Consider the following 72,089-nt stretch of genomic DNA (forward strand, 5'->3'; position numbering starts at 1 on the left):
TTATTTTTTGAAACATAAATCTGATGTATTTAATGTGTTCAAAATTTGGAAAGCCATGGTTGAGACAGAGACAGGCTTGAAACTGAAATGTTTGAGGCCTGACAATGGTGGTGAGTATGTTGATGGTGGGTTCAAGGAGTATTGTGCAGCTCTGAGTATCAAAATGGAGAAGACCATTCCTGGGACACCACAGCAAAATGGAGTTGCTGAGCATATGAACAGAACCATTAATGAGCATGCTAGAAGCATGAGGTTGTACACTGGACTACCACCCACTTTCTGGGCAGATGTAGTCAACACTGCTGTTTACTTGATAAACAGAGGGCCATCAGTTTCACTGGATTGTGGATTGCCTGAGGAGGTTTGGAGCGGGAAAGAGGTCAAATTTTCTCACCTTAAAACTTTTGGCTGTCGTTTTTATGTGCTTATTGATTCTGATGCTCGTAGTAACCTTAAGGCTAAATCAAAGAAATGTTATTTCATTGGCTATGGAGATGAGGCATTTGGGTATCATTTTTGGGATGATTAGGGTCGGAAGATCGTAAGAAGTAGGAATGTGATTTTCAATGAGAAAATTGTATACAATGACAAGTCCAGTATAGCTTTTGCAGTAGCTCCTCAGGAGTCTGAGTTTGTAAGATTGGATGATCTTCCAGAGGTCATAGTGTAGTGTAGAGATGTGAGTGACGGGGAGAGTGGGTCCAGTGCACCCATTCCTATTATTCCGCATGCAGTTTCAGGGTTGTCCACTCCTACAGTTGCAGTTTGTAGGTTAGTTAGGACTATACATCCTCCACAACATTTATCGCCTACTTTGAATTACATTCTGTTGACAGATGGTGGAGAACCGCAAAGTTATAAAGAAACCTTGCGAGATGGAAATTCTAGCAAGTGGGAGCTGTCCATGAAAGATGAGATGGATTCCCTGTTAGGGAATCAGACCTGGGAGTTGACATAACTTCCATCAGGAAAGAAGGCATTACACAACAAGTGGGTGTACTGGGTGAAGACTGAGCATGATGGCAGTAAGAGGTACAAGGCCAGACTTGTTGTAAAAGGCTTTCAGTAGAAGCAGGGTATTGATTACTCTGAGATCTTTTCTCCTGTGGTAAAGATCACAACCATCAGGATGGTATTGGCTATCGTTGCTACTAAAGATTTATTTCTTGAGTAGCTAGATGTAAAGACAGTTTTTCTTCATGGAGACATTGAAGAAGACATCTACATGCACCAGCTTGAGGGGTTTGTAGTATAGGGAAATGAAGGTTCAGTTTGTAGACTGAAGAAGGGCTTGTATGGCCTGAAGCAAGCTCCTAGACAGTGGTAAAAGAAATTTGATAATTTCATGCACAGTGCAGGGTACATCAGATGTCAGGCAGATCATTGTTGCTATGTTAGACACTTTGAAAATTCTTACATTATTCTGTTATTGTATATGGATGACATGCTTATTGCAGGGGCTAGTATTGATGAGATCAATAATCTGAAGAAGCAGATGTCAGAGCACTTTGCAATGAAGGATTTGGGAGCTGCAAATCAAATCCTTGGCATGAGAATTGTCAGAGATAGAGTCAGAGGTATGTTAAGACTCTCACAGGCTGAGTATGTGAAAAAAGTACTCAGCAGGTTCAATATGGACAAGGCCAAACTAGTTGGCACACCCATGGACAGTCACTTCAGACTCAGCAACAATCAGTCATCTGAGTCAGGGGAGGAATAAGATTACATGAGTAAGGTTCCTTATGCCTCAGCTATTGGTTCACTTATGTATGCTATGGTTTGCACAAGACCGGATATTGTCCATGCAGTGGGAGTTGTGAGCAGATACATGAGTAACCCAAGAAAAAAATATTGGGAAGCAGTGAAATGGATTTTGAGGTACCTAAAGGGCTCCTCAGAAACCTGTTTGTGTTTCTCAGGAGAGAGCTTGGAGGTGCAGGGCTATGTTGATGCAGATTTAACTGGAGATATTGATAGTAGAAAAAGTACCACGAGCTTTATTTATACACTTGGTGGTACTGCAGTGTCATGGGGTTCTAATCTATAGAAAACAGTTTCTTTGTCTACTACAGAAGCTGAGTATATTGCAATGTCAGAGGCTGCAAAGGAAATGATATGGCTACAAGGCTTCTTGGAGGAATTGGGTAAAAAGAAGAAAAAAGGCACTCTCTACAGTGATAGTCAGAGTGCCATATTCCTTGCCAAGAATCCAGCATTTTATTCCAGGACCAAGCACATTCAGATCAGGTATCATTTCATACGATCATTGTTAGATGATGGACAATTGTTACTTGAGAAGATTTGTGGAAGCAAGAACCCTGCTGATATGTTGACAAAGGGTGTTATACTTGAGAAACTAAAGTTGTGCGCAACTTCATTTGGTCTTCTAGCATGAAGACAGGGGTAGTGAGTTGCAGAGGTGGAGGATATCATGTTTGAGGAAGACGGTGATACGGCGAGTGTACTAGTCTCCAAGTGGGAGAATTGTTGAGTACTGTGTAGTCTGGTCTACACCGCTCGAGCGGAGGCATTGGTTACTCGAGCGAACATGTATTTTACACGGATCTAGGATTTTTTTTTGCCGTTTGACTATATATATGATTATTATATCATATGGCCGTACTGTAGAAGCATTATGGACGTACAGTAATTGATCCATCATTGTAGTGTGTGATTCCTCAATAATAAAATCCTCTACAGCTCCTGTGGACTTAGACAATTTGCTGAACCACGTAAATCTTGTATTGTGTGTGATTGTTTTCTCGTTCCATATTTATTTTTTCACTTTATTGTCATCGTTTTTCACAACACTGTCCCGTTTTATGAAATCGTAGACTTTGATGTAGAGAAAGACATTGAGCCTGAGGTATCGGCTCACTGTGGTCGCTTGTTGATCATGGGATTTATTTCACCTTTTGACTATGTAGTTTGGCTCTTTATTTTATTTTGCTGGATAACTGTATAACCTCTTTGAGGATATTTTACTTTCGTGGTTCTATTTTTAAAATTCTGGCACTTAATTGACCATATTTTATTTTTTTTACTGCAATTATTACTCTACACTCAATTGCATGTTCACAAACTAGGTACTTGATGATTGGGGTGCGTGACCCGTATTGTCATCTTCTCGGTATTACAATTCTTGCCAAATCACATGTGGGAGTCGGGGGCACCATAGTCCGAATGCACATGGTTTTTCATCCTCTCCAGGCCTTCTAGGCAGCTGTTGCACCATGCATCATTGCAAACCTAGCGAACATGTGGCAAGTCCTGGCACAATTGGTGGAGGGACGCGTCGGCCCTGATCTTTTTGGACTCCGAGTCCTTCACCATCTTCTTGGTGGCCTTGAAAGACTTCCTCCTTTTTCGGAGAGACTTGGAGGTCTCCTTAAACCTCCATTCCAACCACTTGTATGACCAAGTGTCGGACTTGTTTTGCTTGACTAGCTTTGAGTTCTCGGGTTAAAGCCTTTCCAGCTCCTCTTGCTAGTAATTGAGTGACTCTTGGAGATTGTCTCTCACCTTTGATAAGAGCACAACTTCGAGGCGGTGTGAGCCAACCTCCTCCAGGGACCTCTCTAGGTTGGCCTTGAACTGGTTCTTGTGCCGACGAAGGTGAAAGATCCTCTCTTGCATCCTCCGCCTGCTGAGTTGCACCATAACGAGGGTGTCCTCCAACTCCTCCTTGTGCTCCCTCTCTTCTTTGGCACAACGCATGGTCAGATGCACCAAGGACCAAAGCACCTGTTTCTTTCTCTCTTGCTTCTTTTGGCCGTCCAAGTTGCCAAACACTCCATGCCTTGCCTAAGGGAACCATAATTAGATTGGTGAGACACATGCCAAAAGAGTTTAAAGGGGAAAAGTGGTGAGCAACAAACCCATAACGGGTAGTTGACCTCTAAAAAGAGTTCTAGTAGTCTTTAAGCCATAGCATGGACAAGGCCAGAACAAGCCCCACCAGTCTCTAGTCGTGAGGCAGCCTCCTTTGCACGAGGGCCCTCGATCACGACCACCTTGCCTGTCTTGGCCTTGGGACCCGCTTCCGACCCTGAGAGAATTTCTTTGACCCCAGTGCCCGTCGGCACCAAGGCAAGAGGTTGGGGAAGCATTGGCACACACTAAAGTGGCCGGCACTTCTCTATCCTCGCTAACACCTACACCTGGCACAACGGTTGGAACTTCACTGACCCCCTCCCCCACCATTGCAGGACTAGTGTCGACTGCATTGACCACAACTTTCTCGACCCATGACATTGCTTGTGCAATCTTTTTTCCAATCTCAATGTTGTCACCTAGAACCAGCTCGAGAGAATGGAGAATAGGTGAGTCTGGGATGGACACCCGGTTTAGAAGATCCTCACCCCCAGGAGGGTGTTCCCAGGGAACGGAAGCGGGCGCCCCCCTTTGGTGTAAGATCGGCAGAAATCGGGCTCTCCCTTGGTGGCATTAGCAGAAGGAGGCACCGCCAGTGACCCTTGGAGAAGGCAATCTTGGGAGGCACCAAAGAATTGCGCCACGAGGCATTGCTCGCCAGGTGAAAGCCCCGTGTTGTTGGCCGCGAGGCATTGACCACAACTTTCTCGACCCATGAAATTGCTTGTGCAATCTTCTTCTCAATCTCAGTGTTGTCACCCAGAACCAGCTAGGGAGAATAGGGAATAGGCAACTCGGGATGGACACCCGGTTCAGAAGATCCTCATCCCCATGAGGGTGTTACCCAGGAATTGAAGCGGGCGCCCCCCTTGGGTGTAAGGTTGGCAGAAGAGGCAGGACCTACAAAGAATGTTCCTTAGGCACGAAAGTGAGCTCTCCCTTGGCCTTGACATCAGAAGGAGGTGCGGCCAGCTACCCTTGGAGAGGGCAATCTCAGGAGGCACCAAGGAATTGCGTTGTGAGGCATTGCTCGCCAGGTGAAAGCCCTGTGGCACCACTGTCGCCCAACAGGGTTGAAGAAGAAGCATCCAAAGCCTCCCCTAACTAATTCAGCCTATCATGGAATCATTGCAGAAGGGTCGAGTTGCCCTGATCACAAAGGAAGATGGAGAGGTGGCGCGGCCCAGATTGGCAGCACAGAAGCCACCTCCTTCCTTGGTGGGTGCGGTGCAGGTCTCTAGATGAGCACCCGACTGAGGATTGCCTTGGAGGGTGAATGATATCGTCGTCAAAATCAGGCTCGACCTGCGAGCTCCTCTTGGATTTCTTCCCCTTCTCCTAGACTGGCGGGCTCGGAGAACACTTACGTCTTTGGGGACCAGCCTCCCCCATTGGAAGGGTGCGCTTCACATAGCACAGCTATGATTGGGGTGGTAGGTACCGTCGTAAGCTATCATCAGATAGCAAGGCATCTGTAAGGACTTCAGTCCAGTGGACATCCACTGAAGCTCGTATGATCTCGATGTGTTGAATCTCTTGTAGAGTTGTCGTCCCACACGACCCCCCAGATGGCCCAAACAGGGTAATCCTGCCAAACAATCTAACCGGTGGGGAATTCCCATTTGTCACCTGACACAAAGAAGAAGCACATAAACCACCTAGACAACTTGTTGTAATGCTGCTCCAAGCGAGTCAGTGCATTGATAAAACGGAAATTGCAAGTGTTCCTGCCCTTCTTTATAATATTGTGGGTGAGAAAAAACTCTAGGTTGGTAAGGTCAAGCCATTCGGCCCCCGCCTCCTCCAGGGCACGCCGCTAAATGACACAACAACTCACGAGAAATCTCCAAGTGTTGGGATTAATCTGAGCCAGAGCCACGCTTGCAAAGTCCAACACATCAAGAACTGGGTGGCAAAACGTTAGTCACAGGCCACTAGAGAACATGACAAGGTATAGCGTGACCTTGGACATGAACCCTTCGAAATCCACGACACCCTCGTCCGGAGGTAGCACCTCAAAGTCAATAATGCCTGGCACATTATACTCTGCCCTTAGTGATTCCAGCTCATGGGAGTCACTACCGACTGCCACGAGGATACGACATACCTCTGGGCCATTGTGGGGTCCTCTGTAAACTCAACATCCACAGAGCCTTGAGGGGGGAGGGGGATTCACAAGCTTGCTAGGCTTAGGTTTCTTGGAGCTTTTTGGGGTAGCACAAGTGGAGCTCTTGGGTATTATGAGTAGGTGAGGAAGAAGGGAGGACATGCATAGAAAGTTTCAAGGGAAAGGGGCAAAGGATACTCAGTGCACATAAGAAGAAGTTAAGGGATTGCCTGCAACCAAGAGATGGAGCTTATATAGGTTTAAGGTGATGGTTCATTTCCCAGAATTGTGGGAATCCATATGCTGTGAGAAGACTGTAAACTAGGCGCGAATCCCACAATGCGAGCCATGCAAGAAAATGTGGCAGGAGTTGCCTGATGCCATCAATGCAGAGAAGACGTAATGCACGTCATCAAGTACCTGAAATTAACTACCTAGAACGTGCCAATAAGGTGGAAATAGGGACCGTTGCACCGTACGAGGGGAGGCAAAGGGACCATACAAGAGCAACTCATGGCAAGGCATGTGGAGAGAGCTGAGAAGCAAGCACAACCACCTATTCCACAGAAGAGAGTTAACAACCAACCGCGAGGGAGGGCAAAGGGGCAAGGGAAGAAATTTCCACTGGACTAGTCCAGTAAGAATTGGTGGGGTAAGTTGTGAGGGAATTGTTCCCCCCAGGCCCGAGGCTCAGGAACGTAGGCCTAGATGCAAGGAGTCTAAGCTAACTATGAAACCCCTTTGGCACACAGAGGGCCCCAGACCCTAAAGGAAAGAGAATAGGGGGCACATCGCCCAAGTTCCTCCCTTGCGCCACCTAGCCCTGGAAGGTCAGAGCAGGCAGGCAGACAGTACATGTAGGAGACCCTTAATCCCCTGACAACAAGTAATGAGGGAAGAGAGATTCGATGTATTGTACCTACCACATATAGACAGGACAGAAGGCCATGCCGCATTTATGACATATGGCTGAAGGCATGGTGTAGATGACATATACCTCTAACACAGGGAATAGGCATCTGACTCCATAAATCAGGTATATAAGCAATCCCCAGGTAATAGGAACATTTCCTAGACTCTCTAATCTCTCAACTTACTCACTTTCTCCTCTAAGATGATATTGACTTTGGCATTGGAGATTCCCTAGCCACCATTGCGATCCCTGTCTCGTGATGTTTTCTGTGTATCCATAGGCCTAAGATCGAAGAACCGAGTTGTTGATCATAGTATTCCTCTATTTGAAGACTGTAAAACTGCTAAATAAATTATGGATGCAGTTGAGGTAAAGTATGGTTTAAGATCGGATACTTATATACAGTTATTATTAGATAAGTACAACCAAAATTCCATGAAAGAAAATGATGACATTAGCGATCGTGTACTTCAAATGGAGTTGATTACAAAAGAATTATATGATGTGGGTCATCCTCTTAGTGATAAAATGCAAGTCACAACCATACTAAATAGTCTTCCTTCATTTTGGAATCATATTGTTACTTTTTTAACACATAGTGTGAATGAAATAACCATAACATTGCTTCCAGTTATTTTGGTACTTGAAGGAGAAAGGATGAAGAGGAGGGAGGAATAGAGATGGTGAATCATCCAATTTATTGATGGCTCAGGATAAGCGTTTGACATAGAACAAGATCAAGCCAAAATTGCTTAAGAAAAAGAAATGGTTAAAAAAGAAATAAATTAAACTATTTACTGTAAAATTATTTTTTAAGTGTGGGAAGAATGGGCATTACAAATCACAATGTACTTATAAAGGAAAAGTATAAGAAAACAAAGAAATTGTGATGACAATATCATAAGTAATGTTCGTGAAACCAACGTCAGATTCACGGTAGGTTGACTCTACATTAACAAGATATATATGCAGGAACAAAGAAATGTTAGTCAAACTTGAAGATAAACAAACAAGAGAGCATTGAGTGTATATGGGCAACAACATATACTGCGATATCTTGGGGTAAGGTACATGTAAATTTAAAGTGAACGGTTCCATTATTTTACTAAGTGATGTAGTATATGTACCTAGTATTTGTAAGAATTTAAAGCCAGTGACTGTCTTAGATAAAAAAGGCTATATAGTTGAGTTAAAGTCTAAAACTGTTGTAATAAGTAAGGGTAATGTATTAGTAAAAGGCGTGAAAGATCACGATATGTATGTACTGAATATTGATACTAATAAAGTATCTATTTCTTATTATTTGAATGTGCTATTGATTGTATATATTTATGGCATTTAAGATTATGCCATATAAATAAGATGATTAGAATATATAAGAGTGGATTAATACCACAAATAAATTCAAATAATTTTGATATATGTGAACCATGTATCAACGAAAAAACGAGTAGTAAATCTTTTTCAAAAAGTTAGAAATCCACAAATTTACTTGAAATTATACACTTTGATATTTGTGAACCTTTTAGAACTAAAACCCATAGAGGAATTGAGTACTTTATAACTTTTATGGATGACTATTCAAGATATGAGTATATTTATTTTACTGAATATAAAATAGAAGTAGAAACCCAGTTGGGCAAGTCCATTAAATGTTTAAATAGTGATAGAGGAGGTGAATTAGAAGTTTTGGATGATTTTTGCAAACTGAAAGTTATAAGACGCATTTATACTATGCCATATAAACCTTAAAAAAATGGTATTATAGAAAGAAGAAACAGAACTCTATTGTATATGACGAGATTGATGATAACATATGTTGATCTACCAACACATTTTTGGGATGAAGCATTATCGACCGCTGCATATATATTAAATAGAGTTGAAACCAAAGTAAAACCTCTTACACCTTACCAGATATGGACGAGATATAAATTAGACTTAAGTAAATTCAAAGTGTGGGGTTGTAAGACACAAGTGCTTATCCCAAAGCTGCTAATGGATAAATTAAAAAGTAAAACCTAGGATTGGGTATGTAGAAAATGGAAGTGGTTACATATTTTATCATTCTAAAAGAGGATTGATAGAATGTAGGGATGCCATTTTCTTAGGAAATACAAATTTAATTACTCCAGTTGATCAGATAGATTTATTAAATAATTTAGAAAATCAACAGATCTCCACAAAGATTGACAATGAAAATTCTGATATTATTCAAATACAGAATAATAAGAATAAAAGAAAATAAGATGAAAATCAATATTCAAGAATTGATGTTGGAGAAGTGGGAGTAAAAGAACCAGACGGCCATCGATATTATTTCAAGATCATTATGCACTAAATACCAGTTTGGAAATTTAGAAAATGGTCCTGAAAGTTTTTCTAAAGAAATCAATAGTATCGATTCAAATAAATGGGTTGAGGCTATGAAAGATGAAATAGAATCGATAAAAAAAAAAATAATGTTTAAGAGTTAATAGATCTTCCAAAAGATAAAAAAGCTATTGGTTGTACATGGGTTCTAAGAAGAAAATTTAAAGTTGATAGTAGTTTGGAAATATATAAAATAAGGTTAATGGCCAAGGGATATACTCAACAACTAGGTGTAGACTTTGCAGATACATATTCGTTTGTGTCGAAGTTAACATCCGTAAGGATTATCATGTCTGTTGTTGCTAGGATAAATTTAGAATTGCATTTGTTAGATATAAAAACAATTTTCTTAATGATGAATTAAAAGAGGATATCTTTATGATTCAACCAAAAGGATTACATATTAAAGGATATGAAGAAAAAATGTACAGATTAAAGAAGTCATTATATGGACTTAAGTGATCTTCAAGAAAGTGGTACTTGAAATTTCATCAAACCATTTTAGAAATTGGATATGAAATAAGTCCACTAGATCACTGTGTATATATATGGTAAAACGATAATAAATTAACATTATTATCATTATATATTAATGATATATTATTGGCAAGTAATTGTCTAGATGGATGAATGAAACAAAAGAATCCTTGAAATCTAATTTTGAAATAAAAGACATGGGTGAAGCTGCCTATATTCTTGATATAAGAATTTCTAGTGATAGAAATTCAAATATGTTGTATTTAGATCAAGAAAAATCTTTATAAAAACTACTTAAAGATTTGGTATAAAAAATTGTAAATCCTTAAATAAACCTATTTTCAAATGTCATTATTTAAATAAAAATATGTGCCTAAAAGATGAGGAAGAAATAAGTGAAATGCTTAATATTCCCTATGCTCAAGCTGTGGAAAGTCTCATGTATGCAATTACAAGTACAATACCAGATATTTGTCAGACAATAAAATTGGTAAGCATATATCAATCCAATCCAGGTAAGGAACATTGGCAAGCAGTGAAGCGTATGTTAAGGTATTTACAAGGTACCAAAAATTTAAAATTATACTTTGAGATCAATGATCTAGAATTCATCGGCTACAATGATGCTGATTTTGGAAGTGATGTAGATGATAGAAAATCTACATCTAAACTTATATTTCTATTTGGTAGAACAATAGTTTCTTGGTTGGGCAAGAAACAGGGCTATGTTGCAAAGTCTATTATGGAAGTAGAATATATTGCTTGTAGTAACGTAGTGAGTAATGTGGTGTGAATGAAATGCTTTATTGAAAGCTTAAATTTGGATATTTACAGAAAACCAATCAATGTATTTTGTGATAATCAATCTGTCATTTCATTGATAAAAAGTGAAACATAAAGTTCCAAGGGAAAAAACATTGATGTACATTATCACTATATTTTAGATACAATGGAAAGATGTGAGGTCAATGTTAATTTTATTTCCTCAACCAAGATGTTAGCAAATCCAATGACCAAATGATTATCTCTGAAAAAATTCAGAGAACATGTGATTAGAATGGGGTTGAGAGAAACTTAGATGAAGCAACTTCATGGTTGATATGCATAACTCAGAAAATTCTAGGGACGCCTAGAAAATTGGAGTTACAGTTATACCTAAATGAAAATTTTGGTCATTTATAAAGTTACCAATAACGTAATTATGGAAAACCTTAGGAATAGCTTTAGGGGAAGTACTTAATAAAATTTTAATGTAGGTTGATTAATCAAATAATTGGTTAATCATTTGTAAAGTTGTTGATAAGGTGATTAGGGAAAGCCTAAAAAATAGCCTTACAAGGAAGTACTTAACAAAATTTAGTGTCGGTCAATACATGTGTTATGTATTCGGCTAAAGTCTTCAATTGTAACAAGGATATTGATTATTAATTTAGTCATAGAGAATTGATGCAATTCATTAAATTTTTTTAGTGAAATGAAGTCACCCTTTATATGTGGTCAATGGGAGCACATATAGTGAAGGGTGCGATCAGATAAGGTAATGACAAAAAACGTGTGCACGTAGAGGCTTTCATGCTCTGACATTGATCTGCAAGAGTATGCATATGAGACTTGAGCAGTGAACAGCTCATATTGGTACCAAGATAATTTTACTCAATTGAATCATTATCGTTTTATGTGATCAAGTGGGAGATGTAATTCTAAGGGATGTGATCACCAAACGGCGTATCCCTTGGAATGACACCCTCTCCATGATGATAGTTTCCATGGGGGGTAATGGTTAAAGAAGTGTTGAAAGACACAACCTTTTGATTTAGTCAAAAGGTTGTATCACTTGTTTAGGGTTGTGTCATTTACCAACTATTGTATTGCAAATGATTGTGACCCTTGCCAACTAGTGTCTTATGGGGATCATTGGTGCACATTCAAAGCACTCAATTCCCTTTATCCATCACCAACTTGTGGGATAAATACCCTCACAGAAGTATCACAATTTTATTGGTTTTATGTTCAATTTCCGTCAATTTTGTTTCTTCATTTTTCTACTCAATCTCCAAAAGGTCATACTGTACACACTACTATCCAAGTGAAAGCCGTAGAAACTTGATGCCCATGAAGAAAGGAAGAAATCGATAAAGTAATAGGGGAGGTAAGTTTTGCATGTATCATTGTTAGAACAACCAGAATACGGATGGGTTAAAGTCTTAAATAGATCAAGAAATGCAAAGGGAGAGTTAGAGCGCTTCGTGGTGGAACAACACCTTCGACTTGTAAGAAGAAAGGAATGGGCAAGGGAGGTGAACCAGGAAAGGTGACATAGCAAGGATTGGAGCCCAAAGAGGGTGGATAAGAGATTAGATAGAGTAGAACTGAGCCCCACTTAGAAGAAGCTCTCGACAAGCCTTGCATGCTCCTTATGGTAAGATAAATACAATCTCATGAGGGTTTGATCGGGTGGTCCCACAATAACAAGAAAAGCACATACTTAGAAAGCAAGACACCAAGAAGTTTGTAGTGGGGAGATCGTAAATTAAAAATGGTGAAGACATGTTTGCAAATGCTAAGCTTCAGTGAATAAGATTATGCATGAGTCCAATACCCCTTTGATGATGTGTTGGCAGTGACTATGCTAGTTGCAAATTACACAACTAGAAGGCTCCTAATGGATAATGGTAGTTCACCCAGCATTTTGTAATGGGAGTCCTTCCAAAAAATAAGCATGGGGTAGAATCAGTTGAGAATGGTCTAATCTCACTCAAAGGGTTCGTGGGGAAAATAGTGCAGCCAGTATGGGCAAAGCCTTTCATGGTGAAGGATAAATTCTTAAGAGTCAAAGGGTCCTTTGCCTATAACGCAATAATCAGGTGACTCACATTAAAGAAGATGAAAGCAATCATATTGACATGTCATTTGATGACGAAGTTTCCAACAAAAGAGGAAATAAGAAAAGTACGATGACAACAAGTCTTGGGGAGAAATGCTACATTAATTCTCTCATAAAAATGAAAGAAGAAATTATAGCATTAAAACAAGAAGAGGTGGTAGATACTTTGGAATTGGTAGAACTAAATGCTAGTCTACTAGAGAGAACTGTGAGGATCAAGACAAGGATGATGACTATAGTCACAGAAGGTGATCTTGAGTTTAGTCCCATCTTGGATATGAAGGCTCATCGCCCAAGCAAAGATTCCAAGAGATAAAAAATATCACCACCCAATAATATTTTTCCAAGGATGTAGAACAAGAATTTGCCACCTATTGGAATCCACCAAATGATAAAGAGCTATTAAGACGAAAGCCAAAGGCTGAGTTTTGATTCAAGAAGGAACACATAGAACTTTATATTTCATTCATATCTTAGGACTTAAGTTTTTGTGACTCTAATTTTTTGATTGTGTATCTATCTGCTGTGTGGTTGTTGGCGAATTTGTAGGGAGGGAAATGAAAGTTTTTTTTCCCTCTTTCCTCGAGTCTAGCGATTTTGCTTGTTTTCGATAAATCTAAATTGTCTTTTTGGGTTTTCATTTGTTATGTAAAGTGTTGATGCTATCTATAGATCTCATGTTTGGTTGACGAGAGTTTTAAAAAATAACAGAGAACTTATTGGCTGAATGATCTAAAAATGTATAAGCTTAATCTATCATGCAACTTGATTTTCTTGGTTGAGTTGGGAATTTTCATCTGTAGAAAATGGGTACAAGGTCCCTCTGTTGATGAAGAAGAAAGAGTGCAGTCTTTTCAATATTTTCATTTTGTTTTAATGACCAGGTCGGGTTATACGGGTTCGACCCGATTTTATTTTAATGGGCCGATTCGGACTGAGTTGGCGCCTCAAATGGCTATATTCAGGTCAGGCCAGGCACAAACCTGATATTGTTAGCTTGGGTTGCAGGCCTTCCAAGCGTAGGAAATGAAAAGGTTCATATATATCCAAAAGGCTAATTAGAGGAAGATTTACCCTCCAAATCATGATGAGAGCCCTCATGTCCAAAAGGTTCATATTGCTCAAGATGTTGCTAGAGTTGTTGTACTTGTCTAGTCAACTCTTTTCGTTTAATTACATGAAGGTCCCGTTCATGAGCCACAAGCTATCGGAAACTTAGTGTTTGGCTTTTGGTGACGATGATTCACCATAGCAATTGTGGACCCCTATACGTTGATGACTCCTGCACATGCAAATGACAAATCATATGTTAGTGTGTGGTACAAGAGATGATAAGTAGAATTTTTCTTGATTTTATAGACGCCTTCCTTATGAGCAAGTAATAGAACAAAGTCGAAAGAGCCGCACTTCTGTTTCGGTCGAGCGCACCTTATATATGTTGGGGACCTCAGTCAAGCCTCCAAATACTAAAGGTTCGATCCTCTCCTTGTTGCTCCTCTAGTGACCGATAGGACTCCTTTGCTTGGTGTAGATCACGTGTAGCCCAAAGGGAGCTTGGGTGAGATGAGGCTAGGGTTAAATGGTGGGAAGTATGGATGGTGTTTGGGTCAGGTGATCACGAGTTGGGTGATGGTGGTGCACGGCTAAGTGACCCTTGGTATGCTAGGTGCCACTTATGTGCTAGGGTTGGATGAAGGCCAATCTTGGCTAGGGTTTGGTGTAGGATTCGGCCAAGGCAAGAGTGGAAGGTGGCCAGGGCTTAGGTGGCAACTAGATATCGTACAAGTTAGGAATTGTGCAATTCCTAAAAAGTAGGAATTGAGATAAGAGATCTAGAATGACAAGGGCTGGACAAAAATGAGTGGGATGGATAAGGTTGATGTGTTTTGGTGGGAAAATGGAATTTGAGTGAGCCAATCAAGGGGAATTGACCAATCAAATTATAGAAGGAAAAAGGGAAGTGAGAAAACATAGGATCTAGTGTTTCGGCCAAGCCAAGGAGGCTATGACCGAATTCTTCAAGGTGAGATCTAGGGTTTAGGGACTTGTTTGGCTATGGGAATTTGAGGGTGGTGTGTAGGGCTTGATGTGGGGCTAGGGTTTTGTGGTTTATGGCAATTGAAGGTGGTGTGAAAGGAAAAGGATAGGGCTGGCCGAAATTTATGTTTGGAAGATGGGATTCTTCAAGAAAATTCAAGGAAATCTCATGAACATGTGAGAAAACACATGAACACAATGAAGGATTCGGCCTCTCCACTCCAAAGCAATCAACAAAAAGATAAAATAAAGAACAAAGGAACCAAACAATCTTTGATTCACAAATTGCACAAAGAATTGAAAGGAAACCTCAATATATTAAAGGATAAATTGAATCACACCTATTTACGAATTGCACCTCAAAAGAGCCCAAGTGCAAGATGCACCGAAAATGAAGAACTCCAAGCCCTATGGCCGGCCACTTAATATTCAAAATGCCAAAAGATCCTAATGAAATGTCTAAGGGTCCTATTTATAGAGTTTACAAAGTGGAAACTCCCAAAAGGTCTCTAGTCAAATTAAAATAAATAAATAAAACAAATGAAATAATAGTTAACAAGTCTTTAAATAACATATATAAAAATAATAAAATGGATAAATTAGTCATAGTGGCCGTGGCATGCAAGGCCCATGGTGGTGCATGGCTCAGGACTAGACTAGTCATGGTTCAATCCATGGCTCGCTGTATGGCATGGCATGGTACCATACGTTAGTCAGGTGATGAGCACAACATGGCGCTATGCGTGGCCTGCTGATGGTGGGCATGGCATGATACCAAGTCTAGGCTTGATGGTGGGAACATGGTGATGTTGTGCTGCTGCTGTGGTGCCTAGTCAAGTGGCTTGGGCGGTGGTTCTGCATGGCCCGGGCTGGTGGCCTGGGTGATGAGCATGCATGGCCTAAGCTAACGGTCTGGGCTATGAGGTCGCAAGGCATGGGCTGGAGCCTTGCTCTGGTTGGCATACCACTAGCCTTGCCTACAAGAAATGGGCTAGTGTTGTGCATTGGATGGCATGCCTGTGAGGGCACGCCACTAGCTTTGCTAAGTGGTGTTGGGCATGCATGCATGCGCGCAAGTGCACGCGCAAGCTTGCACACATGGTCTACACATGGCCAGTAGCCTCCATGGTTGCCCGCTGCGTGTCATGGTCTGAGCCAAGGTATGCAAGCAGGCTAGCCATGTGACTGTCCTGACCCTCCATAACTCGTGTCGAGGTGTGGTCCTGGGCAATTCTCCTGGAGGTTGTGACAATACACCCCTCGTTTGGCTCGCAAGCAGTAATTAGGCTTGCTAACACCATCCTCCTTCCTTAAGGAAGGATTTGGTGGCTCACTCTGAATGAGCTGCCGACTAATTACAACCTCTCTTTGTGTTGTTTATGGTTGACTCAACATTTGTCTTTGGAATCTTTCGGTTTCAAAAGAGTTGATCTGGGTCTTAGGTGACCACCAAGACGTGTTTGTTTGGAGCTACGAGGACATGATGGGGATAAACTTGAAAATAAATGGGAATCAGTTTTACATGACCCCAAATGCTAAACGGGTTTGGTAGAAAAGGCAAGTTTCGTTGCAACAAGTGTCAAGACATAGATGAGGAATTTGATAGGTTGCTAGAGGTGGAATTCAATAGAGAAATGCATTACGTGGAATGGCTGTTAGACACATTATTTATCAAGAAAGAGAATGCAAAATGCCGAATGTGCATAGACTTTATGGCTGGCCACAAAATGCTCAAATTTAGATGCCTACTCAGGCTAAAACCAAATAAGGCTCTACGACATACAGACATACCGGTTAGTAAATAAAATATTCCAAAGGCAAATTGGAAGGAACATGAAAGTGTATGTTGACAATCTTCTAGTTAAAAGCAAGGAGGAAATTAGCCTTTTTTTAAGGGAGATTGGGTGATAAAATGACGGGCTGAAAATTATTCCTAGTCTAATAGTTATTGGTCTCTCGAAAAAAAAGGGTTGTCTAAATGGGTCATAAAGGGGGATGGTCCAACACATGTTCATGGTCCAAGAAGTCACATAGCATTCCCCAAAAGAGATGAGAGCTTCACTAGCATGTCAAAGAAAATTACTTGATCAATACTCATATTAAGTGAACAAAAATAAAAAAAAGTAGAAGAGAACTTGGGAATGTGGCAACTGCAAGTTACTCAGAAGAACTTCCTTCTTACTCTAAGATTCAACTCTTTCTCACTCTTGCAAATTTCTCTTTCTAACAATTGTGCTCAATAATATCTGAGTATGGTGTGAGAATGAGACAGAACAATTCTAATTTCTCTCCATTAAAAATGTCAAGCTCCAGCCTCATTGGTCCAAAATTTATTACAAATCTTCCTTTTCTATTTAAAATTTTCAGGTGGCTTAATTTTGGCCCTTCAACGTACTTGGCCTCTTGATTTACTGAACTCATGAACCAACCAAACTATAAGTAAATAACTTATCCTCTTGATCTTCATACTAGGATTGAAATTAGAATGTTTTTAATTCAAAATTTTCAGCAGTAGAAATTTCCTAGACCTCTTGCTAGTCCCTCGCTCGGTCCACCGAACCATGTGGAGTTGATGGACTTTAAGTCAAGAAAAAGTGAGAAATATAAAAAGGCGCAAAGCATCCATTGAGGACATAAACAAAGACTAAAAGACATATCCCATGGCTAAAGTTTGCTGGCCGTATCCATAATGATTAGATTTGTGTCATCATACAAGGCTGATCATTATTCATTAGTCTATTCGTGTCCTTTTATCTTTGAAATCTTGGACAAGCTGTACTGCTTTTCTGTCTCCCCAAACAAAAATTAGATACTCCGATCCGAAGCACACAATTCAGGAGGTTAATTATCATAAAAATCATGTGTTTGTAACATGTTTGGTGCGGGAAATTCCTTTATACTAAACATTTCACAAGTCCAAAATCAAATCTGTTGAAACCTTTAAATAACAATATATGAAATAAAAGTTTCATATGCTTGCAATTGGTGCCGAAGACACTTATTATCAACATATTTGGTGCCCAAAATTCCTTTATTATCACATGCTAGTTAGCATGCTAGCCAACATGCATCTAGAACGTTAATATTTCTAGAGAGGATCACTCAGCTTGATAACAATCTTCACACAGTCCGGATGCTTCATTAGGTCAAATACTTTATCAGCCTGTTCCAGTGAAATTTCGTGACTCAAAAGTTCACCAAGTTGGATTTCCTGCCGATCGATCCAGTATGTAGAACAAAGCAGCATTGATTCAGATGTTGTCAGAATTCATCAGCACGATTAATATATATATTATTGTTTAATTTTAACACATTTCATACCCAAATAATTAAGGAAATTTCAAATTTGAAACCATAAATCAGTACTGCTTATTGATACCAAAGTTTGAAGATGATAAAAAGTAACCCACCCTTACGTACGTACATGACTAGCTGCTATATCAATGATTGTTAGGTATTTTGTGTGTGCCTGTTTTATGGCGGCCAGATTTAATGATCCGACTTACCAAGAATTTGTTATGGTTTTTTAGTAAATTTTCAACGATGCTCTGGTGATGGACCGTAGGGTTTTTGCCACACACACTGTATTTTTGTACAGCCGTTCAGTGTATTGCCATACTATGTATTCAACTTTCAAGATAATAAATTTTTTTGCGACTTTGTAAACCTAATTACATTGTCGAATTATGTAAATCTTGTGTTTATATAAATTTTATAAGAAAAATAATATATATATTTATAGAAATTTCTTTAAATAAAAAAACTCACCTTATTTTTGCATTTGTCGATTAGAACAGGTAGGTCAGCTTGGGCCCTGAGCCCTCCAAAAACGGAACCCCTCAAGGTTCCACCAAGCAATAAGGGTAGGGAACTGATCTCCACTGTTGGATGATTTCCAGCACCAATTATTATTGCTTCCCCTTTTCCCTTATGACCACCAATATTACCAAAGTTAGAAAATGAATTATTTAATTTGATCAAAAAATTATAAAATTAATTAGCATTTGTAACATGTATACATATATAACATGAACATATATAATATGTAGACATATACCGATTTTGTGGAAAGGAGAGCTTGATTGAGCAAGGGTGAGGCTCCTGTGCACTCAAAACAATAATCCACACCAAGTCCACCAGTCAATTCTTTGACCTGCTGGGAAATAGATTTCTCATCATTTTTATCATCAGAGTTTATAAAGTGAGTCATTCCAAATGCTTCTCCTTTTTTACGTTTCTTCTCATTCTTGTCAACGCCAATTATCCTTTCGGCCCCTTGTTTTCTTGCTCCCTCTATGACCTGCAATATTTTACAAGGATGATAATCAATTTCCAACTTCCTTGATCTCGATTACACATGCAAGAAGGTTTTTCTTTTTTGCATTAGAAAAACTTTAACAAGTACCACAGCGCAAAAAGAGGAAGAACAAGAGGAAAGACTAACCCAGCATGCATATGCATGCTGATTCAAGATGAATATTGTCTTGTATAAGAAATCGCTTATACAAGACAGCTCCTATTCGTTACAATACAGAAGAGAGTGTTGGGAATTTGGACCTCCAAATTCACCCCCCCTAAGATCTACCCTTTGCAGGAATAACAAGAAAAATAGAGAAATAATAACAACACAAGAAATTTACGTGGAAACTCCAAAACAGGAGAAAAACCACCAGACCCAGAGAAGAAAATTCACTATGTGAAAAATTGTTACAATCACACAATTTTTCTCCTCACCACACCTACAAAGCTACCCCACTAGTAAAACTTTAACTTTACACCTTTTTCCCTTTTACAAAAGGTTAATAGAGGAATTTAACTAAAGTTAAAAGTTACTAGATAAGCTTTCAACTGGTGCACTTAAACTAAGAGGCTAAGCCTCTTATTTATAACCTCAAAATTCTGCTTCTTTCTTATTTTCCACCGGTGTGGGATTACAAAAGTCACAAAATTCAACAGAGAGATTGCACAAATCTATGAGATTAATTTGTCTTAGGTTAAATAGTAAATTATGAACAAAACAGGAAAAAGTAATGTAGTATGAATTATAGCATGTTTCAGTATATTTGATCATGAGCTTGTTTATAAATACAGTCGCAGGGTAAGTACCATGAAAAACAATATTATTGTAGATGCCATGCATGTTAGGACTGTGAATTGTTTTACACAGCCTGCAAATCTGACATGAACTCGACATGAAATAATAGGATTAGGGCCTAGCATTATCTTACTCATTCATTCTGACATGAACCCGGTTGACCCTATTATTAATCTGGTCATTTTTTTTATTAATCCAAGTAACATGCGGGTTGACCCGGCTGATCAGTTTATTTAATGCATCATTTTTTTATAATACACAGTTTTATTCAGTATAGCCTCGTGATTGCTTGAATTATAAAATGGAAAAAATATCTCATCTATCCACCACAATAATTGAGTTAGTTCTAAAAACTTGCAATTGTAGAAAAGTGAAAATCTATAAATCGTTAATAATCTTTTGACTTTTGTATTGCACGACACGTTAGATTAGAAAATGTTCCTAAATTGCATGTAGGGTACTGCTGATAATTAATCAGCAATAAAAGCAAAATTATACATACCCCTAATCCAACAGCACCAAGACCAAGAACAGCAACACTTGATCCTTTTTCAACCCCAGCATCCTTCCAAGCAGCCCCAAATCCAGTTGAAAATCCACAGGAGAGAAAACTAGCATGAGGCAGATCAATTATGCTGGGATCAATCTTGAGGACGTAGATAGCATCAACAACCATGTACTGCGACCACGTAGAGCAAGAAAAGGCTTGGTACAGCCTCTGGCCTCTCACAGACATTCTGGAAGTGCCATCAGCCATAAGACCACTCAAGGGTAGTGGGTATTTTAGGCACAAGTTCGTCTTTCCCGACACACAATACTCACAGTCTTGGCACTGGGCCATGTAAGTTGGAATGATAAAATCTCCTGCTTTGACATCTGTTACTTCCTCACCCACACTCTCTACCACACTGCAATCACATGGTCCACTTTACTTTTAGAAAGGGGTGAGCTATTTAGTATAAGTGGCACGACATTTGAGATTCACGTGAAAAAAATCAATTTGTTTTTATATACTGAACAGACCTGCTTCAAAACGACCGCGTGAGAGTTACGCACTCTAAGCTTGTATCTAACTTTACTTCTAATATAGAAATAGCATAATTCAAACTAGCTAACATTGTGCGAAGACTTTTTCCTACTGAAAAACGAAAACATTACAAGACGATCAAAGGTTGATCGTTTCTACAATCAGTGGTACTACTTAGACGCAAGTACTGGAAAAGGTGGAGACAGTTACAGATTAGGAGAGCTTACCCGACACCTTCATGTCCTAAAACTCGAGGGAACGAAGGCTGCAGATCAAGAAGGAAAAATGTCAAACCCTCTAGCTCAATGCATGGAAAAGGTAAAAAAAGAACACCCAGAATTATTAAGGGAAGGATACTCACAGCTGGAAAGCCCTCGGTGTATAACAAGTCTGTGTGACAAACACTGGCATACAGGATTTTGACGCGAACTTCAGATGATTTTGGAGGATCTATTTCTATCTCTTCCACCTTCAACGCTTCCCCAATTCCCCAACACACCAGAGCTTTCGAAAAATAAAAAATAAAAAAATATAATATTATGAGATAAATTATTATACCCATGTACAATATAATGATCTTCTCTTCTGCAACTGCATATGTAAAAGTGAAATAAAAACAGGGGCATACCTTTGCATGTTATGACCTTTGAGTCGCTCAGCTTCGACATCTTCTCCAGCAATTACTATCAGATTTTATGACAAAGAATTCTGCTTTCTATATATCTCTGTCTTCTCTATCACTGGCACTGCGTGCGTTTGGAGTTGAGTTCCTTGGGCCTCCGGTTCCTGATCCTTAATTAGCATATCATCCAATAACAACATAAATGAGTTGGGCTGCCGAAGGGTTGATTTATAGCTTAAAAGAAAAGTAGATAAAGAACAAAATTAAATTTATAAATTATTGTAATTTTATCTGATGGGTTATATTTATTTTATAAATTAATATGTGACGTGGGGCCACTATAATTTATAAACTTTTTTAAAAAGCAGTTTCCTATATATATATATATATATGGTTCAATCCAAAATCTTTAGGTGGAGTTGGTATAAAAAATATTGGATATTCTGATCTAAAAGTAAGCTCATTGAAAAATTAGGCTTGTTAGAGGAAAGGAGATGATATGTTATCTTTTGTTAAAAATTAAATAAAATATTATTATAATATAATTTTTAATATTAATTTTATTATAAAATTTTAAAAAATAAAATTATTTATTATATTTTATATAAAAATTATAAAAATTATATAAAATAAGATGAGATAATTTAAATTTAGATCTTCAAATCATTTCTAAACCACTTTTGAAATAATTAAAAATAAAAAAAATTGACAAAATTAGTTAATTATAATAAAAATAAGTCTACTTTTGTCGTACCTTCAAATGCATCTCATCCACCTATTTTTGGGATAGGGTATCCTTACAATTTAATAACAATTTATTTAGAATCTATCAATAAAATATTATTTTTTAAATATCAATCTCATCAAAACGAAATCAAAATTAAAATAAATATTTAAAAAATTATTATTTTTTGGGAGGGTCGTAGGAAAATGGATGCTTATCTGATCATTTTCTTATTTTAAGAGGGAATATCTAATGAAGATAAGTCAAGTCTTTTGGCTTGAAAAACGAAATTTTGAATTTTCCACCCAAGTATCCACAGTCATGTCTTTAATCAAGGTCTTCTCAATTGATTAGAGGAAAGAGAGAGAACAAAAAAAAAAAGATTAGAAAAAAAAAAAAAAAAACCTCCTTAATTTTTACGCCATTGGTACTGATCACTCTCATCTTATAATTTTGTAAAGAAAAATCTAATTATAAATATAATTATATATTAATTTATATATTAATCTAATATGATTAATTAAAAGATAAATTTTATTAAAAATAATATTAATCTAAATTTTAAATATAAATAAATTAATATTAATACATAAATTAATATATAATTTTATTTATATATAATAAAATTCATCTTGTAATTTGTCTTCTTGCTAGCTAGGAAACTAATAATAATAATTTTAATAATCAATTACCACTCCTAAATTAATGCCTAGCTAGGATTGGCACGAGGCCCACAAGGCCCGTGGACACTTTTTTTTTTAAGTAATATTTTACCCATTGTATCATTAAAATGGCATTTAATTTTCATATATTTTTTTAATATCTTATTATTTAAAGGTGAATTTTGCTAAGTGTAAATTTACATATTAATTTATATATTAATATTAATTTTTTTATATTTAAAATTTAAATTAGTACTATTTTCAATAAAATCTACTTTAACTAATCACATTAAATTGATATATATATATATATATATATATATATTAGTGTGTAGTTGTTCTTATAATTAAATTTTTCTTTTAATGGTCTCCTATAAACTATTCTTAGTTGATATTTTTCTAATAACTTTATAGAGCAGTGCTATTCTATCATCTGAATAGCATCTCTCATCATTATTGTTAACATATTTTTTAACTTTTTAAATTTTTTTCACATTTTTTAAATATTTTTAAAAAATAAAAAAAATATTAATATACTTAAAATTATCTTTTTAATTATTAAATAAAAAAAAATTTAACCAACGATCAACTAAAACAGTAAGGGGCATAATAGATTTATCCTAACTTCATAAATCTTTCACATGGGCAGTCTTCTACTGGCAGTTCTAAAGCTGTGTTTTGGAAGTCTTTATGGCATCTGAAACTTTCTAAAAAGATGAAGATTTTTGCATGGAGGGCGTGTCAGGAGAAGCTTCCAACCTATCTGAATCTGAAGAAGAAACATGTATTGGATGATGCAACCTGTGTACTATGTAATCAAGGTATGGAAGATGCTGCTCATGCTTTGTATTTTTGTTCGGAAGTAAGAAATGTGTGGGGGGTTTTTTGTACTCAAATGGATAACTTGCAATCTGAGTTGTCTTTTTGGGATCTGGCACATTTGGCCCGAGTTAGAGGTTCTGATTATTTGCTGGCCAGATTTGAGAATATTTCTATGCATTTTAATGTGACTGTCAATAATGCACTTGCTTTACAATAAGAATATGAACAGGTGCACCTGTTTGATGTTTCAAATCCGAAGATGAGCAAGGTGGTAAGATGGCATCCTCCTCCGTCTGATTTTATGAAATTGAACATTGATGGGGCCACTTTTCCTGAACATTCTGTAGCTGGGGTTGGAGTGGTCTTGAGGAATCATAATGGGGAGGTTGTCGTGGCTTGTTCTAAGGTAGAGAAAGAGGTCTCCTCTGCTGAGTTGATTGAGGTAGTTGCACTTCTTAGAGGTTTACAGTTGTGTGTTCAATGGGGTGTACCAAAGCTTGTGTTTGAAACCGACTGTTTGATTTTGGTTAATGCTTTGAATGAAAATTCTGAATGTTTAACAGATTTTACTTTTATTCTTCAAGACATACGAAGACTAATGCATGACGGCCTTCCAAGAAGTTAAAGTGGTGCATGTCAACCAGTTAGGCAATTTGGTGGCTCATCTTCTAGCAAGACATGCTTGGTTGATTGATGATATTTATATGTGGTGGGATTTTTGTCCTTCTTTTGTTAGTCAAGCTATATGACTTGATCAACTTGCTATTTGTAAAGATCTTTGAGTTTAATGAAAGGAAAGTCTGATTATCCCAAAAAAAAAAAAAAAACTTCATAACTATTTCTTTCTAGAAAGTCAAATTATAGGATTGGAGAGTGGATGGAGGCAAGCAATGAAACAGGCTATTTATGAAAAAGAGTGCAATTTTTTTTTTTTATCAATATCTCTCAAATTGTGTTTTTCTAAATTTTAAAAATTAAAATTAAAGAGAATTAGATAATTAATAAAGTAAATCATGGAAAATTTAGAATATATTTAGAATAAATATAAACATATAAAAATAATTATACATAAAATTTATATTTAAGTATCTTTTTCCATACATGCATCTTATCCACCTATTTTTTAAGAGGGAATTTCTAATAAAAAAAATTCAATGAAGAAAAGTCAAATCCTTACGTGACACACGAAGAAAATTATATATAATATTATATATAAACAAACAGAACGAATGAAATTCTCACGGTTGAAAACCAACCACTTTTTTTAATAATAATAATAATAATAATAATAATAAAAGACAAAGACTGAAAGTACGGTCTCCTTCACATTGCATTTAGCTCGCTCTGATACAAAAGATCCCTGTCAATTATAGGATAAGATACTTAGCGACCACTGGTGGCTCCCGTTGGGTTATTATTGGTTCTTTTTTTTTTTAGTCTTAATAATTAAAAGAATTATTTAATATTATTATAATTTTTTATATTTTTTATAAATATTTAAAAATATTAAAAAAATAAAAAATAAATAAAATTCTAGAACCTAAACGGTGACTCCCAGCGGAGCCGCCAGCTGTGACCCTTGCATGGCTCTTAATTATATGAATACACTGTTCAGTGTTGCGAACTTTCCAGGAAATTTAACAAAAGATATGGCCCAATTATTTTGAAATAAATAAAAGTAAAACGCTGAAAATGGACAGAATTGATTAATTATAGTGAGAAAATAAGCACCATACTTTTCTCGAATCTTGCCATCCATCTTATCTACCTATTTTTTCCAGAGGGAATTTCTAATAGAAAAAACATTTAATGAAGATCAGTCAAATCCTTACCTGAACAACATTATAATATTATATAAATAGAATGAGTGAAATTCTCACGGTTCAAAACCAGATTCTATTTCTAATATTTTTGGAATTTGGAAGGGTGTCTTTTCCAAGGTTTTAAAAACTGTTCCGTTCTGGCCGGAATGGCCGAAATTTTTCGTGCCGGAATAGTGACCGGAACCGGATATGTGTCTATTCCGTTTCGGGTCAAATTCCAGCCGTTCCGGTCAAATTCCGGCCGTTCCGGTCAATTCCGGCCGGAATAGTAATTCCGGTCAAAAAAAAAAAAAAAAAGAAAAAAAAGAAAAAAATTCTTTTGTAAATAAGTTGGAAAATAATGAATAAAATTGTACTTTTAGAATTCAAATACCTCTTTCCGTGCACTAGAAGTATTGTTACTTTTAATAATCTGTCTATTCTTTAATTTTTTTTCCTTTATTTTTGTGTCTTAACTCAAGTTTATGATTTTTTTCAATATATATTCATTTTATAAATTTTTAATTCTTCTATATATATACACATATACATATCACACACTTACATATATATGTATTTATTTGATTAATTGTTAGTTTATATATACATATAAATATTTATATATAATATATAATTAATCCCGAAACGGTACACCGAAACGTACCGGTACCGAAATATTCCGTTTCAGTACCTCGACCGGAATGGTCTCCGGAACGGATTTCAAAACTTTGGTCTTTTCACCAGTATGACCAAGTGTCCGGTAGTTGCACCCACCTGAGAACTCTAAAGTTAGCCCAGCCTGTTCCGGATCACATCAGGATTGGGGTAATCGCATTAAATGGGTCGACAGGACATGCGAGCAAAAATCCTAGCAAAAGATTTATAGTTGTTGGCAAGTTACTCAGAAGAACTTCCTTCTCACTCTAAGATGCAACTCTCTCTCACTCTTGCAAACCTCTCTTTCTAACAATTGTACTCAGCAATATCTGAGTGTGTGGTGTGAAAATGAGAGAGAACAATTCTAATTTCTCTCTGTTAAAATTGTTGAGCTCTAGTCTCATTGGTCCAAAATTTATTGCAAATCTTCTTTTTCTTTTTAAAAGTTTCAGGTGGCTTATTGGCCCTTGGCCGTACTTGGCCTCTTGATTTACTAAAACCCTAAACAACCAAACTATAATTAAATCATGATTTAGGGAGGTTTGATAGTAAATTGAGATAAAATGATATGAAATATAATGAAAATTTATGAAAATTATAATGAATAGATGATATGAGATGAGTTGGAATGAGTTTTGAATTGAAATCTCTTGATCTTCATACTAATAATTAAATGTAAAAATAAATAATTGCAATTAGATCAATTTCGGATTAAACCCTAACCTCAATTATAAAACTATTTTCACATTCTTTGTATTCAAAAGAGTTTAGGATTGAAACTAGAAAGATCAAAAGGTTATAAATTCAAATTTTTCAAAATTGGAAATTTCCTAGATCTCACTAGTCCCTCGGTCCACCGAACTATGTAGAGTTTGATGGACTTCTCGTCAAGCAAAAAGTGAGAGAAAATATTAAAAGACACAAAGTATCCATTGAGGATTTAAAGAAAAAAAATAAAAGCCATGGCAAAAGTTTGCTGGCCGTATGCATAATGATCAGATTAGTTTATTCTTGTCCCTGTACTGCTTTTCTGTCTCCCCAAACAAAAATTAGATACTCCGATCCGAAACACACAATTCACGAGGTTATCATAAAAATCATGTGTTTGCAACATGTTTGGTGCTGGAAATTCCTTTATACTAAACCTTTCACAAGTCCAAAGTCGAATGTGTTGAAACCTTTAAATACACTATAAGAAAACTACATAGTTATTGTTATTTATTTTCTACAAAAATGATTATTTTATACTAAAACGGGTCTGATTTTAACAGAAAATAGAAAATAAGTGACAACAACTATTCAATTTTCGTTGGGATAACTTAAGTGACGCACCTCGCGCACTAATTAGGGTTAATTATGGCAACGATTATGAAATCGCCGCTATAAATCATATATTGCGGCGATATTTTTAGCAGCATTTAAAAAATCGCTGGGAAAAGACCAGATTCTTGTAGTGATACTTGAAATAAAAGTTTTATATGCTTGCAATTATTGATTAGTGCGGAAGACTATCAACCTGTTTGGTGTCGAAAATTCCTTTATTATCACATGCACGCTAGTTAGCATGCTAGTCAACATGCATCTAGAACGTTAATATTGCTAGACAGGACGTACTCAAAGCTTGATAAGAATCTTCACACAGTCTGGATGCTTCATTAGGTCAAATACTTTATCAGCATCTTCCAGTGAAATTTCGTGACTCAAAAGTTCATCAAGTTGGATTTCCTGCCGATGGGAGCAAAGCAGCATTGATTCAGATCTTGTTAGAATTAATCAGCACGATTAATATTATATGTGGTTTAATTTTAACACATTTTCATATGGAAATTTCAACTTTGAAAGCATAAATCAGTGCCTTATTGCTACCTAAGTGTGAAGATGATAAAAAGTAACCCAATCTCACGTACATGATCACTAGCTGCTATATTGTTTGCTTGGTATTTGGTGTGAGCCTGGTTTTGTTTTATTGTGGCTAGAATTGATGATCCAACCTGATAAGAATTCATTATGATTTTTAAGTGAATTTTCAATGAGGCTTGAGTCATGGAACGCATGCTCAGCCTGATAAATCCAAGTTGAATTGGAGTTTTGCCACATCCGTGCGCGCGTACACACATATATATACATATATATATATATTATATTTGTACAGCTACTCATTGTACTGCAGCATTGTGTATTCGATTTTTAAGAAAATAAAATTCTTTGTAACTTTGTGGACATAATTACATTGCTAAACCATGTAAATCTTGTGTTCATCTGTAATTAATTTAATTTTTGCCTTACTTTTTCATCTTATCGTTCTCAACATTAATCACTACCAAAAGAATAATGGTACATATACAATCTTCACACAATTCAAAATTCCGAATGCAAGTAGGATCGAAAATCATAATATATTTTATGAAGTGGCATTATCACATTGGTTAGTTATTAAATTGTTTGTGAAATAGTTGTATATATATGATTATTCATACCGAAATTCGACCTAAACTTTATAAGAAAAATAATACATATTTATAGCAATTTCTTTAAATAAAAACTCACCTTATTTTTGCATTTGTCGATTATAACAGGTAGGTCAGTTTTGGCTTTGAGCCCTCCAAAAATGGAACCCTTCAACGTTCCACCAAGCAATAGGGGCTGGGAACTGATCTTCACTGTCGGATAATTTCCTGCACCAATTACTATTGCTTGTCCTTTTCCCTTATCATGACCACCAATATTACCAAAGTTAAAAATTAATTATTTTGATTAACAAATTTATAAAATTAATTAACACTTATAACATGAATGAAAATGATACAATTACAATTCTTTTTATTTTGTTAAAAAAAAATTACAATTGTTATATATACAACCCTGCTAAATGAGAGATATTTTTATTAAAAAATTTATAAAAGTAATATCATTTTACATAAATATCTTCAATTTAATATCAAATTATATAAAAATAAAAATAAAAATAAAAAATTATAAAAATATCATAATAAAATAATGCTACGTACAGTTTATAAGTACGTAAATATCATGTAATTATTTAAAAAAATAAAATATATTATTAAAAAATTAATTTTAAAAAATAAAATATACTATTAAAAAATTAATTTTTTAATCTAAATTTTATATTTATTTATTTATTTTTAAATAATTATATAGCAATTATACAATCACAGCGGGATAAGTACCCTTTCTCATCATAATATACAGACATGCATATACCATTTTTATGGCGAGGAGAGATTCATTGATCAAGGGTGGGGCCCCAGTGCACTCAAAGCAATAATCCACACCAGTTCCGTCAGTCAATTCTTTGACCAGCTGGGAAATAGATTTATGATCATATTTATCGGGGTTTAAAAAGTCAGTCATTCCAAAAGCTTTTCCTTTTGTACGTTTCCTCTCATTCTTGTCGATGCCAATTATCCTTGCTGCCCCTTGTTTACTGGCTCCCTCTACGGCCTGCAATATTTTACAAAGGATGATGACCAATTTCCAACAATTCCTTGGATCATGATTACAAATATTAAGAATTAAAATAAAAACACATGCAAGAAGGTTCAACAACTACAGCTTAAAAAGAGGAAGGACGAGAGGAAAGACAAACCCAGCAACCCATATATAAATATATATATAATTAAATAATCTCAAGTTGAATCTTGTTTAATTAAGGTTAACTGATGTATGCGTTGAACCCGAATAACCCTCACACGAACCCCCTAAATTGCATGCAGGGTGCTGATAATTAATCAGCAATAAAAGCAACATTCATACATACCCCTAATCCAACAGCACCAAGACCAAGAACAGCAACACTCGATCCTCGTTCAACCCCAGCTTCCTTCCAAGCAGCTCCAAATCCAGTTGAAAATCCACAGGATAGAAAACTTGCATGAGGCAGATCAATTATGCTGGGATCAATCTTGAGGACGTAGATAGCATCAACAACCATGTACTCAGACCATGTAGAGCAAGAAATGGTGTGGTACAGTCTCTGGCCTCTTGCAGACATTCTCGAAGTGCCATCAGTCATAAGACCACTCAAGGGTATTGGGTATTTTAGGCACAAGTTTGTCTTTCCTGACACACAATTCTCACAGTCTTCGCACTGGGCAACGTAGGTTGGAATGACAAAATCTCCTGCTTTGACATCTGTTACTTCCTCACCCACACTCTCTACCACACTGCGATCACATATATATATATATAGTATATTTTTAACACGGGGTGAGCTATTTAGTATAAATCTATTAATTTGCAAACTTTTTTTTTTATTGGCACACAAAGCGGACACGTTTGTAATTCATATGAAAAAAAATTAATTTAGTAAAATTCTTGCACATCCTAAAACTGTATATAATTTTATTTCTAGAATAAAAATAACATAATTAATCAAACTAGCTAACACTGTGCAATGACTTTTTCCTATTAAAAAACGAAAATATTACAAGATGATCAAAGGTCGATCGTTTCTACAATCAGTAGAACTTTGACGCAAGTACTGGAGAAGATGGAGACAGTTAATTACAAACTAGGCCAGAGAGCTTACCCGACACCTTCATGTCCTAAAACTCGAGGGAAAGCAGGCTGCAGAACAAGAAGGAAAAATGTCAAACCCTCTAGCCCAATGCATGGAAAAGTTTAAAAAACCAAGAACTATTAAGGCAAGGATGCTCACAGCTGGAAAGCCGTCGGTGTATAACAAGTCTGTGTGACAAACACTGGCATACAGGATTTTGACGCGAACTTCAGTTGATTTTGGAGGCTCTATTTTTATCTCTTCCAACTTCAACGCTTCCCCAATTCCCCAACACACCACAGCTTTCGCCACCAATTGGACAAATAAAAAATAAAAAAATATAATATTATGAGATAAATTATTATACCCATGTATAATATAATGAATGATCTTCTCTTCTGCAACGTCTGCACATGTAAAAGTAAAATATTAAAAATAGGATACCTTTGCATGTTATGACCTTTGAGTCGCTCAGCTTCGACATCTTCTCCAGCAATTTATAATATCAGATTTTATCAAAACGAATTCGGCTTTGTATATATATATCTGTCTTTCTCTAACAGTACTGCGTGCGTTTGGATTTGAGTTCCTTGCGCCTCTGTTTCCTCCTTAAATAGTGTCATCCAATAACAACATAAATATTGAGATGGGTTGTTAGGCAATTGGGCATCTAAATATTGTATGGACGTACTTGCATATGATAATAATAATAATAATAAAGTAATTTATAATAAAAAAATTAGAAAAAGAAAAGAAAGAAAGACAGGAACAAGGAACTGCAGTGATCTACTTCACATGAATGCATTAATTATCAGTCTCTTTTACAAAAGCGCCCAATCAATTATGTATACACATACTGCTGTGTACTTAATTTCCAATAAGCACCGCTGGTGGAATAAAAGTTTTAAAAAAAAATAAAAATGGATGTGATATATGATGTGTAGAGATAATAAGTAGTAAAACTCTTTAACAAAATATAGGGCCATGTGCCCACCAAAATCAAGATCGTGGAACCGAAGAGATGATTTTATAGCTTAAAAGTAAAAGTATTGTAAAAAGATTTTATAAAATTAAATTTATAAATTGACGTGGATTTATTTAATACATTAAATCTAATTTATAATAAAAGTAAGTTAATTTGTGACTTTAATTTTGTATTTTTATAACTGAAGTATTTTTTAAAATATATATATATATATATATATATCTATTTAGTTCAATTCTAGATCTTTAGTTTTCCCAATGGTCTTACACAGCAAGATCATTGAAAAATTAAATAATCTTGAAATAAATAAGAGTAAAACGTCACTGTAAATGGATAAAATTGATGTATTATAGGGAGAAAATAAGTAAACTTTTCTCGTATCTTGCCATGCATCTTGTCCACCTATTTTTTGAAGGGAAATTTCTAATAAAGATAAGCCAAAACCTTACGTATAACATACAAAGAACATTATAATATTGTATAAACAAAGAACATTGAATAAAATATCATTTATTCAATAAATACACACAAATATTTTGCACCTACTTGCATACTTCATTTCACTAAAAAGGGAGAGGCAAGCATCTCTCCTTGAGCCCTTTCCTGCCTTTGGTTTTCAGTCTGCACCTTCAGATTCTTTTAGCTTGAAAAATTAATTTTGGAATTTTCCACCCATGTATCCGTTGTCAAGTCTTTGATCAAGACCTCCTCTTTCACGCCATTGGTGTTGTATATAGATCTTGTAATTTGTTTAATTTTTTGCTAGCGGAATAATTTGTTAAAACAGTTATTTTATATTATAAGAAAGTGACAGTTAATCATATTAATGTCGTGCATAAAAAATATATAAAAATGATTGAATATAAAATTTTTATTTTAATAATCAATTACCTCTCCTCATTAATGCCTAATTAGGATTGGCATGAGGGCCACAAGGCTAGTGGATATTTTTTTTTAAAGTAATATTTTACCCATTTTATTATTAAAATAACAAGTAGTTTTTTTAAAATCTTATTATTTAATGGTCCCTTAAAAAGTACTATTCCTAGTTAATTATCTACCTTCATAACTATTTCCAACTATAAAGTCAAAATATAGGATTGGCAAGCTATGAAACAGGCCGCTATTTATGAAAGGGTGGTGCTAGAGTCACTAATAGTCGGTGTAATTTTTTTTTTTTAATGTATTTTTTAAAAAATATATAAAAAAATAAAAAACACAATACTAAAATATAAACAAACAAAAATCCTTAAAAAAATGGTACACTTTTTTGATAGAAGGGTGCTAAATTTTTCTTGGTGGATCAATATCTCTCAAACTTTTGTCCAAATTTTTAAGAATTAAAACGAAAAAGAATTAAACAGATAAAGTAAATCATGCAAAATTAAGCATATATTTAGAATAAATATAAGAAATGGCTCTCTCTCTCTCTCTCCCCCCTACATGCCTATCAATATTCATGTGGGTCTCAACCGGACTAATTAGAAATGAATTATTATGTCGTTTATTAGTGAGAAATAATATTTGTAATTATGAAATATAATCATTGAATAATTTATTGAAAAAAATAAATAAATATAAAATTTATATAAAAAAATTAGTTTTTTAATAATAAATTATAATCTTTTTAAAAATAATCAAACGATAGTTCCCTATTTCACGACTGAATTACTCTTTATTATTTATTGGGAGATTTAATGTATGATGTTGTTATGTAATTATTCGAAAAATAGATGTAATCTGGTGATCAAGCGACAACCGACGAGAGGATCATAAAGAGCGTTGATAAGGCTAAGCGTTAATTAATAATATTATTCTTATTCACCGTTTTGCCTTTATAAACGGCTGAAAAATACTCCTCTATAGAATTCATGTGTACGTGCACCTGAGTTATTTACGGGAAAATAACGTATAAAACTTAGTAATTGAATGACCCATAATATATATTTTAAGATGATACTTAGTAAATCTATTCATCATTTATTTTTTTATCATTCTCTCACCATTTTATGATGTGATATTAAATTATAAGTTTAGAAATAAAATATAATAAATAATTTTTAATTATTTAATGTCACATTATGAAATTTTGATAAAATGATGAGAATTAGAATAATGAGTAGTATTTACTCATATTTTAATTGATCTCAATATCGATTTTTTCTTTTCTTTTTTTAAGATTGTGGTTTCACGTATGGAAAATATTATTATGCCTCCTAACTAGTTTATAACTTTCACGTTGTCCTATTTTAAAAATAGAGAGAATTTAGAATTTTAGTTTTCATCTTTTTATGTTTTCAAATACTATTTTATTTTGAATATTATTTTTTTTAATACACCATGTGTCACCACAATATGATGCTATGTGTCACGTGCCAAATAGGATTTTAGAAATGAATAATTTTATTTATCATTTTCACACATTATATACTATACCTATTTTAATTTTTTTTTAATTTTTCGTATAATAAATATGTAGTTGTATAGATGATAGATTGAACAACTGATTTTTCTTTTGCGGCATTATTTTAATTGCTGAAAAAGGTTTTGCTAGAAATTGTATTTAGCCTAGAGAACTGCTATACAAAAGCTGCATATATACACCCCACACCAAGTTAGTGCTTGCCAACGTGCCCTTTTTTTTTTTTTTTTTTTTTTTTTTTAAATAAAACTTAAACCCATTGTTTCTGAACCAAGCCCACCTTCTGCTTTTTCTCTCTCTAAATCCATTGTTTTACTTAAAATTGATAGAAAGCAAATCCATCGTTTTTATTTTCAGAAAATGAGAAGAAGCTTATCTGAACTTAAGCGCTTCTTTGAGATGTTGGTTTTGATTTAGTTCACTTTCTTTGGCTAAGTATTGTGGATTATTAGATTTGGTTCTTTTTACCTTTTCGGTTTCCTTGTTTGAGGTTTGACAGCGAAGAATGAGAAGTAAATGGAGAAAAACAAATGTCGCACTACGTCTCAATCTCTGTATGTTTGTCTAGAGATATGGCTACTTCATGAAGTGGGAAGTAAATGGAGTAAACGAGAACACAAACTTCACAAAGAGTGAATCTGCGGGATTTTGAGGGATGGTGTTGAGGGAGGATTTTTCTCAAATTTTGAAGGATGTCGACGGGATACAGGGATTTGACAGAGGGATTTTCTTTAGGGCATGCAGAGAACCAAATTTCTACAAATTCTAACATATGTTTCGATCATCCCAATTTCTGCAAACCTCTCCCCGTGTTCCCTCCCTTGTTTTATAAACACAACAGCTCTCTCTCTCTCTCTCTCTCTCTCTCTCTCTCTCTCTCTCTCTCTCTCATCTGCAAATTCTCAATGATATAAAAAAAAATATACTTTGTTTTGCTCTCTTCAGAACAAGAAAAATGGTGGGTGTGTTAAAGAGGACTTTTTTCACAGATAGAGGGAGAGAAGGAGGAGGGAGGGGGGAGGGCAAAGAGGGAAGTGGATTCGGAGGGAGAGCAAAGAAGTCGGGAAGGGAGAGAAGAGATAGGAAAGTGGATTCGCAAGATTAGACCGTTTTCACCTAAACCCAGTTTGCCACATCAGCTGGTATGTGGAGTTGGAGAAGAGATCGGCTTTGGAGTAGATTTTCTATTTAGGCTAACATATAACACATTTGAGGGGGATCTATTATCGCAAATATGCACGTAGAAGGAAAAGTATTAGCGACAAGTTTTACTTGCCGCAAATAGTCTTGTATAGGAAAGTCATTAACAATTTCAATATAAAAATGAAAACCATTATAAAAATTTATATAAGTAATGAATATATTGCCAATACAAAAATTCCATTTGTAGTCATTTTTATACTCTTTTACACACTTCACTAATATGATTGATTGAATATTAAAACAAATTAACGCAATTAATTACATTAGTGGAGTGTGCAAAAATACGTACAAGTAACTATATGTATCATTACTCTTGCAAATAATACATTAAATACAGGACAATTAACAAAACTCAAAATGGTTTAAATAAAGGGAAAATGATAGGAGAACTTAGGGGTGTAACCGGTCTGGTTTGGTTAGATTTTGGGAAAAATTTAGGATCGAACCGTTATGCACCGGTTTTGCATTTTTCAAAACCGATTATGCACCGATTACCCTCCTAAATCGGTAGTCCGGTTTTACCGGTTTTAATTTACTATATATTGTATATAATATTATAATGATAATATATTGTAGTATATTTTAATATATATTATAATTGTATTATAAACTATGATGATATATTATAATATATAGTGATATAGTATTAGTATAACTATTAATATGCACTATATAATATTAGTATAACTATTAATACAATAAACAAAATGATATAAGATTTTAAAATTTAATATTATATTAATTAATAATTTATCATATAATAGAAAACTATTTTATATATAGTTATATATTATATATAAATATTATATACAATATAAAAAATTAAAAAATATATATATAAACCGGTTCGGTTTTATAAAAAGAAAAATCGGAACCGGATCGATTTTGACCGGTTTTAAGAAAAATAAAATCGATACCGGATCTAACCAAACTCGAGACTGGATTGATCCCATCGGTTTGGTCCAGTCTAGTCCGGTTTACCAATTTATAGATTTTTTTTTTTTACACCCCTAGGGGAACCGAAAGTGGTGCCCAATTTGATCATTCTGTATTTTTTTTATTTAAATGATTAAAAAATTATTATTCTTGAATATTTTTTTAAAAATATTTAAAAAAAAATTATAGTACAATTGTAACATTATTTTCGACTCCCTAGCATTGTCCTTAGATAGGGTACATACACAGTATAGCATTACTTATTTTTATCTTGATACTTGCATTTGGTATAATGATATAGTTATAGTTTAAGGGTGTGAAGTTCTCATTTTAATAAATAAAAAAAAGTAAGGTTTATTATTAAATTTTTTTTTGTAAAAATAATTATATAAAGCTTGCATATCTTAATACTGCAAATATTATTTCTCTCATATTTATAAAATATAATAAAAATAAGATAGTAGTATAATATGTAAAGAGTAATACTATATATAATTATAAATTATGTAATTTTTATGTATTATTTTTTTTAAAAAATAATAATCTGTTATTAAAAAATTAATTTTTTTTTATATAAATCTGATATTTATTAAAAAAAACGTACGATACTAATATAACTCATGATTTTAAATGTCATTTCTGTTGCATAGGTTGAACGAACCCTTACCAAATACTAACATACTTGTGGAAACAAGCTACCAGAAATCTACCGTACTGTACGTGATAAAAGAGGTGAAATAAAGTGGTTTTGGAAATGGAACAAAATAATTAAAAATAAATAAATAATGTCTGCTTGGAAAAATAAATAAATAAATAAAATAAATAATGTCTGCTACAGTTTAGTGCTTTCTACTTAGAATTCAAAATGGGAACTTAGATCCAATCCAATTGAAAAAGTTGAGTGGGTACCCCCCGCACCGCTTCACCTACCGAATAATTTAATAAGGAAAACACTAAAGTCACCGGCCCAATTTTTTTTTTTTTAATTTTTTTTCCTTAATGATTAATAATTTTTTTTAATATTATTATAATTTTTTTATATGTTTTTAAAATATTTAAAACTATTAAAAAATGATTTGAAAAAAAAAAACAAAAAAGCAAAAATTTTTTTTTGCTTAACGGTGGCAGGAGCCACTTGTAACACCATCTATTTAACAAGGAAAATGATAGGAATCCCGTTGGGAGATTCCGTTCATTTGTCATGCTCTTTTTTTTTTTTGTTTTGAAATTTTTTTTACAGAAAATTTAAGAAAATGTTGTTTAATTATATTGTAAATTTTATTATTTTTTCAAAATATTTAAAAGTGTTAAAAAAATGATTTAAAAAAATTATTTAAAAGTGTTTTTTTCTTACTTTTTTGATATCATTCTTTAACATTTTTAAATATTTTAAAAAAATGAATAAAATTTACAATATAATTAAATATAATTTTCTTAATTTTTTATAAAAAAATTAAAAAAAAAATATTAACGAAACAAGTTAACGGGATCCTGACATTGTCCATTTAACAAAGGATGTCTCCCTAAATCAACTGTCAGACATTACAGAACTAATACTGACACACTACCTTCGGCTTCACCAGTACTCAACCACCATTGGCGCTACTTTTTCTTTTTCTTAAAGGCCTCAATAATTTATATTAACATGTCACATTTTGACTAATTATTTCTATCAACTTGGAAAGGATGGGGTTAACTGGCGAGAATCTTATGAGCAGCTAAAGGAAATATTTTATATTTTATTATAAGTCAGTGTATAGTCTGTAGAGTATATATAGTAAAGTATTTACCTAATATAATTTAATTTAAAAGATAAATTTAAAATTTGAATTTTTTAAATAAAATCTTACCGGATAAATTTTGTAGATGATGTGTTCTACACACCAACTTGACTTGAGAATAGCATATCTCTTACTGAAGAGTTGAACTAACATGTGGAATGATCACTTAAATTCAAAACATACTGATGAGAAAATAAGGGTAATAGATCATGATAACAATCGCTACAACTCATTGGGAATTTGTATAATTGTTAACACTAGATAAATTGTATTTCAGGTGCTGTAAATGAGATAAATGAGATAGAGGTTATCTCCTCGTTGTTATTCTTCCTTTATAAATTCAATACAATGATAGAGTTTTGCCATAGATTAACTATTTATCACCACCCCACACGCTATATCTATGTAGATTTTATTTTATTTTATTTTTTTTATTAATGCCGAAATGCTATTTCTCCTTAGGCGTCCTGCCTATTTGGGATTGACTTTGAAAACTTAAAAAGTACTTTTAATTGTTTAAAAGCTCTTTAAAAAGAAAAAAAATAATATATTTGATAAATTTATAAAAAATACTTTAATCACTTAAAAAAGTTGAAAGTCTACTTTTAAAAAAAAATATCAAATTGAAATTTTTATCGAAAAGCTCGTATAGATAACTATATATTTTTAAAAAATTAATGTAGATAACTATAAAAGTACTTTAGATACATATTTATTAAACAGTAAATAGCTTTTGAAGTATAGAACTTATTATTTAAGTTATAAATTATAAATCCTAAAATTATAAAGTATATTTCCCACCAATCTCAAACATGCACTTCTTCTCTCCCTTAACCTTTCGCTACCACTCTCGAAGTGTTGCAGGATGTTATAACTTCCTCCACCCCTAACAAAAATCCAACCACACACGAACAAGAACAAGAGCACAAAAATTTCAATCAACTAAAGACTTGTAGACTCTGAGCACGATTTCTTCAGGAACTTGGGTTTCAGATTGATCTTTCGCTTCCTTCCCATCCTTTCTTTCCTCCGTTTTCTTTTCCTCTTTCTTTTCTTTCGCCGGATTCTCGAACTGTTTCTCTCTTCTTTCTTCTCCTCCTCTGGCTTTTTTTCCTCTATTTTCTTCTCCTCCAGTTTCTTTTCCTCCTAAACAAGCACCCGATATCAAAACCCAGAGAAACAAACGTAAAAGCAACGAAAAACTAAACCAGAAATGGAAAATAGAAGTAAGATTAAAAAACGATTATATGGCTTCTTCAAGATCTCAGCCCATTAGTTTACTGCTGCTTCTCTCTTGGCCTATAGGTTGGTGCGTTGGTGGAAGAAGCAAGGGGGAAATCAGAAAGAAGAGGAAGAAGGGACAACGCAGAACCGGTTCACTCAATTGCCACGTAGGGTGTGGGTTGTGGGGTTTGGCAGACAGGCTGATGATCAGGAGATTTTCTGAAGCTGCAAAATTGGGCAAATCATCATCAAACACTTCATCTAATATGGTAACAGATAAATCATAAGACCAACCTCTCCCTCTTGGCTTCCCAGCAATCATCTCTCACTCAATCACAATCATCCATCAAATCCTCCACCTCCTCCCTATCTAATCTCAACCATGCTATCCATGCCAAATTGACCCACACCACTTATCTCTTATTGCACGCTCATTTGGTTCCATATTTTCTTTGAAGGCCGACAATTTTTTTGGCTATATTGATGGCACTCTACATTGCTCGCCTTAGTTTCAACCTATCATTGATGTAAATTAGGAGGATGCTTCATAATTAGTAGAGATATTTTAATTAATAATGATCTTTTTCTAATTATTATTTTCTAGTTTTATTTTATCTGCAACTGTTATTTCCTAATTAGATTAGTATTCTATTTTGTTAGCTATTTAAGAATCAATGATGTATAATTAAAGCGAATTTTCGGAATGATTAATGAAATTGCATATTTGATCCTGAGAAGCACCAACTTCCTGGTTCAACCTTACGTCAGCATGAAGCTTGGTAAAACTCCCCGGAGGAAATCGCTCCGATCTTAAATGAATAAGAGCCATATCACCCATATTGAATTGCCTATCTTTGCGCCTTACTACCATTAGCACCATAGCTTCATCATGTATGACTTGAGAAAATTGACGCATGTTCAAAATTGGGACAGCTTCATTTTTGTCACAAATTCTGAGATCTGCAAAGGATCCAAAACAAATTTCTTACCTTTAAAATTAAATGAGTAAGTGTTAGTATACCCATCATAGGAAACCCTTAGATCATAGAGCCATGGACGCCACAATAACATGTGACAAACGGTCATAGGGATCACGTCGCACTAGGTCTCATCCACATATTTTTTTTCCCAATGAAAATTTAACCAAACATCGTTGCTTCACTAAGACTGAGTTGTCTTCATGCACCCAATTGATCCGATAAGGAGTATGATGCTTCTCAATCTTCAGCCCCAAACATTCTACGGCAGTTTCAGAAATCACATTCATGCCGCAACTAGGTAAATCCAATGCACCCAAGTGTTCTTCTTCATCGTGACTACCCCCATCGGTCTCCTCTTCCTCTGTTTCTTCAACAACGTCCATTACCAATAATTCTTTTTCACATATGAAGGGCTAACTTTTTATCTCTTGTAGGACACACAACAACATAGTGTCCAAAACATTTACATTTATAACATTGTGGCCCTTCACTGGTAGCTTTTACTTTTCCTTTCTGGTCTCCAATCACCATGCCCATAGGTTGATCTTTTAGCAATGGTGGCTGTTGGAATGAAGGCATTGTGACACGTTCTGGTCTTGGATATGTTGATATCGTTTTCCTCCTAACCGAGGCCCCCATTTGTTTCTCAATATGTAGTGCCAATTGATATGCGTATTATACATTGATTAAACGTGTAGTCAACATCTCCTTGCGTAGATCATTATGTAATCCGATGCGGTATCAAGCTAAAGTTTGATGTTCGGTCTTCACAATCTTGCTACGGACAGTCAACTCATGGAAGCGGTCCGTAAATTGTTCAATACTCAATGACCTTTGCCTAGTTGTAACATCTCTTTGAACATCATTTGCTCATAATTAATGGGCAAATATTTTTCCTTCAGTCGCTTTTTCATCTACTCCTAGTTAGAAATTGCTAGGGGTCGGGTACAACGTATTTGTTTTTCCACACTTCCCCACCATGCTCGTGCATGCCCCTTCAATTTCATCTGAACATAAAGAACCTTTCGATCCTCTAATACAACAAACCAATTGAAATAATCCTCAATAGCCATTAAATAGTCTTCAACATCATTGGGCTCTAATTTTCCATAAAAATCTAGCACATCAACCTTCATCCTCTTAATTAGTTCATCAAGAGGTTGATAATCTGTGCCATGTCCACCACGACGTCGGTAAAAATTTTGTCTATGACGTCGGATTCAAGGCTGACAATCCTCAAACTCTTAGTTTTCTTCATCTTCCCACTATTCATCATCATCTCTATCACTTTCGTCCAATACCTCCCCACGAATTGGGCCATGCCCTCTTCGATTGAAAGGTCTAAACTTCTCTTGAGCTTGATGCTTATCCATGGCATCTAATCAATGAGTGAGTTGCTCTAAAACTATGACGATTTGATTGATTTGTTGCTATAAATTGGGCTATTCTGTGTTTTGGTTGTTCAAATTTTGGTTATTTGGATTTTGGTTATTTGTCATGGCGTTCGAAGTACCACGATGGGTTATAGACATGGGGTGCTAAGCTCCTTAAGGAAGAAACCTTCCTCTGATGCCAAAATTGGTGCCAACTTCCTAGTTCAACCTCGCGTCAATGCCAAGAAGAGAAAAGTACAGAATCTTTCTTTATAAAGTTGGAATCTCTTCAAGAAAATAAATTAATAGGTTTTTTATGTCTCACCAAGCTAGTCCCTTCTCAGGATCAAACATGTAATTTCATTAATCATTTCAAAAAGTCCCTTTAATTGTACATCATTAATTCTTAAATAGCCAACAAAATAGAATACTAATCTAACTAGAAAATAGCAATTGTAGATAGAATAAAACTAGAAAATACTAATCTAACTAAGAAATAACAATTAGAAAAAAAATAATTATTAATTAAAATATCTCCATTAATTATGGAGCATCCTCCTAATTTGTATCAATCACCTCTACCATTAACAATTTTGACAACCTCATGACCAATCTTGTCTATACCACTTGGTTTCAATAGGACAAACTGATATCAAATGGCATGTCCTCTACATTGATTAAAGAAGTTCTTGGTCACGTTTTTGGTCTCCAGGCCTCTCGTGAGTTCGGCCCACTTTGGAAAGAATTCTCTTCTCAGTCAAAAGCCCGTGAGGTCACTTCCGCCTTCATCTTGCAACTCTGAAGAAAGGCTTCCTATCTATTGCCGACTACTTCCACAAAGCTTAAACATAGGCACATACATTAGCTGTCATTGATGAACCTCTCAAAGATTGAAAGCTTCTTTCCTACATCTCGGCTCTAATGATAACTCTTTAGCCACCTTTATCACAACTCAAATAGATCCCATATGTGTTGATGAACTCCATGGTCATCTTCTTACTCATAGTCAACACCTTGAACACACTTTTTCTATCGATCTATATCAAACCAGTGTCGATGTGGGTCAGCATAACAATCATACCAACAAAAACCAATGATTCTACATCTCAATTTCCACCTTTAAATCGTCCCACCTATCAGGTTTGCCTCAATCTTGGACATACTACAACAAATTGGTATCATCGATGTGACCATGGCTTCCAGTGTGAGAATCAACCTCCATCTGCCCACTACACTTCTTAATCTCAAGCACCTGATCTCAATTGGTACCCTAACATTCGTTCCACCAATCACCTAACAAATGACTTAGCCAAACTCAATGTGCAAGCTGAAAAATGCCATGGTCCAAATCAAGTACAAGTTGGAAATGGTTAAGGTTTGGACATTATTTACTTTGGTTCAACTCATCTTCCCGAACCTTTTCTGTACAATATTACATGTGCCTCATTAAAAAAATATATATATATTTCAATTAATCAGTTTACTGACTAAAATCACACATGATTCATTGAATTTCATCCATCTTTTCTTATTGTCAAGAACTTTCACACAAGGAATCTACTATTGTAAGGCCCAATAAAAGGTGCTCTCTACCTTTGGCCTTTATCCTCAACCTTTTCTAGTATTGCTTGTGTTGGTGAATGTGTTTCTTTCTCATAATGGCATCATCGTCGATTCGTCTAAGCCATCCTGCATTCAACACCGTTCGTCGAGTGTTGTCCTCTTTCAAACTTCCAATGTTCGGCAATAAAGTCCCTTCTCACACAGGGTAATCATTTTCATAACTCTTATTTAATGAATGAACTCATGTCATTAAGTGCATTTGATGAGATTGACGTACATAAGACTTAAATCTCATGTCAGTTTTTAATTTCACACGACTAGTGATAAAATTATGTTTTTTTTCTTATAAGACTATAGTGTGTTGATCAAGGCAATCCTTAATTATAGAAGTGAAGACTTCCCATCAACATCATGTGTTTTCATATTCTGAGCATGATCAACATGCATATTGAGAAAAACTTGAAGATTTTCTCAATTTCTCTAAAGCCAATTAACTTGATGAACATGCATGATCGACATCCTTTATGCATGATTATGCATATTGAGAAATGAAACCCAATCTTCACTACTCCCTTTGGCTGCCAATCTGTCCCTTATCTTCTCTATGCATGTCTGATTCAGAAATTGAAAGTGCCGGGAAAGTGTGTTCTCCTCTGGTTGTGCCCCAAACTCTTACATTTGTAATCCGGGTGCCATTTCTCCTCACACAGGGTAATAAAGTCCCTTCTCAACCCCTTTTTTCCTTCATTAAAAAGAGTTATGAAGATGATTGTGTCTATCATTACTCATAAAATTTGAAGAATAGAGATTGTGAAGGGAAATGCTACACATCATCCCACACCACACACTTATTCCAAAAGCCTAAGCTGAAAGGGAAGAGGTGGATTTTATTATTTATTATTTATTTTATATTTTAACACTCTCTCTCACGTGTAGGCCAGACTCTCTCTTAATAAGTAGCCTAACACATGAAATATTTAATTAAGAGAAATTATATTTGCAGTCCCCACTTGGCGACTGCATATGCAAGCCCTTTATTAAAGGAGAAAAAACATCATTTTAGAAGGGAGATTTTTGTAATTTTAAAATTTTTTAAAGATAAAATTACCTAAGTCTGCATTACAGTCCCCAAATGGGGATTGTACGTAACATTGCTCATTAATTAAATAGGATAGAGTGTAGAGTTAGGGTTCAAATTCAGGACCTCCGCGCATGCTCTGATATAATGTGAAATCACCACTTATCCCAAAAGTTTAAGATGATGGGTAATCATTGGTTGTGTGTGTGATAACCCAATGTTCAACAACTACCATGAACATAACTAATATGTTATTGTAACTTGATTGCTACCGGCAATTAAAAAGGAAAATCCTACTTATATTATGCAATCCATTAATTATCATATTAACCCTTGTACAAGCAAAAGGCTAGGAATCAATCACACAGCTTGATAAGAACCTTCACACAATCAGGTTGTTTCAGTTGCTCAAATGCTTTATCTATGTCTTCCAATCTAACTTCGTGAGTCAAAAGTTCATCAAGTTGGATTTCCTGTGGAAGAGAATATAACAATATTTCAAAAGTTATGAGAACTCAACATGATTGATAAATGTTGGTTAATTATGGTAATTTTACACTATATGGAACATGGTGATGTCCCTACAAAACAAAACAACATGACATGACTTGAATAAGAAGTTCAAATAAGATCATGCATCCTGCTTGCTATCTTAGATGCTAAAGCAAACATGTATGAGACATAGTAAAACAGTGCTTCCAGCCAAGTGGCAATAACAATTGGTCGATTTATGAGACGACATGTTTTAAACTGAATGGAGACTATCAATTTCAGTTGAAATTGAGAGGATCATACAAAATTAGATGCTTCGAGTCAAGTAGCAATGGAAATTTGGGTTAATGGGTGGCAGTTTTTATTGTGTCTAGCTTAAAGTTGCAACTAAGATGCATGCTGCTATATCGGATGCTAAGATCAGACATATAAGACATAGAAAACAATGTACGTTTGCAAGTGTAGATGGTACTTTTATTCATAATAATTCACCTTATTTTTGCATTTGTCGATTATAATAGGAAGGTCAGTTTTGGCTCTGAGCCCACCAAAAATGGAACCCTTCAAATTCCCACCAAACACTAGGGAAAGGAAATTGATCTCCACAGTTGCATGATTTCCTTCTCCAATTACTATTGTTTGACCTTTTCCCTTATCACCACCAACAAAAGATTACAGATTATTAATAAATAACTTATAATTAACTTATATTTGAATTGATAAAAGTACCATTTTTGTTGCTTGGAGAGCTTCATTGACCAAGGGTGCAACCCCTGTGCATTCAAAGCAATAATCCACACCCATTCCACCTGTTAATTCTTTAACTAGCTTGGAAATAGATTTATGGACATCTCTTTCAGGATTTATAAAGTCAGTCATTCCAAAAGCTTCTCCTTTTGTTCTTTTTGTCTCATTTTTGTCAATGCCAATTATCTTTGCTGCCCCTTGCATTCTGGCCCCTTCTATTGCCTGCAATTTCCATAACAGGAAAAACAAATGGTCTCACTTTTAAAAGTTTCTTGATTTATCTCGAATCACAAACGGTAGAAACTAATATAAAAATGGGTCCTAGAGTTATAAAGTAAAATAAAAACTGCCCTCTTTTTGTTGTCAAGTAGGGACATGCTGCAAATTCAATAGGAACACAAGTATCAGCAATAAAAGCTAAAGGCATATTCATACCCCTAATCCAACAGCACCAAGACCAAGAACAGCAACACTTGATCCTTTTTCAACCCCAACTTCCTTCCAAGCAGCCCCAAATCCAGTTGAAAATCCACATGAGAGAAAACTAGCATGATGTAGATTTACGCTTGGATCAAGCTTGAGGATGTAATTAGCATCAACAACCAAGTACTCAGACCATGTAGAGCAAGAAAAGGAGTGATACAGCATCTGGCCTCTTGCAGTCATTCTTGAAGTGCCATCAGGCATAAGTCCACTGAAGGGTACTGGGTATTTAAGGCACAAGTTGGTCTTTCCTGACAAACAATTCTCACAGTCTTGGCACTCCCCAAGGAAGGTTGGAATGACAAGATCTCCTTCTTTAAGATCTGTTACTTCCTCACCCACACTCTCTATTACACTGCAATCACATAGTTTACTTCACAATATTATGTAAGGCATCCAACCTCAATATTATTGCAAACTTTGCTCGCTCATAATTACGAAAATGTGACCGACTCCCGAAGCAAAAACATCTAACTTCAAACAGTGCAGAGAATTTCAAGGAATTAAAGAGAGTTGAAAAGAGAAGTTTACCCAACACCTTCATGTCCTAAAACTCGAGGGAAAGCAGGCTGTAGAACAACAAGGAATGATATCAAATCGTCTATCCCAAAGGAAAAAAGTACATATTACAAACAGGACAACCAAACACAGCAAGGAAGAAAGAATACTAACGATTGGGAAGCCATTTGTTAATAAGATGTCGGTGTGGCACACACTAGCATACAGGGTTTTGATGCGTGCTTCACATGATTTTGGTGGCTCCACTTGTATCTCTTCCACCTTCACCGGCTCCCCCATCCCCCAACACACCACCGCTGCCATGCACCACCAATTGACATGAATTATATATATATGTATGAGAGAGAGAGACAGAGAGAGTACTGACTTGAAATGGCGAAAAGATCAAAGAAACTGAGTGATTGAACTATATATATGCAGTATATCATCTGCTACTCCACAAGTAAAAGATAAATATTATAGGGCTAATTATATGTATATATACCTTTGCATGTTATGACCAGAGAATCGCTCTTGGACATTGCCTAGCTAGTTAACAAACCAAACTTATCGATGGAATTTGGAAGGTTAATTGTTTCTTTGCTTCTGTAAATATTCCACTTAAAAACGCATATAGTAAGTGAAGTACGATCATTTTACAGACATTATCCAGTAAGAAAAGGATAATGGCCGCAAGTTGGGCAAGCAATTATGCCCGCAAGTTGGACAAGGATTGATGTGAATGCATCTTTATTTTCTGTCTTTTTCTTTTCGATGAATGATTTTTGTATTTTCTTGAACTTTTTAATAAGAACAATGTTACATACAGTCGTAGAATTATAAATGTCGCGTAATTATTTTGAAAAAGAGTAGAATCTGTAATTAAAAAGTTAATTTTTTTTATGTAGATTTCATATTAATTCATTTTTTTTAAAATGACTATATATCACTTACATAATCACGACTGTAAATATCATTTCTCTTTTAATAAATACTTTGAAAGAGCCTTTGGACAACCGAGGATGTGTCGCCGTCTTGTTTTCGTCTTCTTCCTGCTTATTATTCAGTTTATTTTGGGCCTAGTTTTGTGTCTTGAAGGCGCCTCATAAATTCACACGTCAGAACAACCCCACCATTCCTCACTGGATCTGGACGTCTCGATCTCTCATTGATTCTTTTGTGGGCCCTTCCTTATTGAACAACATATTGATATTGCTACGGGCTTTGCTCTTCGCAATGAGCATTTGACTTTTTTTTTTTTCCAATTATTTGAAGCAAATAAATGTAGTAACATCGAATATTACGAATTAAATTTTTTTTTTTTTTTATGAAAATATGCTTCATTACATTCATTCATAAACAAAGTTACAATTTTAACTTATTAATACAGGAGAATCAGACTATAAGTCAACTAACGCAACTACTCAGGAACTTCCCCGCCAACAAATTTCTTTGTGATGAATATTGTCTAAACTTCTACACCTTCTCTCCTGACAGCGGTCAAAAGAGGAAGCGCTATATCAAACCAGAGCTAAAACAACATTTCTTCCGAGAAAGAGAGGTATACTCACGCTCCATCCTCTCAAGGAGGAGGAGTACAATCATACTCTCTCCTCCCAAGGAGGAAGAATACTAACACCTACCTTCCTCCAAAAGAGGAATAGGATAAACACCCACATTTCTCCAAAAGAGGAGTGAGACACTAGCCTATTTTTATTATTTTTAAAAACTAAAACAGACTAACTACAAAACAAAAAATAAAGGGCTGTAAAACAAATGGGCCCAGCCTAAGCTAAAGGCCCAGCCTGTAGGTACATGAGGGCCCAACCCGTTAGGGTTTCATCTCATCACACTGCCGCCGCGGCCCGTCCTCATCCCTACAAGCCTCTGCATCTTTCCCCCTCCCGACTCCTGCCCAGCCCTGCAATGCTCTCATGAAAACAGGTTTTGAGGACATCCCACGCCGCATCCTCCACGCCGCACTCTAAGAACTTTCTGCTCAGGCGCGCCCTGGCGATACCTCCCCCACGTTCCAGCAGCACCAACAACCACCCCAGCGCCCTCTGCACTCCATAGCCAACCCACGTCGTCCCTGTTACACCCGAAAACAAAGCAACTACTAAAAACGTCTGCAAGAGCCACCGCCCCGCCCCTCACCCCAAAGGACCCGAGGCCAAACCTCTGACCACCGAATCCTCTCTGCCAGGTCAACCCACGCTTCCGCATCGCTCAACGACAGCACGTCGCCATATACGACCGAAGAGAGGGGTTTTGGGATAAGCTAAGGCAAGGCCTTGGCGTAAGAGTCATGGCGACACAGCTTCCCTCTTCAGACTTTAACCGAGAGCTTATCCAAAAATCAAAAGCAAGAGTTTAAAACAAAACTAAAACAAACCTAAAAAAACAGCCACTAAAACGAAAATGAAAGAGGAGGGAGGAAAGGAAGGGAAGATGGAGCCGAAGCCTCCCCACCCCCCCCCCCCCCCCCCCCGGCGGAAGGTGGATCTGCTTTGGTTGGGTTTCTAGAGAGAAGTCGGAGGTTCTCTCTCTAGGTTAAACTCCAATACTACCCCCATCTCTCCAAAAGTTACGAATTATTGAATGCATCTTACCAACACAAGTGCCACAGTCCAAAATTACAAAAAGTTTTTATAAATTTACGTAACTTTATAATATATATTATAATAAAAATAATTTTATAATTTAATATCTTATATTAAATTTTATCAATTTATAAATTAAGGTGAGAGATGCTACAATTATATCAATTTACGGTATGACTAATGGACGTGGATTTGCACAGATGTACTTTTCTACATCCCTACAAAACCTAGAAAAACCTAGTTCTAGCCCAATGCATGGAAAAGGTTGAAAAACTAAGAACTATTAAGGCAAGGATACTCACAGCTGGAAAGCCCTCGGTGTATAACAAGTCTGTGTGACAAACACTGGCATACAGGATTTTGACGTGAACTTCAGTTGATTTTGGAGGCTTTATTTTTATCTCTTCCAACTTCAACGCTTCCCCAATTCCCCAACACACCAGTGACACCACATGTAAAAGTGAAATATTAAAAATAGGATACCTTTGCATGTTATGACCTTTGAGTTGCTCAGCTTCGACATCTTCTCCAGCAATTTATAATGGAAAAATATAGTTGCAAGCACAATTGTGTACTAATCTGTGCATCAATGTGATGTGATTGATCAAAAAGCAGATTTTATTAAAAACAGTGTTAATTTAAATTTTAAGTATGAATAAATCAGTATTGGTACACAGATTAGTGCGCGACTGTGCTTGTATGTAGCAAAACTCATTTATAATATCAGATTTTATCAAAACGAATTCAGCTTTGTGTATATATATATATATATCTATCTGTCTTTCTCTAACAGTACTGTGTGCGTTTGGATTTGAGTTCCTTGCGCCTCTGGTTCCTCCTTAAATAGTGTCATCCATGATCCAATAACAACATACATATTGAGATGGGTTTTTTTTTTTTTTTTTTTTGAAAATGATGTAAATTTCATTCAAAAAATTATACATCAGTACAATCAAGCACCACTACTTGATACATCACACAAACTCTACAACATTTCCCTAGACACAATGGTCTTAATACAACTTGGAACTTCTTCAATGTTATAGATGTCTTCTGAGCACTCCAATCCAGCCTTTGCAAGTTGATGTGCTGCACCATTAGCTGTCCTATACGTGTGTGAGACAGTCCAGGTTGAAGTTGAGTCCAGAATCCTCCTTGAGTCATCAATTAGACAGCCTCCCAAGCTCCAGTTAGGAGTGTGACATTTGTTGAACCCAAGATTTCAAGTTTTGTGTAATTATATATTTACACATGGATTTTGATGATAACAAATGAATTCAAAGAATAAAGAAGTCTCAAGCTCAAATTGTCTACACAATGGAGTCAAGCACATCAAGGAAACAAGCATGAGCAAGAAGGGAACAAGTTCACATTAAAATTATAGAGTAATGTTGTAAATCTCTTCAAAATTCGAAATTAGGATTAATGCTAAAAATTAATATTTTATCATAAATCATTAAAATACATTTTTCACATGTGCATGAATATTTTTGAAAATTAAATTTGAAAATTTTGAAAGATGATTGATTGTCATCTTTTGCATGTGCATACCTTGATTAAAGGGTTGAACTTTGAAAATATTAAAGATGATTGATTATCATCTTTCACATGTGCATGTTTTATTTGAATATTTTCAAAAGTGATTGATACTTTTTTAGACTTATACAAAAGGTAGATGATTTTGTTTGAAAAATTTGAAAAGTAAAGTGTGCTCATTTTGTCATATACAAAAAGTAAAAGATTAGGTTTGAATTTTTTGAAAAGGAAAGTGTACTCATTTTGTCATATGCCAAAAGTAAAAGATTAGGTTTGATTTTTTTAAAAAAGTGAATGATGTTGTCTTTGACAATTGAAAAAGAAGAACCTTTTATTTGAATTTTTTGAAAAAGTGAATGATATTGTCTTTGACATGTGAATCTTTTTAAATTTGAATATGAAGTCTCATATGCCTATAAATAGATCTTTTGAGAGCTTCACATTCACAACACCAAGAGCATACAACATTCATTCAAAGTTTTCATTCTCTCTTCTCTAAGCATTGAGCATTAATCCTTGTTCATTTTGAGAGATATAGTTTGCGCTGTATTGTTCTTATTTCACTCATTGAGGAGTGTTTTCTGATAACCTACCCACTATCAGCTGTTGTATCAGAAAAATGGTGTGTATAACCCTTGTGCGTGTAGAAAGTATTCTACACGGGGAATAGTTGAATCACCACGTGTAAGGTGATTGTAAGTGTAGAGGGTGTTCTACACGGATCCTTTGTAGCGGTGTTGTTCAAAGGTGTAATAGGTTTCTATCTCTACTTGAAGGAGGTTGAATAGTGAATTTGGGAATCCTCAAGGGGTAGCTTGAGGCGAGGACGTAGGCAGTGAGGCCAAACCTCGTTAACATACTGAGTTTGCTTCTCTCTTACCCTTACTCTTTATATTTATTGTTATTTCATATTTTGTTTATATTTTATATTATATATTTGATTTATAATTGTTATTTTTTTAATACAACTCAATTCACCCCCCCTATTGTATTAGTCATCTGGGCAACAATTGGTATCAGAGCTAAGAGTTCTATTATAAAATTAACTATCTTTTGAGTTAAGAATTGCAAAATGTTTTAGAAGAGATTTATGAGGAATTTGAAAAATTGGGTATCAAGTATACTGCTTTGAAAAAGAAAAATTCTTCTTTAATAAACGAAATTGAATTTTTAAGAAAAGAAAGTATCATTTTGAAAGATGAAAATCTTGAATTGAATAAGAAGAAAACCGATTTAGAAAATATTGTTGAAAACTTTACGAATGGAAAAAGAAATTTTGAAAAACTTCTTGGTAGTCAAAGATGTGTTTTTGACAAGGCAGGTTTGGGATATATGCCAAAACAAAAATAAAAACTTTATAAAAATTTCTTTGATAATCATTCTACATCAAAGACTAATATTCAAAATTCTTTTCATAAAAATAATTTTGTCAAAAAAGGATATTATTATAATCATTCAAGTTTTTCATATATGTCACATACTATTTGTAATTTTTGTAATAGAAATGGTCATAATTATCATACTTGTCCTATTAGAAGAAATCAAACAATGACTATTAGGGTCATATGGGTACCTAAAAATCTTGTTTCTTCTAATACTAATAAATAAAGGACCCAAAGAACTTGGGTACCCAGAAAAATCATTTTAATTGTTTTTATAGGTATGCATGAAGTCTTCCACAAGCAAAAATAAATGGTTTTTAGATAGTAGATGTTCAAGACACATGACGGGAGATAAGATTAAGTTCTTTGATCTTAGATCTAAAGAAGAAGGACACATGACATTTGGAGACAACTCGAAAGGGAAGATCGTGGGAATAGGTAAAATTGGTAATGAATCTTCTCTCATAATTGAAGATGTTCTACTTGTTGAAAGTCTAAAACATAATCTTTTGAGCATAAGTCAATTATGTGATAAAGGATTTACAGTTACTTTCAAAATGGATAAGTGCATTATTTTGAATGATCATGATTGTAATATTTGTTTTATTGCTTTTAGAAACAATAATGTTTATACAATTGATTTTGAAGAAATTACCTTACAAGATGCTATTTGCTTTTCAGTTCAAAATGAAAATAGTTGGTTATGGCATAGAAGATTAGGTCATGCCAACATGGAACTTATTTCCAAACTTTCAAAAAATGATCTTGTGAGAGGTTTACCAAAAACATATTTTCTTAAAGACAAAATTTGTGATGCATGTCAATTTGGTAAACAAACAAAAACTTATTTTAAAACTAAGAAACATATTTCCACTACTAGACCATTGCAACTGATACACATGGATCTTTTTAGACCAAATAGAGTTGCAAGTCTAGGAGGAAAATATTATGCATTTGTTATTGTTGATGATTTCTCTAGATATACTTGGGTCATCTTTCTTGCTCATAAAGATGAGGCACATAATGCATTTACCAAGTCATGCAAGAGAATTCAAAATGAAAAGGGCTATACTATTTCAAGTATCCGAAGTGATAGGTGAAAAGAGTTTGTTAATAAAAATATTGAAACATTTTGTGATGAAAACGGTTTTGTGCATAATTTTTCTGCTCCTCGAACTCCTCAACAAAATGGGGTAGTAGAGATGAAAAATAGATCTCTTCAAGAGATGGCAAGAACAGTGCTCAATGAGAACAACTTGCCTAGTTATTTTTGGGCCGAAGCGGTAAGTACTGCATGTTATGTTATAAATAGAGTTATGCTAAGGTCTAAGTTAGATAAAACCCCTTATGAGCTTTAGAATGAGAAAAAGCCCAACATTGGTTACTTTCATGTATTTGGATGCAAATGTTTTATTTTGAATGACAGGGATAATTTAGGCAAATTTGATGCAAAATCTAATGAAGGTATCTTTCTCGGGTATTCTACTAATAGTAAAACTTATAGAGTATTCAATAAAAAGACTTTGACTGTACAAGAATCTATGCATGTAGTATTTGATGAATCTAATTCTTCACTCTCCAAGAAATCTATTGATGAAGAAACAGGAGGTATAAATAACACAGAAAGTCTCAATCTCAACAAAGAGAAAACAATAGAGGAAGTTCAACATGGAGCCATCAGGAAAGATCATCAAAATTTAATACAAGATGCAACTAAACAGTGGAAATTTGTGAAAGATCATCCAGTGGAACAAATTTTGGGAGAACCTTCACAAGGTGTAAGTACTCGATCATCTCTTAGAAATATTTGCAATCATACTGCTTTTCTATCTCAAATTGAACCCAAAAATATTGATGACGCACTTCTTGATGAATCTTGGATTCTAGCTACCCACTATCAGCTTTTGTATCAGAAAAGGGTGTGTATAACCCTTGTGCGTGTAGAAAGTATTCTACACGGGGAATAGTTGAATCACCACGTGAAAGTTGATTGCAAGTGTAGAGGGTGTTCTACACGGATCCTTTGTAGCGGTGTTGTTCAAAGGTGTAATAAGTTTCTATCTCCACTTGAAGGAGGTGGAATAGTGAATTTGGGAATCCTCAAGGGGTAGTTTGAGGCGAGGACGTAGGCAGTGGGGCTGAACCTCCTTAACATACTGAGTTTGCTTCTCTCTTACCCTTACTCTTTATATTTATTGTTATTTCATATTTTGTTTATATTTTATATTATATATTTGATTTATAATTATTATTTTTTTAATAAAACTCAATTCACCCCCCCTCTTGTGTTAGTCATCTGAGCAACAACATTGGAGCATCTCAACCACCTGCTTCGAGTCCCCTTCTAGGCAGACTTGCCTCAGCCCCATTTCCTGACAAAATATTATAGCCAGCAGTAGACCATAGGCCTCTGCATCAAATGGTTCCCCCCTAACCTGCCTTGATGCCTGAAGGTACCAATGACCAGGCCCTGGTGATCCCTGATAATGACTCCTATGCCAACCCTTCCCTCTCCCCTTCTAACTGCTGCATCCCAATTAGCCTTAAACTGACCCAGGGAAGGTTTGCTCCATCTGTGAACCACTGTCTTGACCTGGTTGAGAGTTGATTTGGGGTTTGTGTTTGAGGCTTTGTAGTCCAGTAGATCAGTCCTGGCCTGCTGAGCTAGGATCGAGGGGTGCCTAAATCCTTTTCCCTGCAGGAACTCATTTCTTCTGGTCCAGATCCCTCTGAGTGTGACTGCTACCTCTTCCAATTCTGCAGTATTTAATCTTGCCACTAGCTCAACCCATATGTCAAACATCAAATCACTATGAACAACCATCTTTTGCACCTTCCTGTAGCCTTGACTCCACACATCTCTTGCTGCAGCACAGCCCCACAAAACATGGCCTGAGGTTTCAGAACCCTGCATACACACTGGACACTTGCTTTCTGATATTATTTTCCTCCTCCTCAAGTTGGCTAGGGTAGGTAAAGCCTTACTGCAGGCCCTCCAAATAAACATCTTGACTGCAGGGGCTAGCCTTAATTTCTATAATGCTTTCCAAACTCCTTGATCATTAGTTCTATTCGAGTTTTCCCCTTCCATTTCACTAATCATGTCTCTGTGGAGATGGTACCCACTCTTGACTGTGTACAGGCCATTGCTTGTTAACCTCCATACTCTCACATCCTTTCTGCCACTAACACTGATAGGAATGGACTTGATTGCTTCCGCTTCTTCTTCTGAGAACAATTGTTGGAGTAGGGGTTCTCTCCATCTTAGTTGATGAGGCTCAAGCAGATCACTTACTGTCTGATAGTTGCAGTTTGGTACCTGAGTGGATTTGACTTGGTACTCGGGAAGGGAAGGGATCCAACAATCTGACCAGATGTTGATGCTATGTCCATTGCCTACTCTCCATAGTAGGCCCTTCCTTAGTAAGCTTAGCCCTGCATGGATGCCTCTCCATGCAAAGGATGGACTCCTGCCCAATGCTGACCCCATTAGATCTGTTTGTCTGAAGTACTTCTATTTGAGAATCATTGAGACCAATGAGGAGGGGTTTTGTAAGATTCTCCATCCCTGTTTTGACAGCATAGCTAAGTTAAAGCTTCTGAAGTCCCTGAAGCCAAGCCCACCCGGCTCCTTTGAGTAGCTGATTTGCTTCCAGTTCACCCATTGGATCTTTGTTGTGTCTTCATTATACCCCCACCAGAATTTCCTGAGTAGCTGGTTTAGCTTTTTGGTGATAGAGATTGGTAGGAGGAAAATTCCCATCGAATATGTTGGGATTGCTTGCAATACAGCCTTGAGAAGGGTTTCCTTTCCTAAGGGTTTCCTTTCCTGCAACTGATAGGTACTTTGTCTTCCAGCTTGCTATTCGAGCCCAAGTCCTGTCAATGAGTGAGTGCAATGCAGCCACCTTGGTTCTTCCAACTATGGCAGGCAAGCCTAGATACTTTTCAAATGAGCCCTTGGACTTAACCCCTGCCATCATGAGGATCTGGTGTTGTGCCTCCTTCCTTGTGTTCTTGCTGAAAAAAATGGAGGATTTTTCTTTGTTTAACATCTGACCCGAGGCCTTCTCATAGAGGACCAGTATGCTTAGAATCTTATAGAAGTCCTTGTTGTTGGCTTGGCATAACAGTAGACTGTCATCTGCAAAGAAAAGGTGGTTTACTGTAATTGGGCCTCTACCCAAGGGGATACTTGTGATATCCTTACACAATCCTGCTCTGTTCAATAAGGCTGTGAGAGCTTTAGCACAAATTATGAAAATGTAAGGAGATAAGGGGTCTCCTTGTCGAATACCCCTCGTGGGCATAAACTGTTGTTGGGGCTCACCATTAACTATGATAGAGTAGGACACTGATTTGAGGCAGTTCTGAACCAAGTTGATCTCCATTCTGGTTATCTCCACGTTGTAACTGACTCACACAAAATGAGACTCAAGCTTTTGCCCAAGGCAGAAGCACTGGAACCTCACTCTAACTCCCGAGAGTAGAGAAGGCACTCGTCAATCGGCCGTCTACATATTGAGATGGGTTGTTAGGCAATTGGGCATGTAAATATTGTATGGACGTACTTGCAGTCTTGCATATGATGATAATAATAATAATTTATAATAAAAAAAATTAGAGATAGGAACAAAAGAACTGTAGTCTTCCTCACATGAATGCATTAATTATCAATCTCTTTTACAAAAACTCCCAATCAATTATGTATATACATACTGCTGTGTACTTAATTTCTAAGAAGCTCCGGTGGTGGAATAAAAGTTTTAAAAAATATAAAAATAGGTGTACGTGGTGTGTGATGTATAGAAATGATAATAAATAGCAAAACTCTTTAACAAAAGATAGGGCCATGTGCCCACCAAAATCAAGATTGTGGAAACCGAAGAGGTGATTTATAGCTTAAAAGTAAGAGTATTGTAAAAAGATTTTATATTTGACGTGGATTTATATAATACGTTAAATCTAATTTATAATAAAAATAATTTTAATTATAATTTAATGTATTATGTCAAATTATATTAATTTGTGATTTTAATTTTATAAAGTCTTTTTATAATTTAAATATTTTCAAAAATATATATACATATATATCTTTCTATAATAATAAGTATCTATCTCATTGCTACAGTAATAAACAGTAATTTCTCATTCCATTTTCGTTTACTTTTTCCTTCAGTTTTTGTGCATATTGTCCGTGCAAGTGTCTTTGAACTATATTTATTATATATTTTAGTATGTTGGCAGTCCAAACCAGTGACAGTTGTACTTTACAGGTGTTCTTTCCATCAGTTCACTCATGTCCCTTTCCAATGCATGATTAACCAGTTGTGTCAGTATAGTGTGTCCCTAGTCAGTGCATGCATTCAGATAACGTGTATAGGTGATATAAATGTCAGTCATGCTTCCAGACCGGTTTACATTTTAACATTATCAAGTATTATAAAATGACCACTGATGAGGATTAAAAAAAAAAAAAGAGGCAAAAATCGTAAAAAAACATTAAATAAGTCAAACAGACTCATTACTAAAAAATCATAAATCTAGCTAATATAAAAATTTTAACTCACTGCTAAAAAATCATGAATCTAACTAATAAAAAAATAAAACCCAATCTAGCTAATAAAAAAATCAAAACCCACTAAAAAATTATCCTTGATAATTAGAAAAAAAAAAAAAAACGTGTTCTCTGCTGAAGAAGGAAAAAAAAAAAAAAAGACATGCATATCTCATCTAGCTAATAAATAAATCAAAACCTAGAAAACAAATAAAAAATCACAAAAATATTAAATAAGTCAAAACAGACTCACTACTAAAAAATCATGAATGTAGGTAATAAAAAAATTTTGACTCACTACTAAAAAATCATGGATCTAGCTAATAAAAAAATCAATCAAAATCCAATCTAGCTAATAAAAAAATGAAAACCCACTAAAAAATTATCCTTGATAATTAGAAAAAAAAAACGTGTTCTCTGCTGAAGAAGGGAATAAAAAAAAAAAAGAAAAAAGAAACACATGTCTCATCTAGCCAATAAATAAATCAAAACCTAGAAAACAAATAAAAAATCACAAAAATATTAAATAAGTTAAACAGACTCACTACTAAAACATCATGAATTTAGCTAATAAAAAAATTTTGACTCACTACTAAAAAATCATGAATCTAGCTAATAAAAAAATCAAAACCCAATCTAGCTAATAAAAGGCCACTTTCATTACTGAACAAAAAAAGATAAAAAAAAAAAAAAAATGCATCATTTCCACAGTTCATTATAATGGTCATGACTCATGATTGGTTTTGCAGCAATTTAATTGGCTTTAGTAGTGGTTTTGCAGGGTGATAAGTCTACTAAAAAATCATGAATCTAGCTAATAAAAAATCAAAACCCAATCTAGCTAAAAAAAGGCCACTTTCATTACTGAAAAAAAAAAAACCATGCATCATTTCGACAGTTCATCGACTCATGACATTCTTTCAACACTTCCTGTACAAGTAAAATTAAATCTATGTCAGATATTTAAATAAATAGATAGGTGCATGTTTTTTCTTTTCCCATACGTGTTTGATTGGTTTTTCAGCAGAGAGATTTAAATAAAGAGAGAAATCATGTTTTACCTTTTCCTATATCTGTATGATTGGTTTTCCAACAGTTTAATTGGCTTCAGCAGTGGTTTTGCAGGGTAATAGGACTTCTTGGAGGATTGAGGAGAATAGTGCACCTTAAAAAGGGTCTTTATGGCTCATTTGTGGTTTACTGCTAGCTTGTTTCGTATAGCTGATTTGGTGTTTTCTTTCAGAGGTACATATTTCCTTAGTGTGTTATTTCTTTGTTCTTCTTTCTTCTTTATAGAACAGTGCATTTTAAAAAGGTCTTTATGACTTATTTTTGGTTTACTGCTAGCTGGTTGTGAGGGCTAAATTGGTGATTTTTTCCTAAGCTACATATTTCCTTAGTGGCCTACTTCTTATTTCTTATTTCTTTTTTATGGGTTATTTTTTATTCTTGCTAGCTTTTCTTTCTTCTTTGCAGTGCTTATTCTTTTTCTGTAGGTTATTTTCCTTACCCTACTAGCTTTTCTTTCTTTTCTTTTTTCCATTGTTTACTGCAGTGCTTATTGTTTTCTATTGATTTTTTCTAGTGATTTTTTTTTCCAGGTCTTGTTGGTTGGGCACTTTCAGAGTTCCACACATTTCTGGTTTTTATCTTTGTAAGTATATAGTGTGGTTTACTTTGTTATCTTTCATTTGTTGTTGTTCAGATTTATCCTATTTTTTGATTTGGTTCATGCTGTATATAAGAAGGTGCAATATATGAAAAGATATAAAAAGATAATGGGCGGGTTCTGTTTCTGGCTTGGTTATGTTCTATGCTATGCTTGGTTATGTTGTTATGTTCTAAAAAGATAAGAAACTCTACACTAAGGTTATTATTATTAACTCTTACAGTGTCTTATTTCTACTTATATGTTTTGCTATATTTGTTTTCTTAATTCTTTTGATTTCTTTTGTTATGTTCAGTGCTTTCTTTTTGGCTTGGTTATGTTCAATGTTGTCCTTGGTTATGTTCTTACGTTCTAAGAAGATAACAAACTCTACACTAAGACTATTATAATTAACTCTTACAGTATCTTATTTCTATTTATGTGTTTTGTTGTATTTGTTTTTTTAAAACAATGACATGCAAACCAAAAAAGTAAAATAAAACCCATAATTTTTTTAGGATGGCAAGTCATGAGAAGTATTATAATATATGCTTCTTAACTCCTATGCATCTAAATGTATACAAACTTTTTTAAAAACTGTAAACAAATGGAACAACAGTTAACTCACATGCCACCAAAAAAATAAATCAGATCAATTAAATCAAAAAATGAAAAAGAGAATAAAACAATTATATGCAAACCAAAATAATAAAACCTATAATTTTTTTAGGATGACAAGTCATGATGGTAAGGAAAATGCCTACACATAAAATAATCTGCCTAAGAAAAAGTTTTATATTTTTTTGTGTATTCTTATAGTTTGTGGGTCAAAGTGTGGGCTGTATTCAAAGTCTTAAAGTGATTTGCCGCCTACATCATTTTATTGTATGTTCTATCTTATGTATTAAATGTGTATATATAGGATAGAGAGTTTTATTTATTGATTTTCACATGCATTACAGAATATTCATTTAAAGACCTCAGATGAAATGCATAAGAAAAAGTTGTTTTCGATATTAAGGGCCACATGTTTCAAACAAAAGACCAACAAACCAGCATAGATGAGATACTAGAAATGTTAAGGGCAGTACAAAGTAGATGAGATATATACCAACAAACCAACATAATAGATCAGTACATAGATTTTGGAGGGAAAAAAAAAAAAAAACTTACCCAGATCTGTTCTAGGCCCCGTCTCCCTCACATGCATTGTGGTAAAAACCAATGCAAAACAAGAAAATAAACAAGCAAATCAGGTCAAGAAATAAAATAAAAAACAGGAAATGAAAAACAATAAAAATACCGACAAATAGGGAAATATATTTTCTCATGAATATATAGATTATAGATAATAATACAGACAAATATAAACTTTACAACACTACATTATAAAAAAGATTATATTTTCTAACTGATCTAAAAATGACACATGCAAAAACAACAATAAGCCAATTGAAAAAAATAAATAAATGACAACAAAAATCTATCATTTCACACAAAAAATTGAGGTCTTGCAAACTTACCAAAAAACATTTAATAGGAAGGGGGAAAAAAAACAGTGCCAAAAAACTATCTGTTCAAGAAAAAATGCCAAAAATCGAGAGGACACAAACCCAGAAGACCCACAACATGCAAATGCAGAGAACTCAAAAAAAATGCATGCAAACCAAAAAATTAAAATAAAACCCATAATTGTTTTAGGATGACAAGTCATGAGAAGTATTATAATATATGTTTCTTAATTCCTATGCATCTAAATGTATAAAAACTTTATAAAAAACTGTAAACAAATGGAACAACAGTTAACTCACATGCCACCAAAAAAATAAATCAGATCAATTAAATAAAAAAATAGAAAAGAGAATAAAACAATTACATGCAAACCAAAATAATAAAACCCATAATTTTTTTAAGATGACAAGTCATGATGGTAAGGGTCAAAATTTCTATAATAGCCTCAAAGAAGCTTTAGTAGATGCATAGGCTAGCATATAGTTCATTTCTATCAGAAGCCTATGTTGGTGTCTAGACAAAAAATAAAATTCATTACATCAAAATTAGCATGTCTGCTTGGTTTAACGAGCAGAATTAATACCATTTTTTTAACAAAATAATGCATGCTAACAAAAAAAAAAAAAAAAAAAAGATCCAGCTAAAGATGACTTAAGCAGTGGTGCAAAATTGTCATCCTAACATCCACCAAAACAAAGAATCCTAATGTTTCCATTAGTAAAATCTTTCAAATTATTTTCTTAAACTTCATCCAGTCATCTTTTATTAGTGTTATGCTAATAACCGGGAAACCATTTATAACGTTCACATAACATCTACTGGAACTTTACCCCATTCAAAACAATTGTATGCATGTTTGGCTCTACTATAGCAGCACTGACCACATGGAGTTTCAGTCTAAATAAATTATGCTCAAACAAAAAATGTACTAAACAGAACAATAATGGTATATTTCTCTGAACTAATAATGCTTTGAGAATGAATATAAATATACTAGAACTCCTTAAATCAATAAACAAACTTCCCTAAAACATAAATTCTAGGGAAAAAAACATGATTCAGAAGACCAGGAAAGAAATCTTCCATTGAAAGAAAGATAGCACCAAATACAAATGAAATCATGACAAAAAAAGTCGATTTTAATTATAGGCAAAGTTCCATGCTTTCACAGAAACAAAAAAGCCATATGTCAAATTCGCATCCATTACCAAAAATTAACTCAAATCGTATACTAAAAGAAAAAGACAAAAATAATCAATCATAAACAATATATGACATAGAACAAATCAAGAATGGAATACTTACAATAATAACATGTTCGAAACATATGAACAGATGAACAAAAAATTGAAGCCTCAAAAATTTCAAAAAAAAAAAAAAAGATTCCCATGTTCGAAATAGAGTAGATCTTCGACTACTGATAGCATATAAAAACAAATTAAAAAATAAATTAAAAATCACGTGAAGCAATGCTATCTCCGATTAGAGCTCCCTCCCTTCCTTCTTTCCCATCAAGGCTATAATGCTTGCCTATCTTTATCATTCTCATCAAAACAAACCCACAATCAACAAAGGAAAGCCTCAAAAACTTCCCAAAAAAAAAAAAGATTCCCATGTTCGACAAAACAGAGTAGATCTAGCAAAAATAAACCCATCTTCGACTACTTAAGGAGAAAAAAATAGAAGAAATAAATCTGGTTTTTTGGTTGGAATAATAAAAAATTAAATTGGTACTTTATAAAATAAAATAACAAGACTATTTAATTTCTAGCAAAATAACAATATATAACAGACCCAAATAAATAAATAAAACCCCATGTTTAAAAAAAAAAATCCAAAATAGACCCTAATCCTTTCCCACATGCTCATAAAACTAAAAAACTACAAAAAAAAAAAAAAAACACAGATTTTTTATTTTTAGCTCATTCAGTCGATATATATATTTGGCCCGAGTAAAATATCTCACCCACTTAGATGGATTATAAGTTCCAAATTTCTTTGCTATCTGCAAGTATTTCACCTCCATTAGAGATAGATTTCACCATATTATACCATAAAACATCTCTAATAAAACTATCACACAGTTTTTCGAACCATAATTACCCAATTCAATTCAAGTATTTAACAATCATAACAACTTTCTAACCCATAGAATGCATGCTCAAATCAGAACCAAATCACAATACAAATTTGGAACAGTGAAGGATTCAATGCAACATTCCAATCACAGTAGAACAATGCAATCTTGGTGCACACATTGAATTCTAATACCCAAGTATTAAACACGCACATCTTTCTTTTAAAAACACCAGTTTTTCCCAAACTCAATATAAATTCTAATACCCAAATCAACATAGATCTATATAAGATATACTCTAATACCCAGTGCACAAAAAGAAAAAAAAAATCAAAATCAACAAACAGAAAACAAAAGAAACAGAGAGAGGAAAACATACCCAAGGATGAAGACGACGGCACGAGGATGTACCCATAAACAGAAAACTCCTCAAATCGTTTACTGCTAGATCTGGGCAGAGTAGTGGAAAACGACCCATGTTAAAGGAAGAAAAAAAAATTCAGAAACTTAGGGCTTACCGAAATGCTTGCTCAAAGATGGGGAGAGAGAGAAGAGGCTTACCGAAATGCTAGCAGTGAGATCATTGACAGAGACGGTTGAGAAACTTCAGGCTTCACCGTCGGAGCACGCACAAGAGAGAAAGTGAATGGGGGGGGGGGGAGTGGGTAGGGCATCGAAGAGCAGAGAGAGAGAAGTGAAGAACAAAGGAGAGATACAGCGGCTGGTTTTGTCTGTTAGAGAGAGAGAGAGAGGAGACGAGAGAAGCTAAGGTTTGTCTGCTCGAAGGGAAGAGGGGTCGCAAGGGGGGGGGGGGGTTGCGGCATGGGTGATACGAATGGGAGGGAGTATGGGGCTTAGGGTTATGATGAGACTAAAACGGCACTGTTTTGAATAGCAAAATATATTTTATGTATTATTGAGACTGTTAAAAGTATTAAAACACTTGATATAAAAAAAATATTGAATAAGAAAAAGAATAGTTTCTCATTCTTTTTTCTTTAAAATAAAAAACTTAAATTAAATTTTCAATCTAAAAAGCGTTTGGATATATAAAAAAAGAAAGAACTAATAGCAAAAACACAATTATTCTTCTGTTCCACGATGTTTAATAAAATTAAAGTATTCTTGAACAAATTTTAACTTAAATAAAATTAACTCATCTAACAAAGTTTATATTTAAACGGTTTTACTAACCAAAGTGGTTTGTAATTATTTCCTTTGTTTTTAACACCTGAAAAAAGTTTCTAAAAGTAGAAGATGTATTTATTTAAAACCACCAACAAACCACTTGTTAGTAAACATCTTTAAATATATCCTTCATGGTTTTTCTCTTGTATGCAATTATATCTTTTTAAACATCTTTAAATATTAGAAAAAAACAAAGTCATTAGTAATTACTTTCTTTACTATTAAAAAAATTTTAAAAAATAAAAATACGGGCAAGCATTTTGAAAAAAATCATATTTGAACAAGTCTTTTTATATTTATTCTAAATAAAAGTATAAAAAAGTTCAAAATGCATTTAAACTAAGGATATCACATCTTAAATATATTCAAAATAATCATTTTATTTGTAAGTAAGTTTGGAACATGAGCTGTTGTTAAGAAATTTTGAAATATGACTACTATCCTATCAAATTAAAAAATGAAATAAAATAAAATAAAATTTTAAACTTTAAACTTTTTATCCAATTGATTTTAAAAAAATACTATCTTCACTTATAATTTGATGAAAATTTTAAAATTTGAGATTTAGAATTGAAATTAAAAAAAAAAAAACTCATGAACTGATAAATTTCACATTTAAATACATTTAATATTGTATAAAAAAATAATAATTGAATACAGTCTTAATTAATGTAAAAGTTACACATTTTTTTTAACAGAAAGTAGGATTTATTATTAAAAAATTAATTTATTCATATAAACTCTTATATGAATCATTTTTTTAATAAAAATATGAAACACTTATACATTCAATAAATATAAATATAATTTTTTTGTATAAAATTTGTCGATGCTTGTTAGAGACTAGAGAGAGGGAAAGAGAGATGAGAGAGTCAAAGACTCGAGGCGTTGCTTCATACATGGTTTCATTTGTAACTTTCTTTGGACCACATAAAATTAGAAATGGCTCGATGACGTCCGATAGAGACCCACAAGTGCATTCTACCCGGCCTGGTCAATGCATCTTTAGGCAAAAGAATAAATATTCTACCTATCATCACTACATATATTATATATATAATAAGAACGTTGATGCTGATAATAATAAGCATTCCAGATCTTTTATTATAACCATATTTATTACAACATTCATTTTATTCTCTATGTATTAAATTATCGTTGAAATCAATTTTTAAGGGAAGAAAAAAAAAATTCAACAATTTATATATATGTGTGTGTGTATATACAATGCAATCAAAACTTACAATACCTTTTGTGTTTAGACAGAAATTATCCTCCTTATCAAGAGATCTAATTATATAAAAGACTCTATATTGTTTATTTCAAAACCTGTAAGTGCCTTTATATATATATTATATATTTCTTTTTGCTGGTCCTTGTTTATAATTTTTTTTGTGGGTACTTGCTTTGAATAGTAAATTAATTTTGAGAAATATTTTATTCAAGAATTTTGATATGTGATATCGATCTATGCTTTTTATAAGTTCCCTTTTCATGGTATTTTTTCATTTCATGTGTTATTTTGTTATCTTCATTTCCTTATTGATGTAAAGTATAAATAATTTAGTTATATGTATTTTTCAACATATGAATTAACGAAATTGTTTATAGCATTTAAAATGAATCATGGAGGTATGGATTTTGCATTAAGCTATTGTTATTTATTCATTTAGTTTTGGTTGTGTGGAACAGTATCCAACGTTTGGAAGAATTATTTGCTTCGTTAACATAATGAGAAGTGGTAAGATCGTGTTAATAAGTTATGTAGCATTTGCTGTGAAATAGTAATATTAACTTTTTAAAAGTTAAGTTTGGAGACTATTTTTTGAATATCATAGAAAACAACTAGCAAAGAATGTCCCCTATAAAGATTTACCAGAAGAGAAAAAGGAAGAACTCCATAGAAAACAGAAAGAAAGATATGCTAAAAAAAATGCATCTAGCAGCAATTCCATCCAGTTAAAATATTCAACTTCATTTGGTGGTGATCAACTAACTACATCAATTGATGAACCTTCAAATGATGATGTCCAACATATAAACACCACTCAAGACTTTATTGTTTTACAAAAGGTGTCAAAGAGACAACGAATTTTCCACGCTGATGTTGACATCGATGAATTGTTTTCATCTCATGAAGTATGTGTTCCTCCTGGTGTTAATGTCTGTGTGGTTGATTCAGAGGCAACATCATCATTAAACAATGTGATAGATTGTTCTAATTGTCCGAGTGATTCTATGGATTTTCTTACACGTAAATCAGGAAATACATATGTGACGCCCCCAAATCCCCACGCCCGAAAACGGGAAAATCGAGACGTCCGGATGGTGACAACCCGGGTCACCATCCTATCGACGGGTGCCGAGTGTGTGCAAGGCAATATATGTGTACAAAGAAACACGCAGCGGATAACGAAAGTCATAACTAAGTACCAGAATTGTTCTCAACGTAATACAAGCTGTTTAAAACGTACATAAATAAAATATTACAAAATACGCATATAATAAAATATCAAATACAAAGCATAACATCAGCAACCCGGCGGAGCCGCATCCTCGGGCTCAGCCTCCTCCTCCTCCTCCTCGAACTCTGCACCAAAAGCTACGGAACCAAAAGTGGTACCGCAGGTAAGTAAACCCAAACACCACCAGATAAAAACACATAGAACTCAATCAACATGGATGCAAGAACAACCAATGCACATGCCCCGCAAAACCACATTTTTACCACGCACGCCAAAAACCCATTTGGCCTAATAAAAACATATTCTTAAAAACCACGCCTCACCATTATCCCAGATAATGGCCCAAACCACCATTTTCCCAGAAAATGGATCAAAAGCTTCAAAACCAAAACTCGTCATTTTCCCAGAAAATGGCCCACATCCGAAAACCATAAAAACAAATCGGTTATGCATGCACCATGATCTCCCCTAGGGATCATCCGCACACCCTGGCTATGTGCCACACTGCAGGTAAGGACCGCGCATGTGACACCTAAACGAGCGATGCCCAGACTCGCGCCCCGCGCGTACCTGGCCAGGCCATCCTCTAGCCCTCGCCAGCGAAGGGCCACAGAGTCGGTGAGTAGAGCGATGCCCAGACTCGCGCCCTGCGCGTACCTGGCCGGGCCATCCTCTAGCCCTGCTCCAGTCGTCACCCAGCGACAACTCAGGGGACGTCACTCAGTATTATCCACTCCCGAGTGACCAGAGGAGCTCCACCGAGATAATAACCCATCCCGGCTTGGGCTCGTGAGACACACGCACCCGAAAATCCATTCACGCCAACAAAACAGGATTTCTCAAATAAAATAAAATACACGTGCATGCCCCATGCAAATGCAATTATCAACGCACAAAACAAACAACCAATCATAAAACAATAAATCGAGCAACTCCGTCCTCCATCCATCCGACCCCCGAACTCCTCGGACTCAGTCCGGAATCAACCAACCAGCAGATTAATTAATTGAAAGAGAAATATATATTTAAATCTGAAAATAGGGTTTGGAAAATACTTACAGCGCTATATGGCAATTTTAGAAAACACGCGGCGTTGCAAACGGCGCCGGAAAAGCAACGTCACAGTGAAAATTCACTCTGGCCGTGGGTTGTGAAAAACCCACTTTTGAACGGGGACAAACTAGGACACGAAATTGATAGGGAATGGTCTAGGGATGGTTGTGAAGCTATTGGAAGTGGTGGTTGGCCGTGGGTGGCGGCGGAATCGCCGGAAAGAGGCCGGATTTCCCAAAAAGGAAAGCTAGCTCGTGGGAGCTATTCCGGTGGTCGTTGGAGGCCGAAAATGGGTGGGTTAGGACGGCAAGGGACCGGTGATGAAGTGGTGAAGAAATGGTGGCCGGAGGTGGAGCGACGGCGGCGGAACGGACGAAAAACCGTGGGGCTTTGAGGAGGATTTCCGGCCAAACGGCCGGCCGGCAGGGGGAGATATTTGGTGGGAAGGTGCACCAGAGGGAGGGGGTTTGAACGAGACCGGCGGTGTCGACCACGGTGGCCAGACGGCGGCGGGTCGAGGGCAGAACCAGTTCCGGCGTGGGTGAGGAGAGAGAAGAGAGAGAGAGGCCGGGGGGGTTCGATCCGGGAGAGAGAAAAGAAAAAAAAAGAAAAGAAAGAAAAAAGAAAAAGGAAGGAAAAAAGAAAGAAGGAAAAAGAAAAAAAAGAAAAAGGAAAAAGAAGAGAAAAAGGAAAAGAGTTGTAGGGAAAAGATGAGGTCCATTCCTCATTCCGGGAAACAAAACTAAACCGCCAAAAAAGATTAAAAACCACAAAACAACTTAAAGAAATAAAACACAACATCAAATAAATTAAAAACCAATTTTAAAACGCAATTAAATTAAAATAATTAAACTAATATATTAATTAAAATAAAAACAATTATTTCAGCAAAAAGACACTCAAAAGCGGGTCATCACATCCTCCCCTCCTTAAAAACAATTTCGTCCTCGAAATTGCAGATCAAGCACCAACTTAAAGCAAGCCACAAGAAAGCACATAAACCATCTGTGATCAAGATTAAAACACATACCTTCCTTATTCGAACAAAAACGGGTACTGCTCCCTCATGTCCGCTGCTCGCTCCCAAGAGAAGTATTGAGCTAACGGATCTCCCCAAGCCACTTTAACTAAAGGTATCGTCTTAGACCTCAACTGTTGCTCCTTCCAATCCAAAATCTGCGACAGAACAACTTCATAAGTGAGATCCGGTTGCAACTGAATACCCGCTAGGTCGACGAAGCGTGGTTCTTGCTGTCCAAAGCTCTTCTTCAGGGATGATACGTGGAAGACATCATGAACATCCCCAAAATAATCTGGCAAAGCAACTCTATAGGCGACGGACCCTACTCTCTCCAGAATCTGAAAAGGGCCGACGTACCTCGGATCCAACTTCCTCTTCTTACCAAAACGCTTAACACCTCTCATGGGAGAGACTTTAAGGTAAACCCAATCACCAACTTCAAAAGACAACTCTCTCCTCCTGGTGTCAGCGTAGCTTTTCTGGCGACTCTGAGCTGCCGCCATTTTGTCTCTGATGATCCGGACTTGGCTTTGCATTTCTTGAATTATTTCGGGTCCAATTATCCTACTCTCCCCAACTTCATCCCAACACAAGGGCGACCTGCACTTTCTCCCATAAAGAGCTTCATAGGGAGCCATCTGAATGGTCGCATGGAAGCTGTTATTGTATGCAAACTCGATGAGCGGCAAATGGTTTTCCCAATTTCCTTGGAATTCCATGACACATGCTCGCAGCATGTCTTCCAGAGTCTGAATGGTACGCTCTGACTGGCCATCTGTCTGCGGGTGATAAGCAGTACTGAACTTTAACTTAGTACCCAAAGCTGCCTGCAAACTTTTCCAGAACTGTGACGTAAACCTCGGATCTCGATCCGACACTATACTCTTTGGTACGCCGTGTAGTCGCACTATCTCTTTGACATACAAATGGGTCAACTTACCCAAAGAGTCGGTGTTATCAACAGGCAGAAAATGAGCACTCTTCGTTAACCGGTCCACAATCACCCAAACAGAATTCTTCCCACTAGGCGTTCTCGGCAAACCCACTACGAAGTCCATCGTGATATCATCCCATTTCCACTCAGGAATAGGGAGGGGTTGGAGCATACCTGCAGGTCTCTGATGCTCGGCCTTCACCTGACGGCATGTGTGACATTTCTCCACATATAAGGCAACGTCCTTCTTCATTCCATCCCACCAGTAATTTTTCTTCAAGTCTCGATACATCTTTGTACTGCCGGGATGAACTGAATACGGGGCCGCATGAGCTTCCGCCATGATCCGTTCTTTGAAATCTGAGTCCTTTGGGACCACTCTGCGATCTCGGAACCGAAGTATCCCATCATTATCCATGCTATAATGCAACGGCCCTCGAGATTTTCGGACTCTTTTCCTGATGTTCAGCAGCTTCGGATCCTTTCTTTGGAGAGTTTTCAATTCTTCAAAATCAGTTACCCGAATATCAAGAACTGAAGACAAAATCTCTACTTGCTGCGAACTCTCTATAAGGAGCCTTCTCATCCCACAAAGCAACGATTCCAATTCTGACGGCTCGGCTTCATCTTCCAAATGTGACTTCCGGCTCAAAGCATCAACAACTATATTAGTCTTCCCCGGATGGTACTTGATCTCACACTGATAGTCACTGATTAGCTCCAGCCATCGCCTCTGCCTCATATTCAGATTTTTCTGGGAAAACAAATGCTTCAAGCTCTTGTGATCAGTAAATACCTCGCAAGCTTCCCCATACAAGAAGTGCCGCCAGATCTTAAGGGCAAAAACAATCGCAACCAATTCTAGATCGTGCGTCGGATAATTCTTCTCGTGGTTCTTTAGCTGACGAGATGCATAGGCTACAACCCGTCTTTCCTGCATAAGGACACAACCCAAACCGAACTTAGACGCATCACTGAAGACTACGAATGGCTTATGCGGTTCTGAGAGTGCTAACACTGGTGCCGTTGTCAACGTGTTCTTTAATTCCTGGAAGCTTCTCTCACATTTCTCTGACCAAACAAATTCTGTATTCTTCCGAGTCAAAGCTGTGAGAGGTCCGGATAGGCGAGCAAAACCCTCTACAAATCTTCGGTAGTAACCGGCTAGCCCCAAGAAACTCCTGACCTCGCGCATTGTTGTCGGGCGCTGCCATGACAAAATGGCTTCTACCTTACTAGGATCAACTGCCACTCCGCCCCAGAAAATTACATGCCCAAGAAATTTAACTTCTTCCAACCAGAATTCACACTTGCTTAGCTTGGCGTATAGCTGGTGTTCTCTCAATCTCTCAAGTACCAGACTAAGATGATACACATGCTCTTCAACATCTCGGGAATAAATCAGTATATCATCAATGAACACCACCACAAAAGAATCCAGATAAGGTCGAAACACTCGATTCATCAAATCCATGAAAGCTGCAGGGGCATTAGCTAACCCAAACGGCATCACCTTAAATTCATAATGCCCATACCTCGACCTGAAAGCAGTTTTAGGCACATCCTGGTCTCTGATTCTCAGCTGGTAGTATCCCGACCTCAGATCAATCTTAGAGAACACGACTGCTCCTTGAAGCTGGTCAAACAAATCATCAATCCGCAGGAGAGGGTATTTATTTTTGATGGTCACCTTGTTCAATTCCCGATAATCAATGCACATACGGAGGGTTCCATCTTTCTTTTTAACAAATAAAACTGGTGCACCCCATGGCGACGTACTAGGCTGAATAAATCCCTTCTCTACCAGTTCTTGCAACTGAGTCTTCAACTCTTTCAATTCAGCCGGGGCCATGCGATAAGGAGCTTTATGCACAGGAGCCGCTCCAGGTTCCAAGTCTATAACAAACTCCATCTCCCGAACAGGGGGTAGTCCGGGCAAGTCATCCACGAACACATCGAGGAATTCTTCCACAACTGGAATGTCTGCCAAGGACTTCTTCTCAGACGGCGTGGACACCATCTGAACCAAGAATGCATCCGCTCCCCATGCAATCGCCGATATAATCATTGGCTTTTCTTTTAATCTACTCCCCGCAAATTCCAGACAATCACCATCTGGAAGCTGAAAGCTAATTATCCGACTTCTGCAATTAATACCCGCAGAATATCGGTATAGCCAATCCATCCCGAGGATGATATCAAAACCCAACAGCTTGAACACCACCAAATCAGCATCCAGGAATCTTCCCTCAAAATTTAACGGGCATCCCAAAGCAACCTTGGAACACCACACCATCTCACCATCGGGTAGAGCCACTACCATAGCCTTCGGCAACGGTTCTGTGACCAAATCACACACCTGTGCAAACGTGGAAGACACAAACGATTGTGAAGCACCGGAATCAAACAAGGTACAAGCATAAAACTCATACAAACGGACTCTTCCTGAACCAAACACACAACCCATGAAATCCAAAAAGCAAAGAATAAACCAAAAACACCGAAAGAAATAAATCCAACTTAAAATTATATTAATCCATACCTGTGATTACTCCAGCATCATGGGTCGCTGGTGCCTCATCATCCACCTCTCCGGGTGTGACAGCATAAACCCAGGCTTGCACTGTTTGTCTCGGGTTTGTCCTTCCACCGTGTCTACCTCCACGGCTTCCTTGAGCTGCTCTTGGACATTCTCGGGCAAAGTGACCCTGCTGGCCACAATTATAACATCGAGCCCTACCAGAAGGGCACTCA

At 35.5% G+C, this 72,089-nt stretch overlaps 4 protein-coding genes across 7 annotated transcripts; all 4 read right to left on the reverse strand.

The window, feature by feature from the left end:
* Positions 1-17,486: 17,486 nt before the first annotated feature.
* Positions 17,487-21,618, reverse strand: LOC122308771 (8-hydroxygeraniol oxidoreductase-like). Its single transcript, XM_043121975.1, has 7 exons — positions 21,415-21,618; positions 21,148-21,290; positions 21,014-21,051; positions 20,262-20,667; positions 18,722-18,964; positions 18,433-18,591; positions 17,487-17,875 (listed from the first exon to the last, which is right to left on the reverse strand). The coding sequence occupies exons 1-7, from the start codon at positions 21,452-21,454 to the stop codon at positions 17,753-17,755; spliced, it is 1,152 nt and encodes a 383-aa protein (XP_042977909.1). The 5' UTR covers positions 21,455-21,618; the 3' UTR covers positions 17,487-17,752.
* Positions 21,619-27,529: 5,911 nt separating this feature from the next.
* Positions 27,530-31,199, reverse strand: LOC122311315 (8-hydroxygeraniol oxidoreductase-like). 2 transcript variants are annotated; one of them, XM_043125837.1, is made up of 8 exons: positions 31,039-31,199; positions 30,754-30,896; positions 30,625-30,662; positions 29,854-30,259; positions 29,298-29,537; positions 28,623-28,781; positions 27,983-28,066; positions 27,530-27,800 (listed from the first exon to the last, which is right to left on the reverse strand). In XM_043125837.1, exons 1-8 carry the CDS (start codon positions 31,076-31,078, stop codon positions 27,690-27,692), a joined length of 1,221 nt encoding a protein of 406 aa, XP_042981771.1. In that variant the 5' UTR covers positions 31,079-31,199; the 3' UTR covers positions 27,530-27,689. The 2 variants fall into 2 exon arrangements, with proteins under 2 accessions (XP_042981771.1, XP_042981772.1); XM_043125838.1 differs by lacking the exon at positions 27,983-28,066.
* A 13,046-nt stretch (positions 31,200-44,245) lies between these two features.
* Positions 44,246-49,488, reverse strand: LOC122308979 (CYP enzymes assisting alcohol dehydrogenase-like). Of its 3 annotated transcripts, none has more exons than XM_043122277.1 (7): positions 49,446-49,488; positions 46,534-46,676; positions 46,393-46,430; positions 45,814-46,216; positions 45,361-45,600; positions 45,124-45,282; positions 44,246-44,612 (listed from the first exon to the last, which is right to left on the reverse strand). In XM_043122277.1, exons 1-7 carry the CDS (start codon positions 49,483-49,485, stop codon positions 44,496-44,498), a joined length of 1,140 nt encoding a protein of 379 aa, XP_042978211.1. In that variant the 5' UTR covers positions 49,486-49,488; the 3' UTR covers positions 44,246-44,495. The 3 variants fall into 3 exon arrangements, with proteins under 3 accessions (XP_042978211.1, XP_042978210.1, XP_042978209.1); XM_043122276.1 differs by lacking the exon at positions 49,446-49,488 and adding an exon at positions 46,865-47,025; XM_043122275.1 differs by lacking the exon at positions 49,446-49,488 and adding an exon at positions 46,748-46,766.
* Positions 49,489-54,199: 4,711 nt separating this feature from the next.
* Positions 54,200-54,794, reverse strand: LOC122310346. Its single transcript, XM_043124241.1, has 2 exons — positions 54,338-54,794; positions 54,200-54,252 (listed from the first exon to the last, which is right to left on the reverse strand). The coding sequence occupies exons 1-2, from the start codon at positions 54,792-54,794 to the stop codon at positions 54,200-54,202; spliced, it is 510 nt and encodes a 169-aa protein (XP_042980175.1).
* Between the last annotated feature and the right edge of the window lie 17,295 nt (positions 54,795-72,089).

The sequence above is a fragment of the Carya illinoinensis genome, chromosome 5 (genome assembly GCF_018687715.1).
Source record: "Carya illinoinensis cultivar Pawnee chromosome 5, C.illinoinensisPawnee_v1, whole genome shotgun sequence".
Classification (NCBI taxonomy): Eukaryota; Viridiplantae; Streptophyta; class Magnoliopsida; order Fagales; family Juglandaceae; genus Carya; species Carya illinoinensis.

What these genes read in the sequence shown, in the direction of transcription:
- LOC122310346 (XM_043124241.1), bottom strand. Translation starts at nt 54,794, where the DNA reads ATGCAGGGTTCTGAAACCTCAGGCCATGTTTTGTGGGGCTGTGCTGCA. An exon ending in TCACCAGGGCCTGGTCATTG is followed by an intron (nt 54,253 to 54,337) that starts GTACCTTCAGGC and finishes ATATTTTGTCAG; the next exon opens with GAAATGGGGCTGAGGCAAGT.
- LOC122311315 (XM_043125837.1), bottom strand. Translation starts at nt 31,078, where the DNA reads ATGTCGAAGCTGAGCGACTCAAAGGTCATAACATGCAAAG. An exon ending in CTCTCCTCGCCATAAAAATG is followed by an intron (nt 28,782 to 29,297) that starts GTATATGCATGT and finishes GGTCATGATAAG; the next exon opens with GGAAAAGGACAAGCAATAGT. An exon ending in TCGACAAATGCAAAAATAAG is followed by an intron (nt 28,067 to 28,622) that starts GTGAGTTTTTAT and finishes AATTCTTATCAG; the next exon opens with GTTGGATCATCAATTCTAGC.
- LOC122308979 (XM_043122277.1), bottom strand. Translation starts at nt 49,485, where the DNA reads ATGTCGAAGCTGAGCAACTCAAAGGTCATAACATGCAAAG. An exon ending in TAACAAATGGCTTCCCAATC is followed by an intron (nt 46,431 to 46,533) that starts GTTAGTATTCTT and finishes GTTGTTCTACAG; the next exon opens with CCTGCTTTCCCTCGAGTTTT. An exon ending in TTAGGACATGAAGGTGTTGG is followed by an intron (nt 46,217 to 46,392) that starts GTAAACTTCTCT and finishes ATGTGATTGCAG; the next exon opens with TGTAATAGAGAGTGTGGGTG.
- LOC122308771 (XM_043121975.1), bottom strand. Translation starts at nt 21,454, where the DNA reads ATGTCGAAGCTGAGCGACTCAAAGGTCATAACATGCAAAG. An exon ending in AAAGGTCATAACATGCAAAG is followed by an intron (nt 21,291 to 21,414) that starts GTATGCCCCTGT and finishes ATTTTTCGAAAG; the next exon opens with CTCTGGTGTGTTGGGGAATT. An exon ending in CTCTCCTTTCCACAAAATCG is followed by an intron (nt 18,592 to 18,721) that starts GTATATGTCTAC and finishes GGTGGTCATAAG; the next exon opens with GGAAAAGGGGAAGCAATAAT.